The sequence below is a fragment of the Camelus bactrianus genome, chromosome 3, assembly GCF_048773025.1.
Source record: "Camelus bactrianus isolate YW-2024 breed Bactrian camel chromosome 3, ASM4877302v1, whole genome shotgun sequence".
Lineage (NCBI taxonomy): Eukaryota > Metazoa > Chordata > Mammalia > Artiodactyla > Camelidae > Camelus > Camelus bactrianus.
In genome coordinates this window covers 14,343,912-14,416,000 of record NC_133541.1, presented here as the reverse complement: position 1 = coordinate 14,416,000, position 72,089 = coordinate 14,343,912, and the positions used below count along the sequence as shown (strand labels likewise).

Here is a 72,089-nt window from a genome sequence, read left to right as displayed (position 1 = left end):
CTCTAATTCTTACAACTTTTAAATTATTTCAGAGAGCAATTTTGAAGGAGGAGGAGAGGATGAGGGCCAGAGAAGTAGGAAGCCATTAGAATCATCAGGCTGTTTGTTAACAGACCTATTTACTCCCTTATCAGTCAACGCAGCTCTGTTTTCTATACTGGGCATCCAAAAAAAGAATTTCAATAAAGAATTTTGCACTTAAAATATTTATTGAAAATAACTAAGTTGTAAAATCTCTAAAATACATGTATTCCTGAAATTCTAAACTTGCAAGTATTTAAAGTTTTTTCTCAGTAGTAATGACGGCTTTTCCTCTGAAACATCTGTGTACCTCTCCTCAACGGTCCTCAGTGATCAGCGACACATATTTCATAAGTGATCTAAGTTAGTCATGGAATTCATGATTATAAAATGTAATTTTCTTTGTGCAAATTAACTAGACTATCTAGGGATCTAAGATATGATCTTGACCTCATTAATACTGTACTTGAACCAACATACCTAAGAGAGTAGTAAGAAATATCTTGATGTGTGTAATGAGTTCTTCAATATCTGTTTGGTGTCTTTTCTATTTGTTTTAAAAGAATCCTGAAAGAATGATCAAACTGTTTCACCATGCCTCTTTAATTCAGTCTCCCACCCCATGTCTCTTGTGATGGTGTCCATTGTATGTCATTTTGCTTTATTGGAAAAGTCTTTCCATTGACTCAGTGACAAACTCTGATCACTTTGGATACTAAACCTCGTCTGGTATTTTTGCCGTAAGCATCTTTGCCATAGACATCTTTACTGCAAGCACTTTTGCCATGTAACTAATTGGCAGTAAGACAATTGTTTTGTAAAAGGTAACTGGTTGACAGTTTGCCAGTTTGGTTTCAAATGGTTGACTGTTTTGTTTTATTTCTCCATTGACACAATACTTCCATTTTTAAATAAATCTGAAAAAAGCAGAAGGCCTGGAAAGCACAGAGTTGGAATGTGTATCAACAGACATGTGATACAAAACACAATGCAGAAGCCTTCACAATGCAATACACAGCTCAGTTAAAAATATGCATACTAGTATTTGGAAATTGATAGCGCTCTTTAAAAAAAATTTTTAGAAAAAGTGCAATAGCAAATGGGGAAAAAATCAACAGCAGAAAAAAAATACAATGAATAAACAACTTCAAAGATCAGTATTTTAAAAAACCCACAAAATAAAATGTAATAAAGCCATTTTAATATTGCCATCTATGCTTCGTGTTTCATGTTTTACATGTCCTCTTAATGTACCTCTTTATTATTATTATTTTATTTTTTTACAGCAAAACTGCCTTATATCCAATTAGTTATGCTGTGAAAATGCTTATGGAAAAGATTTCTACAGCACAGATACTTAACGGTGAAATTACCTAAAACCATACTCAAGATTACTTACAAGAGATAACATTTCTTGGTGTCCAAATTTCATTCTTCTCCATTATACAACATAACACTCGTAAACTTATGTCTAAAACTCAATCTTTAGCACTCATTATACAACTTACATGCAGAAAACCCTATTTTTAACAACTTTTCAATACTCACTATATCTGTAGAAATGCTCAATTATCCTTCAATGTGTTTATTTTTAAGAATCTAAACCAGCCTTGGCAACAAAGCCTGGTCAAAAATGGCAGATCCTAACAGCTAACACTGACTGAGAACTCTCCTAATTCTTTGCATGAATTGTCTAATATACTACTCTTAAAAACACATGAGGGAGGTACTTTAATGTTCACATTTTATAATTAAATAAACTGAGGTGCAAGGAACTTAAGAAATTTGCCCATAGTCGCAGCTAAGGGAGTCAGGATTCAACCCCCCCCTCCCCCGGGTAACTGTGCACGACTCGCACTCATTGTCCCCATCACATTTCCTCTGGAGCAGGAAGAGCAGACTCCCTGATATGTGAAATAGTGTAGCAGTGAGAATTATTGCTTAGAACTGGACCCAACGTACAGTAAATTCTGTGTAATTATTGAAGCTTGCATTCTGGATATAATTTCTTTCAGCGCTTCCTTATTCTCCTTTTTATGTATCTCATGTGATTCCTTTCTCATGCAAATCTAGCCTCAAGATCTAGATTGTTCTTTCATTGTGTCATAAATTTTTTTTGGTGGAAAATTTGATGACTAATTATGCATTTTCCCAAGGTTCACTCAAAGTGTTGAATCTTTACCTATTAAGGAAAAAAAAATGTTTCATCCAGTATGCTCTGTTTTCCTGAGAAGATTGGGGACGGGAGTTCTCATCACATAAGCCTGTATCTTTTTTTTTTCCCAGTAAAGTGCATTGTTCTGACTATCTGCCTTTGGGGCTGTAACCTCTTCATATCTATTCTTCCAGCCTCCCAGGTTCTGTAAACCTGCATTCAAGAACAGAGGGTTTAAACTTGAATCCTTATGGCAAGTAAGCAAGAAAAGAATTTATTAGTTTAGTTCAAGCTTAAAATAAATTCCTCTATTTTATGGAAAAATATGAACAGGATTACTTCTATGGAATACCTTTAAATACCCCTGGTCTGAAGAATTCTGGAATTATTACTGTCTAGCCATGTTACTCCCAATATCACCTAGATTACATTTAACTTGTATATTTGTTCTTAAAAATGAAGGTACATAAAAATGGTTGCCTAATAGTAAATAATCAGGTTCTCTCTCTGTCTGTCTCTCTCTCTGTCTCTCTCTGTCTCTCTCTGTCTCTCTCTGTCTCTCTCTCTCTCTCTCACACACACACACACACACACAGTGAAGACAGAGATTCCAACATGCACTTATCCCAAATAAGAATTTGAAAAATGGAAGTGGACTGTGTGAACTTCTGATATGATGGAAGACATGGTCAAAGAATATGGCCTTGGATTTTACCAGGCAATATGGATTTACAAAGCAGACAACTGAACTCGTACAACTAAAACTACCCAAAGACTGTAAAAGTAAAGCAATATGTAATACACTAGCAAATCTATGGATTCACTGTATTTTGCTACATTTTTACATTGTCCTTTGTTACATTACTGTTCTTAAGATAGGAGTCTCGAACGTCTCAATATTCAATATTCATCTCACATATTCTTTCTTGAATATCTTTACATAAATTATATGCTGTGATTCAGCTTTCTCACATCCCTTATCATTTTTATTTGTTTTCTGATGATTTTTTTTTATTTTGACCACCTCTTTAGGTTAATCCTTTAAATGCTTTAACTCATCATATTTCAAATTTATCTTATCAAAGATATCCTATCCCCTGACTCCACATCCCTAAGCAAACCAATACAGAAACACAGACACACAGACATCAAGATGCCGAAGGATGAAAACAAGTTCACAAGGCCGATCAATAGCAAAACAGACACACTTAGGTACAAATTTTTTACACTCTAATTCAGTTGACGCTCTGCCTACTGAACCATGCTCCTGCAGTAGGACATCCAGTTCGTTGTCACTGATCAGCAGTTGCCAAATGTTTAACTACCAGTGAAAATAGCTCTGTGCTCAATCTATGAATGATAACCCAGATCAAAGCAGAACTGCTCCCAAACACCACATTATTGTCCCATCTATTGTTCACAAATCCTAGGCTTATAGCCAGCCAACAAAACCAGCCTTTGGTGGGCTTAATTACCTTTTTTATCCCAACCATAGCTCCCCCAGTAAGAATAGCAGCCCTGACTAAGGCAAATCGCAGTGCTGCCATTCTGGAAAGAGGGGCCCAAACGTGGGCGATTACTATGCCAGCATTACTTGCCAGGTGAAAGCATGGCGTGGTGTCATGAGATTTCTCAACAAAGGCATGTTGGGTTCCCTCCTGACATAAAGGGTTGGATGTGACTAGATACTTCCTAAATTTTATCACTGTTCTTCATATCCTCTGCCTACATCAAACCATCTCTAGCTGGAATTTTCTCCAATGAACTGAACTTTTAACAGTATCCACTTTTCCTCCAAGCCATCAGTTCACACAAGGCTTATTCACTGAAACAGATGCAGTTAAAAACATGTTCAAATGGTATGCTTTTACTTTTTACATTTACAGATATGTCTAATTCTAATAACTATTCTAGAGCCATGACAGCAAGAAAACAAAAGGTATTTTGAGCAGGAAATTAATTTTATATTTATAAAACTTTGGAGCCAAAAGGGCCTCAATTGTAAATTTTATAGAGTAGAAAATTGAGAACCAGAAAAGTAGAGAGACTCTCTCAGGTCACACAAACAAGGCTAATATCTGAAACTGAAGTCCCCAGAGTCTCCATTCAAACCCATCATCTTCCACAATGTGTTGCTCCTTATTACATCAAGTACCGCTAAATACAATTGGTCAAAAAACATCAACAAATGACTTCACATGCGAATGTTAGCTTATATTATAATTATTGTTTATTTCCTTTACATTGATTAACAAAGATAAAAATACTCCAGTAGCTCTTGGAAACTTACCTATTCTTAAGCACAAAACAAGTGAACAAATAGAAAATTCTTATCAGAGGCTAAATACAACTATTAGTTATATTCATAAATGGTATGATCATGTAGGTAACAGCAACCAAACTAAAGATTGGCTTATTAAAAAAAAAAACTAATTTAAAATAGTCAGGAAGACTTTCTTTCACTGTTAAATATCAGGATATCAGAATATTAAAGACATGAAACATCTTTTCATGCAATAATTATTTAGAAAGAAAAACTAAAATTAATAGGAACTGGCCTGCTTTTAAGATTTAGTCAGTATCACAGGAAGCATGGAACAACACAGTGGTTTTTGGGTTTGGGGTTTTTTTTACTTAAAACAACAGAAATTTATTCTCTCACAGTTCAGGAAACCAAAAGTCCAAAATCAAGATATTGGCTGTGTTGGTTCCCTCTGGAGACTGAGGCAGACTCTCTGTTCTATGCCTGTCTCCTAGCTTTTGGTGGTTGTTGATAATCTTTGGCATTCCTTGGCTTTTAACTGGATCACTCCAATCTTTGCTTCTGTCATTACAGAACTTTCTCCCTATGTGTATCCTCAGGGTCTGTATCCCATCTGCCCCTCCTTTTTCACTGGATTTAGGGCCCACCCTAATCTAGTGTGCCTCATTTAAACTTGATTACATCTGTCAAGACCCTGTTTCCAAATATGCCCTTATTCACAGGTGGTAAGGCACTGGGACTTGAACATACATTTTGGGGGACACAATTCAACTCATCACAGTTTGCTATGAATTTGTAATTAGTATTTTATTTGACAATTCAAGGAAGAATTTAACACAGTGTCTAGAAAATAGTAGGTATTCAAACAATGCTACTTCCTTTCCCCTGATAATATGACCTTTTAAAAAATGCTTTTTTGATCTCTTCTGTAATCAGCATAACCATCAGATTGTGTTTCTAAGTTACCAGCATAAAAATATTATTTGACTGGAACCCTGTGGATTTCCAAAGAATGTTTTTATTTTATGTAGGGATGTAATGGAAAAGCTACACTAAGGTATTTTTATAAGATATGAGATATATATATATATAAAAGATATACATATATATCATATCTTATAAAAATCATATACATAATGGAATACTATTCAGCCATAAAAAAGAATGAACATTTGCCATTGTAGAAATATGGATGGATTTGGAGGGTATTATACTAAGTGAAATAAGTCACACAGAGAAAGACAAATACTGTATGTTACCACTTATACATGGAATCTAAAATACAACTAGTGAATATAACAAAAAAGAAGCAGAGTCACAGATGTAGAGAACAAACAAGTAGTTACCAGTGGGGAGATGGAATGGGGAAGGAACAATATAGGGGTAGAGATTAAGAGGTACAAATTATTGTGTATAAAATAAGCTGCACATAAGGGATGTATTGTACAACACAGCAAATATAGCCTATGTTTTATAAGAACTATGAATGGAGTATAACCTTTAAAAGTTCTGAATCACTATATTGTTTGTACAGTTATAACTTATATAATATTGTACATCAACTATACTTCAATATTTTAAAAAGTACAGTGGTTCTTAATCTTAGCTTCATATTTGAAATATCTGGGGAACTTTTAAAAATCTCAATAGACAAATCATAGTAAAAACTAGTTATAAAAAATCTCTAGAGCTGGAACTAAGGCATTGACAGTTTTAAAGCTCCCCAGGGAATTTCAGTCTACAGATAAATTTGAGAATCACTGGAATAGTAAAAGTAACACAAGTTTTATATTCAACATATATGGCATTGGATCCTGCATCTGTCCCTTATAAATCTGGGCAAGTTTCTTTATCACTCTGTGCTTTGGTTTCTTATTTTGTGAAATAATGATGGTGCTGATGATACCTAACTTGTACAATTGCTATGTGCGTCAGTGTTAATATATGAAAATCCACACAGCACGTAACAAAGGACAGGCAGTGAATTCGTATTAGCTGTTAGTTTATGAGGAGGCTCTGTTTCCATTCATGGTGGAATAGCTTGTATCAGACCAAACTTTCTGTAAATAACAATTATAAACTCTACACAAATATAAAAAAGCAACTGTTTGAGGGTATTAGTGTATAACCCAAAGGCATGAAGAAACTGAAGATGATACAATCCTTAAGAGAAGGGAACCACACTAGGTGAGCTCCATAATTAGTGGACTTTTCCCTTGAGAACATTCTTAGGCTTATTGAAGTCTAGAGACAGAACAGAAACAAACCAGTAAACAATACCCTATTGGGAAGAGAACACAAAGCGTGGAGTGTAGGGCTGCTTAGCAGAGCAGTAAATTGGAAGAAAAATTTCATAGAGGAAAGAAACACAGAGGAAATATTTCACAAGTTGCATACAAATTTTCTTCAAATCTTCGGGCTACACCTAAACTGTACATGTTTATGGTGAGAATCTAAGGGACTCAGCTGAAAGCAGCAGCTGAAAGGATTAATAACTATATTGAAAAAAAAAAAAACTATATCAGCAGCTACCCAATAGTGGAGAGAGTTTGAGGTTCAAATCTAGCCTGGCTAACAGAGCTTGATAAATACCTTCACTTTTCACTGAAACTCTACAAGGGCTACACCTTAGGAGTAAGAAACATGCATTATTACTAAAGTCTATGGCATGGGATTAACAGCAAAACCAAAACAAGCATCCACGCACAAACCCTAAAACCAAGTCTCCAAAAGATCGAGGGACTATGCTAAATTAGTAAATTAATGGCCTTTCAGAACAAAATTTAACACTCTTTAGAAAAAAACAACAATCTAGAAGGTTTATTATCCAAAATATTCATTATCCAATTAAAAATTAATAGGCATACAAAAAGTATGAAAATATGACCAAACTAATGAAAAGAAAATTAATCAGAAGAAGCTAACCCACATAAGACTTAGATGTTGAACTTAACAAAGACTTTGAAATAATTAACAGAATTCTACTAAAGAATTTTGGAATAAATGATGGAAAAATAGAACAGATATGAAACCTCAGCAGAGTATAAACCAAAAAATGAAAAAGGAGAAGGAGAAGAGAAAAAAAAAAGAACCAAATAGAAATTACATACTGAAAATACAATATCAGAACTAAAAATTTCATTAAAGCAGCTTAACATCAGACTAGACCTATAGAAGAAAGAACCAGTTAATTAACTCAAAGATAAAAACTAAAAAAAATAAAATAAAATAATGAAGTATATAATATTGTGGGGCAATATTTTATGATCTGGCATATGTAACTGAAGATCCAGAAAGAAATAAGAATGAGACAGAAGAATGCTTAAAGAGAAAATATCTAAAACATTTCCAAACCAATAAAAAGACATCAGCAGACACCCCTCAACCCCACCATATGAACCTCAAACAGGACAAACATATATAGGCACCTTATTTTCAAACTAGTGAAAACCAATGATAATTAAGAAAAAGGAAGATATTAAAGAAAAGTATTAATTCCAATCAGAGAAAAAACAACACATCAGTTCAGGGGAACTGCCGTAAGAATTATAACTGACTTCTCATCAGAAATGATGGAAGATAGAAGATAATGGAATGATATCTTTAAAATGCTAAATGAAATATCTCTCAATTTATTTTTTTCCACCAGGAACTATATCCTTCAACAAATAAAGGCAAATCAAAGTTATTTTCAAACAAAGCTAAGAAAATTTATTATAGGCAAAACCTCACTACAAGAAATGCTAAAGGAAATTCTGTAGGGCTGAAGGAAATAAAACAAAATGGAAAAGCAGGTCTACATGAAGGAATAAAGATACAAGAACTAGTAAACATTCTAGTCAATATTAAAAAATGATTTTCTTAATTTATTTAAAAGTCAATTGACCATTTAACGTAAGAAAAAATGTTGATGTACTGTGAACCTTAAAATACAGAGAAAAAGGTGAGGGGAGGGTATAGCTCAGTGGTAGAGCATGTGCTTATCATGCACAAGGTCCTGGGTTCAATCCCCAGTACCTGCATTAAAAACTAAATACTAAATAAAAACCGAATTACCCTCCTCAAAAAACAAAAACAAAATACAGAGAAAAGTAAAATATGTGATAGTATGAAAAAAATACCTGGAAGAGTGGTAAATGAAATTACACAATTGTAAGATCCTAACATTTCACATAAGGTAATAAATATTAATTTAAAGTAACACCTGCTAAATTAAAGATATATCTTGCAACGCCTACAGCAAGCAATGAAAAAATAAAACATCTTGGCAGCTGCAAGTGTGCAAAGAAGACAACAACGGAGGAGTAGATGCAACCTTCACCAACTCATTCTTGATTTCAGACCTGACCTCCAGGTGGGAAGGCAGGGATGATTTCCCTGAGGAAATCTTGAATCGTTTGAGATAATCCTATGCTCTGAGATTTTATTTCTTCTAATCTTGGAATGGGGGCTTAAACAAGAAATGACATTTAAGAGAAATATACAGATGCATTTCTTATACTCTTGAGTGTATAGACTTACATTTTACACTTACTATATGTGTCTACATTTATGAGACAGAAAACAAGTCTGGAAAGATATACACAAAACTGTTCATCAGTAGATCTGAGAAATAAGTTAGAGAAGCATGGGGTAAAGGACTTAGAACAGAATATATACTTCATACACTCCTGGGGCATTTTCCCACACTTACTTTAAAACAAAAGAGGGGAAACACATGTAAAACAGTTTTAAAAATTCAACAGGCCTGCTTCTCTACTTACTAGCTCTATGACCTCAAGTAGGTTACTTAACCTCATTAGGTCTCTCCATTGGTATAATGTTGTATTTACCTTATGAGGTTGTTATAAGGACTAAATAAAGTAATTCTCTTCTCCTCAATCTGGCCATTAGGCCAAATTTATTGGGGTGTTAAGCAATATGAGTATATGCAATATTTTATGAAATATCTCAAACATTCAAAAGTCAAACACATTAATTACTTCTGAGGTTAAGTGTATAAATATTAAATTATAGGATAAAGACTATTAAAAAATGTTCACATCAATTTAGGTTGGGTTTTGACACTAAATGAATTAGAAAAATAGAAACCTGTTAGTTTCCCATTTTGAAATTGTGGATGAAGGATTGACCCAAGAAGGATCAAGTAAGGGTCAACTCGTAGGTCGATCCATTGGTTACTTAAACAAACCAGAATCTCAGCACTCTGCAATGCTCACTCCATGAATAACACCCAGGAACTGAGGTTGAGGGATTCCAGCTCCTGTCTCCCATCTCATTCTCATGGCAAAGCACACACTCACTGAATGGAGTGAACAGTGTAATCACTCCCTATACATATATTCTTTTTCTGTCTATTTTTCCCATAGTCAAGTGATAGTTAAATTTTCCTGTCTTAAAGATTCATATAACATGAATCTATTATGTCAGCAGAGAGTTAATTCTTGGCATAACTTTAGCATTCACTGGGCCTAGAAATCAGGAAAAGACTCAAGTATTTATGAAAGATTAATGACATTAACAGCCAAACAAATAAAGATAAAAATGTCTTGTAAGATTCTTATTCCTTTTTATTTTTAATTTTTTTCTTCTCTTTTTCACTCTTCTCTACTCCCAGAAAGAGTAGAATTTAAATAGGGAGTAACCCATCAAAACAAGAGACTACTGAATTACCTGCTTTAGGTACTCAGGGTCAAACTGAAGGACACTGAAATTTATAACACTAACGGCTCTAATAATTAACTCAGGAAGAAGAGGCAAGGTTGATGGCACTCAATTCCAGGGCAAACTCAGTAATACTCCTCTTACTTCCCTTTCTGAAACCTTCTCCTTGTCTTGCCTCTTATCTATGGTTCTTCCTGTTTCCAGTATCATCATCTTTCCCACTAGCTGCCCAAAGTCTCTCATCTTTACCAAAACAGACAAACAAACAAACAAACAATAAATAAATAAATAAACAAAACAAAAAAAACCCTCTTTTTCTAAATCTCTACCTTGACTCCTTTCAAGACTCTTAATCTGATTAAAATAATACATACCTAAAGTTTGCTTAAGGAAAAAAGAATATAAAACTTCCTGAGGATAATTTGTAATTGAAAATAATTCTCTAGTTGGGGAAGGTTATAGCTCAGTGGTAGAGGACATGCCTAGCATGCATGAGGTCCTGGGTTCAATCCCCAATACCTCCACTAAAGAAACTAAGTAAATAAACTTACTTACCTTCCTCCTACACTAAATTAATTAATTAATAATGTTTTATTCAAAATAATATTTGCTCTGTAGTTTGTAAAGAAGCATATTCCTGAACTCTTTGTTTGTCTCCTGCAGCCCCAATACATCCCATGCTGTGTTTCTATTCACACCCAGCCACGTACTCTCATTGTGTTTAAAACAGAACTAAATAAAAGTAGTCATTCTTTCAGGAAAATACAATGACTGGCTCAACAAACCACAAGTCACAAATAGGAAGTAAGGAGAAAATTTTTAGACTTTATTTCTGGCCAACAGCTCGAGCCAGTGTCCCTCAAAAAATGTCTTTACTCTGGGATTCCATATTAAAATTATCTCAAATAATAAATATAAGCCAACGCTTTAGCCTGGCGTTCCCTGCTAAAATTATCTCAAATAACAAATGCAGAGGAAGCTGCCAAATCAATTTCTTTTCACCCAGTGTAGGGGGTTTGGACCAACTTCTCTATCACCACACGATCAATCACCACTTCCATGCAGACGTCCGAACTCTGCCATTATCGTAGCTAAGTGGTTCAGATAATACATTCTCAAATCAATATTCTAGTCACAAATCACGACTTCAGGCTTTTGTGACCTTATTTTATTTCTCTCCATTGTCATCAGTATTTTCTGGTAAGTTTCATAATTCCCCAGAGCTTGAACTTGCCTAAACAGTCACTCCATTATTAATTGCTAATAATGTTAATTATTGACTCTCTGCTATTGAAATTCTAAACATACAAATAATAGAAGTTAGTATTAAAGTTTTTAAGATTTTGTAAGACATTATGTACTGTGGACATTTAGTAAGTATTTGTGAGTAAGTGCATGAGCTAATGAGAAAATTAATTGGCAGATATTTCTAAGCTTCAATGTAAAGAATCGATGTTTTGAAGAGATTACACCTTGTTCATTCCTGAGTATTATCATCTATATTAAAAGCGTCCCTCTGTATTTGTTTTAAAATAATAACAGACATGTTCCAGTTTTGAACAATGCATCAGAAAATAAACTTCTTTCCATTTGCTCAAACACTCTGATCAGATAGAACTTACTTCCTACAAAGTGCATTCTCAGGCTTTCTCGAAATTGCACATCGGTTCTGCACACACACAGGCAGGAGAAGATGTTGTGGTACTTACATTACGCCTTGAAATCAAGCTTTATTCTTGTTCTTGGTACCACACAGCGCAGACCCTGTGCTGAGAGCCTGACTTTTTCCCTAATCTTTGGTCAAGGTTATTGATGTTTTCTTTACAGACATAGGTCCCTGGATCTTGATCCTCCAAGAGTCTTCTCTGGCTTTCTGATCCCTATTACCTGATTTGTGTTTCTTACATGCATTTGTACCCACTGACCCCTTGGTGAACTTCTCTGGACCAGAAATCTTGACCAAGTCCAAATTCCAAAACCAGCCTCTCCAGCCCATCGCGTCCTTTGGCCACACTCACTTAGTATTCAGCCAGGGCAAGTGCACTCCCTTTATGAAGTTAGATCCTGAACTAGCCTTTATCTTATCTACAAACCAGTTGCTTCTGTTACCCCGACTCCAACTCTTACTACAATTTTTCAGTCTTCCCTGAGCTTTGCTTTCTCAGTCTAGTGAACTCCTTATTTGGCTGGCCCCCACACGTCTGCTTTATTTCCCAATTATGGTGTTGTCCTCTATGAACTGGTATAGCAGTGAAAGCAACCAAACAAACAAATGAAAACAAAAGTAACCAAAGAAAAATTTTTCCCTTAGATCAAAGCACCCCATACTTATGAACTGACGGATAATCCTGACCAGGTACGGAGCAACAAGGATCTCAGGTATAAATCATCACACTGTTTCTGCTGGAAACCAAATAGGGAAAATAGGATACTGTTAAACCTCAATCCACGTGAAGGTGTAACAGCCCCACACCCACCTAATGTTCTACTGTCATATACTGGACATCTCGTGTAAATTAGAATATTTCTTTATCTGGGTGGGTGATTCACAAAAAGATACCGCTAGGCATTTGATGCACCAGAAGTTGATCTAATTCTAACAAACAGAACCCCAGCTAACCCGCCCCACACTAAGCCAAGTACTTTCTAATTACAGTTTAACTGTAGTGTGACACTTAGAAATTCAGAGTCCAATTGAATAATGTTGTTCTAAATTATAATAAAGGCTATACAATATGTTTGTAAGTGGAACAGACCTTGTAAGGTCCCTCACCCACCCCTCCACCCCTCCACCCCCCGCTTAAATTCGAATTACTAATTGCTCCTTATGGTAGACTATTTTTTGGAAAAGACACAAAAATTGTCCCATATTTAATGCTGAAAAGGGATGGTGGGATGTTGATTTAAAATTTTTATTGTTCTTGTTTTGATCATCTCATTCTTAACAAAAGACAGGCATGGCTGCAAAATGGCATGGAAGATGCAAACAGACACACAGGGATAAAATGTGTGTGCTGTGGATTTCAACATGTCTACCTAAGCATTTCCAGATGCAAAAGGAAAGAGAGATTGCAGACTAATCAGAGAAACTTGCTTTATTTTACATTTTTAGAGTTGCTGCATATGTTTCTTCTCAAACTAAGAGAAAAAAAAAAAAAAAAAAAACTCTCACCAGTAAGAAGTGGGAGGTTGAGAGAGGAGTGATGTAAAAATTCTAGATAAGTGACTTCAAGTTTTCAATTTCATAGTTTTCCAAACTGTTTGGAATATGTCCTTCTTTTTAGGTAGAGCAGACAGAAGACTACGATTTCCATCCAAATTTTTAAAAATAAAGTTTACTCTCGAAACTGATGAGAAAAGAGAGAAAATGGGTGTTTGATAAATCAGAAATCACATAACAACTGGAAAAGCTGTAACCAAATATATGATTTAGCCCTATTTCACATTTAAAATTAGAACATGTGCCTTGTCCTTCACATATAACTATTGCTGTGGGAAAGCTGCTTTGCAAATTCTGCTCACATTCCATTCTTTGAAAGGTCTCAAGACAAAGTAACCCATGTGACCTATTTTACACGCTGAGAGAAATACACTATTCAAAATCCATCCTTGGATTTGAGAGCCATGATTATGAAGAGGCAGATGAAAACAAATACTTGAAAAAAGCTTCCCTAGAAACATATCAATTACTGAGTGAAGAAAAAAACCCTAAAATCAAACATCATGATTAATGTCAACAAAGAAGTATATCTTTTATATATAATCTATCACTTAATTACACAAATAATTACCATTTTTCATTGCTTCCATGATTAGTTTCCACACTCTAGTACACTAACACCTGTCTTCATTTTTTATGAATGTGATTTTTTTTTCTGCCAGGCAACTTAATCTTTATATGTTTCAAATTCATGCTATTTATTCCATTTATATGAGCTCATGAATATTACTCAGCCCTTCTGCTCCAAGGGAAATGGAAGAGAGGAAAAGACTAGATTGAGGAACTGTCAGGGAAAATATTTAAGGGAAAAAATCAAATATTCATTCTTGAAATGATTGAAAATGGAAATAAAATTGGAAACTGGCAAAAGTTCCTCAGTAGAAATTGTTCTTGGAGTGTCCCATTGTAAAGGGCTTGCATTTGTTACCAAAATTCATTGAAAAGGGATGAAAAAGGGTACCAGGAATCATTTGGGGTGATGAAAATGTCTTGTGTCTTGATTACAATGGTAGTCTTACAACCACATTCAACCCTCAATAGTCATCAAATTGTAAACTTTAAATGGATGCAGTCTACATTGGACGTAAATTATACTTCAATAAAGTTGATTACAAAAACAAAAAAAAGGAAAACACTTATTTATTGTGCTTGCATTTAAGTGTACTGAAAATAAACTATCTGTAAATAATTGGTAACTTTCACATTTTCACAAAAGCTTTTGCTTTTGAATGTACTCTTATACTCCAATATTTCCCAATAAGATTTTTAAATTATGATATATAGTAAATGTGGAGTATCATAGACATCATATTTATTTGCAATCACAAGAAAAATCGGATAAATTTTTTTTGTTGGTATTTGATCTATAACTTAGAGTTATACCTTATTAATGCTGGAAAATGTTTTATATTTGATGGTGGAATATAGAGCCTATGGATTAGAAGATAAAAACCTGAAATATGGTAACTGTCAAGAGCTGTGGAGGATCTGAGAATTCACCCTACTTGCAAGCTGACAAGTTATCCTGCCAGAAATTTCATGGATGCTGGTACAAGACACAAGACTCCTGAGTCAGAGAAAAAGGACAGTTTTTAATCATAGCAATAGCAGTAACCAGAGTGTCAGAATTTTTGGTGACAGTTCCCCAGACCCCTAGTCTTGCAGAATGATGAAAAGAGGGACAGATGACATCTGCATACATAGCAGGTTGTGTTATAGTAGAGGAACCCTTAATTTAGGAAACCCAAGTCTTTTATGATGGGCACCACGAATGCCTGCCCTTTGCTCCAGAGGGGAACACCATCTCTGTCTTCCAAGTCTATTCACAGTACACATATCCATGAAAAGATATTCCAGAACAAAGGTCAGCCCTTCACTCACATGACATCTAGAAATACTAATGGCTTGTGGACAATTGTCTTCCAACAATATTTCTATTGTCAGAGGAAGCACTTTGAGACACTGTGAATTTTTTAAAGAAATAATAACTCATTTACTAAAAACCTTGGGCTCTCCAGATCCAATTTTATGTTAATAAGCCTGTATAAGTGTGTATACATGTAGTCAATTTGGGTCAGAATACCAAGAACAGCACAACAAAATGCATATTAATTAACAGTTCGAAAATAGACATGGCAATGATCAGCCTACCATGTGAGGCACACATTGAACTTCTTTGTAAATTATCTCAGCAATCAATGACAAATCCAAGTGTTAACAGCTCTTTCAAATGATGAATTGCTTGTCCATGAAATTCACTTCTTGTTCCCCAAGGCAACAGGGAAGGAAATGAATCCAGTCTTCAAATCATAGTTGAATATAGTTCTCATAGTTAGAACGTACATTTCATTAATATGTTAAAGGAGACAAAATTGGGGAGTTTGATCTGGTTTCCAGCCTGCCACTATTTAGAAATAAGGTGCCGACATGTTCTTTGTCAAAATAATTATACTCCCCATGAGTTCAATAACTGAAACCAGAAATCTGTACATCATCCTAGATTCTGGTCCTCTTTACTCTCTTCGCATGTGGTCAGTTGTGCAAACTTGCCACCTTTATTTAATAAATAGTTCTATCTGCTTGTGAGCAGGCGCTGTACCTTGTATCTGAGTATCAACAGCATTTCTCATTATGCCAGACACATAGTAGGTACACAGTCAAATCTGTGGAATGAATAGATCTACACTTAATCAATATCAAAAAACAATACACAAGGAGAGAGAGAAAAAAGATTTTGTTAGCAAACATGGGTTCTACCTACTAAAAAATTGTGTTTTCACATAATTGATAACACAAGTATATATTGAGTTTAATGACAAATTCAAAAGCCCATTCAAAAATGGCAAAACTTCTCTGGCCCTTGATTAGACCACCTGTCTACACTTCTCTGTTTAGATTTTAAAAGAAGAAGGCACTGTCATTACAAGACACATGTATCCATGGGTAAAGCCTGAGATCTGAGCTACAGGATGCTGGTGGCAGTCTTGGCCCAGTCAATTTGATGCTTTTAAATCTAAGATCATACCAGAAATGACCATTCGTTGGAAAGTATTTGTGCTTATTTAGGGCTATTTTGCTTGTAACCCAGTGGTTACTCTCAAAACATGCAGCTTCTGTTGGGGAGGAGATAAGAAGGAAAATCAAAGAAATCAGTCTCCAATTCTCATGGAAAAAGCCCTATGAGCAAGTTTTCACTCTTAAAAAAATAGTAATAAAAATACTTTAGTGAAAAGAAGATTCAGGTGTGTTATGACAATTGAACCATTTTAATATGATGTAATAGTTTTCTTTTTTATTGACATATAGTCAGTTTACAACTTTGTGTCAATTTCTGGTGTACAGCATAACGTTTCAGTCATACATATACATACATGCATACTTTTTCATTGTAGGTTACTACAAGATGTTGAGTATAGTTCCCTATGCTATGCAGTATTAGCTTGTTGTTTATTTTATGTATAGTCATATCTGCAAATCTCCAACTCCCAGTTTATACCCTCCCACCCCTTACTCCTGCCTGATAACCATAAGTTTGTATTCTATGTCTGTGAGTCTGTTTCTGTTTTGTAAATAAGTTCATTTATATCTTTTTTTAAGATTCTACATATAAGTGATGTCATATGGCATTTTTCTTTCTCTTTCTGGCTTACTTCACTTAAAATGACAATCTCCAGGTCCATCCATGTTTCTGCAAATGGCATTATTTTATTCTTTTTATGGCCAAGTAGTATTCCATTGTATAAATATGCCACAGCTTCTTTATTCAGTCATGTGTCGATGGACATTTAGGTTGTTCATGCCTTAGCTATTGTAAATAGTGCTGCTATGAATACTGGAGTGGCTGTATCTTTTCAAATTAGAATGACTTCTGGATATATGCCCAGGAGTGAGTTTGCTGGATCATATGGTAAATCTATGTTTAGTTTTTTGAGGAATCTCCATACTGATTTCCACAGTGGCTGCACCAAACTACATTCCCACCAACAGTGTAGGAGGGTTCCCTTTTCCTCCACAAACTCTCCAGCATTTATCATTTGTGGGCTTTTGAATGATGACCATTCTGACTGGTGTGAGGTGACACCTCATCATAGTTTTGATTTGCATTTCTCTGATAATTAGTGATACTGAGCATTTTTTCATGTGCCTGTTGGCCAAGTGAATGTCTGTAATAGTTTTCTTAAGTGTAGATGCGGCAGTATTTGCTACCCAGGGGGACAATGACTTAGAAAAACATTTCCAGAAGAGCCTTCAAGTAACTTCCTGGCACAGAATTTACCTTAATACAACAGAGCCTACACAGTGAGCGTTCTTACTATCCCCAGGACTCAAAATTTACTCTACAGCAAGAAAACACCAACAATATTTTCAGGATATAGAAAGTCAAGACCCCATCCAAAAAATAATTAAATGAATTTATATTTTTAATTAACTTAAAATATCTATAAATTTTTCTCAATCTGCTACTATTTATTCTGTCAAGTGTAAACTGGTTACCATTCAAATAAGAGAAATATGAAGAATAATTAGAATTGGTAATTATCAAAATACTTATTCAGGAAACTAATTCCATTCATAATTCCAACTATATTGCGTTAGCCTGCTAATGACAAAATACCACAGACTGGGTAAGTTAAGTAAGAGAAATTCATTTCTCACAGTTCTAGAAGTTGGGAAGTCCAAGATCAAGGTGCTGGCTGGTGTGATTTCTGGTAAGAGCCTTCTTCCTGGCTTGCAGATATCTGCCTTTTTGCTGTGCCCTCACTTAGTTGGGGCAGAAAGAGAGAGAGAGAGAGTTTGAGAGAGCATTCTGGTATCTCGTCCTAGAAGGACACCAATTCTATAGGACCAGGGCCCCAACTTTAGGCTTCATTTAACCCTAATTACCTCCTAAACGCTCTATCTCCAAGCACAGTCACATTGTGGATTAGAGCTTTAACCTATGCAAATGAATTTTCAAGATTGTGCTGCAATTTTTTAAAATAAAAATTTGGTGTTTATATTTTAAATCACAAACGTATTACAGAGAAAATTCTCATTCACAAAAATTTAAATAAAATAACATTTTAGTCTACCCCTCCATTGCACACCTCTGAGCACTTTTTTCTACTCATTTACCTAGAAAGTGCTAGAAAGTTATCTACTATACACGGAACCTTTTTTTTTTTCCAATAGAAAAAGCTACCAAAAGTGAAATGCTGTGCATTATAAGATAGTGATTTGCCTGTTGCTGGAAGTTTCTAAGCAGGCATTTTACTGTGATTTGGAACATGCTATAGAAGAGAGTCAAGGTTTGGGTGAATGGCTTAGAGTATAGATTTTTAGGAGGTCTCTTCTTACTGTATTCTACATGATTCTGACCCATAATCATCTCCAAGTTACCACACACACACACACACACACGCACATACACATACACAAACACTACCTTGATTTCCCTGAAACTTACTTTCCCTTCAAAATTCTACTTGTCTCAAGTTGAGATTGGGAGCTATGCTATATTCTCAAGCCCCAGATATCTCAGGATTGGTAGTGCTGAGGTGATGTCTTCCCGATTCCCCAGTGCCAGCTCCAGACAAATGCTCGCTCTCTCTTTTGTAAGTGGCTCCTTTGAGCAAGTGGCCATAAGAGCCTCTTCTCCTTGTAGCCATTGCTTAACCATCTGGTCACTCAGTAAAGAATTTAACACTGACTCACAGTCTTCTTTTCATCTCACGCCTGCCATGGAGCTAGGCAAATTCAACATCACGTGTGCACATCATCAACACCTGGGCCAGCACTGTCCCAACTTGATACCCAGCGGTCTTTGCCATCACTCCACCTGCAGCACCAGCTTCCACAACCACACCATATATTTAGTCATAATTAGAAACTGCACTCAAGATGCCGCCACAATTTCACAAACACACACACACACACACACAACCCTTAACCTCCTCTCTTTCTAAATGCCTCGTTGCTCTCCCCTCACTGCAACGCTTTTCCCTGCATCGCGACTTACAATCCAATGACACTACCACTTTATCTCCATCCATCAACCTCCTCTACACTCCCCACCTCTCTTTCATTTCTACCCCCAGCTTCTGGCTCCTTATTTCATCTGCTCTGTTCCTACTCATCCTTAAGCTCTCATATTAAATCCCCTTTCTTAGGAAGGATTATTCCAATTTCCAAGCTAGATGAAATTCCCCTGTTAAATCATCTTATAAGTTCTGTGTACTTTTTATTGCTTTCTTCAGATACAGTGGTTATATGGTAATTATATCATTCTGGATTTGAAATGTGAGGTCTACTTTATGCTAGATTGTAAATTGGTTGAGGGAAGAGACCATGGTTGTTCTGTTCAATTATATGTCAACTAGCATCATACCTGGCACATAAAAGTTACTCAAGAAATATGTTTATGGTCACACACACACACACACACACACACACACACTTAACACAAAGTTTTCTTCCAGTAAATGAAAATCTGTATTATGCAAACAATGTTAAATCATTCGGGGGCTTTTTCGCTGCCTAACACCAAAACCAATTGCAGCCACTTTTTGAAAAATATAATACTTTGTAAGGAGCCTCTTCCTGACTTGTGAAGTGGAAGGTTTCCATTCTCTGCTGGATGTTCATTGGCTGAGAGAGATACCCTACAAGGGACTCAGCACTTCTGCAGCAGGAAGTGAAGAGCAGCAGCAGGGATGGAAGAGTGCATGGAGGAGAAAGAACGTGAAAGCATCCTTGCAATTCAAAGATGCCAAAAATAAACTTGCAATCAGGAGCTGTGCAACACAGGAGAGAGGAGGGGAGGAGGGAGATTACAGTTTTACTGTAAACAGTAGACGTCTTTAAAGATGACTACATTAGTAATCAGAGCTCAAAGATGATAGAAATGCAAACACCTCCTTTTCTTTCAGAGCATGTGGCTCCAGCCTAATTTCTCTAGACTGGGAAGATGGAAGCATCTTACTTCCCTACTCTTCCACCTGCATCCTTAACCCAATCCCTGATTCCCCAAGGTCAGCCCTATATCTGACAACAAATCACTACAAATCACTCTTCACAGCATTTATAATAGATACATTTATCTAATTCTTGGTGGCGTTCTGAAAGAAGAGAAAGGAGAAGAAAGAGGGAGAGTTCCAAAGCATCTTACAACCAAAAAAAAAAAAATCAATTAACACCAATATACATGGAGAAATGAAGGACAGAAATCACTCTAGCGATGTGTTTCCTCCTTACTCTTTCAATTGATCAGACCTAAACCAAGACATGTGAGCAACCTGAGCAGCTATGTACTTTGACATAGCTTTGCTATGTAAAAATATCTTCAACATTTAGAGGAGAAGCTGCAAATTACATGGGGTGGGACGAGGAAGAGGTAAGAGAGGGGCAGAAAACAGAGATGACTGGAAGGATGCTCCACTACATGGCCATTGCCCTTAGAATTTCAGCTTTGGCCCCAAAGTTGTGTGTCCTACTCAGAAGCCCCACAAGTCATAGGATCCATTCTCCCCAGAGTTAGTTTAGCCTGTTCCTTTGGGATCTCATCCCCACTTCTCAAGTGGTTTCAAATCACCCTCCATGTACATACAGTGCTCTCTTTGAAAGGAGACATGATAGATTTTTATTCAATTTTACAATAGACTAGCTGGAGTTCAAAGGACTGTATCATTAGCAAAAATAGCTGGATCCACACATTGCCAAGAAATAATAGAACAAAAATTCAAAATATACAATCATAGATAGCATGGACTGGTAAAGACCAAACAGCTGAATAATTCAAATGAGGTTTTTTTTTAATTAGTCAATTAAGCATTTCTTAATTCAGTCATTTTGGCAGGATTCAAGCAAATTCTTTGAAACTACAACAGATGGTAGAAACAGTAAATACCACCATTGTTCTCTTGGCAAAGAAGTTTACAAGTAAATCTTCTGATATCCCAGGCAGAAAGAAATGTTCTAACAAGATCCATTTGTATAAAATCAAATCACTGGACTCAGGCCTCTGCTTTCTTACTGTTTACTCAGAGCAACAGGCGAGAGGATGACCAGGTTTTGGATTTATTTATAAAAGGCTCAGCCACAGGTAGGCAAAAGAGGAAGGAATACAATGTAATTTGATGGTGGATGAATTTGCAAGCAAAGGAATCTAAAAAAGAAAAATGATGCTGACTCAAGACTCATAGTTTACTTTTTAAAGTTGTGGGGAAAAGGAATGACAAAGCTTTCTATTTGGGTAAACTTTTGTTCTAAAAAATCAAATTAAATATAACAATACCCAATCATCTCTAAATTACTTCCCCAAAAAAACACCACCGAAGGACTTAAAATGTTTTGTAGGGATTTTATTCTTGTAACTTCTTCCTTGGCCCTGAAAATAATAGTTTAAAATAACTTGATTTGCATTTTATTCCTTTACTTCCTTTCCACACATACATTTTGAAATGCTTACTTATGGGAAAGCCATTGTGTGCTTATCTTTCATGACTTGTGAAATCTCTCTACTTCCTTCACCTCAAACTGGCATGTCCCCTATCTCCGGCAACATGGAAAGCTTTCCAGTAAGAAACATCCTTTGCTACCAGACATGTTTAAAGCATAGCTAAATGTATTTAAAAATATATAAATGAGTTCCGAAGAGAGAAAGGGAATTCAGATGCCAGAAAGAAGAAAAAGATTGAAAGTCAAATGTGGAAATTCGTGAGCTGGCCAAGTGGAAGTTCTAAGTATGGCAAAATACTAGTGTTATTTAAGTCACCAAGGCACTCCTCCAGTGACATCTGCACTTGTAGCTGTGGAACCCGGGGTAATCTTCCTAGACTGCAAGCATCTGGCTAATATACTATGTCTTCAAGTGAGGATGAAGTCATGACTGAGAATTTACTTATCAAAATATTTAATATGTTAGAAACAGGGCATTGTGTTTTTAAACCATGTATGTTTATAGCTTACATTGTCAAAGATTATTCTTCCAGCATAGAAAAGCAGTTACAAAATATTGGGTCAAATCATATACAATTGCTAATATTTTATCATTTTTTAAGCTACAAAATTACCAAAGGAAAACATTCGGTTCAACAAGTTTGCTTTGCCTTATACAACTGATCCTCTTTCTCAGTGAGCTTAGAAGTTCTTCATTCTCTTCTCAGTTCCCCCATGTAGTTGTCTTTCTTCCAGTTTATCAGAGTATCTCCTCTAGGAACTTCCACTCCTCCAAGTCCCCTCTTCTCCTTGCCTCAGCCTAGACATCCAGCCATTCAGTTCCACCCAGTCTCTCCTAGATGGACCAATGTGGGAAGAAAAAAGTATCCAATTCATGAGTGAAGTTGAAATTGAAGGAGCGGCAGGAAGGAACTTGTAGCTCGCTGGTGCAATTCAGGGCCGAGCCATCTCCAAGACCATCAGACCTTCCATACTTTCAACGATGTTCACCGCAGGCTATCTGATGCTGTGAGTCTGCAATTTTCTCTACTTTGAGTTATGTAAGGCCCCTTTCTTTTATCCAAGCTTGGATAGTGCCAGGTCTCAGAAAGGAAGTTATAGGAGATGGTAAAAATTCCTTTCATATTTATTTGTGCAGAATCTTCACTTTTCAGCTATATACCAGATGTAAAGAACTGTTTTGCTCTAGTGCCATCTGTCATCTTAGAACTGGGATCAATTCACATGATGATAAAGAAGGAAAAGAAAAAAAAGAAGTAAAATGACCTGATTTTGAGTCCTGTCACTGCCATGACTGATTGTGCTTAATTTCACGACCTGTGATTTCTTTGTCTATAAGGTGGAACTTAGGCCAGGCCAAGCCACGTAAGTTCATTATAAGGTTTAAATGAAATAAAGTCTGTTAAGTGTTTTAAAATGTGAAGGTACAGCCATGTGATCAGGGAAACTTACATGAAGAGCAGAGTTGGGGTATCATGGTGGTAGAAAAGCCAGAAAGAAAACTAGAGCAGACCAAAATGAAGGATTCCAGAAGTTCATGTCCAAAAGGAATATTTATTCAAGACACACAAAAGGGTCTACTGAAGTCACAGACACAGCCACCACACTTAAGGGTGATGACAGCCACTTCCTTAGACGTCAGTCCACTGACTCAGTGGACGTTCCCCGGATCCAGCACTTTCCTAGGTTCCCATCCAAACTAACACCCTTTCTTGCACTGAGGTTTGCAGGATAAGCTCTGTGGGCAGCCACATAGCTCTCAGTAAGCCCTGTTCTCCCTCCATCAATGTAGAGAAAAAAGGAGAGTCAGGCTTTTCATGTGGGCCCCACGCCAAGACCTTTAAGGTCCCATTATCACCCACAAGATTCAAATATTGCAATCTTTCCTACAGTATTCATCACGACAAATATTTCCCATATTGGGGAAAAAAGTGATTAATTTGGCTTTTTCAATACTATCGTTATTCTTGTATGTCATAGGAGTGTAAATTACCAGAAAATAGAATTCTCTTTGAACTTTTGGCATACTAATTTAATTTTTTATTGAAGTATAATCAATTTACAATATTGTGATAATTTCTAATGTACAGCATAGTGATTCTGTTTTTTATATACATATTCCTTTTTATAGTCTTTTTCATTACAGGCTATTACAAGGTTTTGGATATAGTTCCCTGTGCTACACAGCAAGACCTTGCTGTTCACCTACTTACAGATGGTAGCATCTGCAGATACAAAAATTTGTAGTTCAGGATCTGCAAATGTAATTTTTAAACTCTACTTGTCACATACAAACAACCACACTTTTCTTTGTTATAGTCTCACCTGAAGCTCCTGGAAAAATAGGTGAATACCTCCTTATAGGCTATTAAGTTGGAAGGACATAGCTGCCCCAAGTTCTTAAAAGTTGACTCCAGGGGGACTTCCGGTTTCAGGTAGAATGCAATTGATTGCAGCAGAACACATTCTTGCGTCAACTAAAAAGTATAAATTGATTTCAAAAATCACATTTAAAGAGATCAGAGACTTCTTCTGTATAGTACAGGGAACTATATTTGATACATTATAGTAACCTATAATGGAAAAGAATATGAAAATAAATATATGTATATGTATGACTGAAACATTACGCTGTACACCAGAAACTGATGTACACAACATTGTGAACTGAGTATACTTCAATTTAAAAAAAAAGAAAAAAGAAAAAAATTTAAAAGAAAATAAGAGATCAGAGATTGTGGAAATAAATAGAAATAAATGAACAAAAATTCAACAGAGGAGCAGAGAGCTTTGTGAAGGTGAGTTGCCTTTCAAGGGCTATTTTCTTCCCTGAAGCACTTGCTGATTCTAACTGCAATCTGAGGGTAAGACCCGGGCCACACAGAAGGATCGTAAGACGGCAAAGAGAGACCAGCCAATATTTTGGCATTCAAATAAGGGACCACAATGATTTGGAAACTAAAGCATCCATAAATGCTTGGTTAGTTTGGCCCATAGCATTTTGCTGAATTCTGGGGCTGAGCATAAGGTTTGAAAACTTCTGTAAGGGAGACTAAAATCTCCAGTATTCCCATAATAAGTAAGAGAAAAAGCCCCACTTAAGAAAATGGGCCTGGCTGAGAACCATCACCAGTCTCCCCAAGACATCCATCAAATTTGGAAGCAGTGTGTGGCAAGATACTAAAGGATAGACTTAATCTCCCACAGTCTGTCAGAGCTCGCAGTCAGAAGTTCAGGAGAGACAGGCCTAAGGGGAAAGGCAGAGCTAGAGGTGGAAGGAGTCTTACTAAGATGCCTGTCCCTGACTCAGCTCAGGCCCTGTGGAGTGGAGTGATCAGCTCCTCACCTTGTCTGCCAGAAGCAGCGCCATACAGAGCTTGGACACTGGCACTGTATATAACGTTTGCCATAGACTAATAAATCACTGACATGAAAAGAGGTAGGAAAGAGTGACCAATAACCAAGTGGAACAGACAACAGATGCAAATGCAAATTAAAAAAAAAATGGACACTGTAGTTAGCATCCAAAGACTTTGATATAATGATTAATGGGTTAAAGAAATTGAAAGAAAATATAGACAAAATAATGAAAGGATGTGGAATTTCATTAAAGAATTGGAATCCATAAAAATCATTACTCTAAGATTGAAAGATATTCTGTATGAAATTAATAATAACTCATTGGATGAGTTTAACAGCACAGCAGAAGATTTATTACATGATCCCAAAGACAGATTAGTCTAAAATATTTGACTTCAGCACAGAGAACATAAAAATACACATATGGATCTTATGCAGATCATAGGGCAAAATTTTGCATCCTTATTATTGGAGTTAACTGAAGAAGAATAAAGAAAGAATAGAGCAGGAAAAATATATGAAGAAAACATGGTCAAGTCTTTTCCAAAGATCTTAAAGAAAGAAGCCCTCACATTCAAGAATTTCAACTAACCCCAAACAGAACAAAAAAAAACCATAACTAGTTCCATCAAAATCAAACTGCGGAAGACAATAGATTCACCATAATTCAGGTGGTCGAGATGATCACTGTACTAAAGATCTTATTTTAAACTCAAATGGAATGTGCTACAAATTATTTTTTAATCCTGTTAATTTTAAAAGAGAAATTAAATTCTATAACTTCAAAGCAAAAATGAAAGATGCATAAATTGTATTTATTGTTTGACTATTTTAGCAGCTTTTCAGAAATAATAGAAACCATTTGTTTAAAATTGTCCTATAATTGAAATAAATAAAACCATTTGCAAGAAGAATCTCCATGCCTGACCAATATGAGTACATTGGAACACTGAGAAAGTAATTCCAAAGATATAGAGTCAAGAATACAGAGTCTTAACTCTTACTTCATGCATTTGCTTTAGAAAGGACAGAATTACATTTTAGAAAGCTTGGCTAAAGGTTGCTCACAGTACCAGAAAAATAGAGAATCAGGCACAAATTGTGGGTGGACTCAGAGGTAAAGAGTCAACATTTATTGAGCCCTTAACAGGTGCCAAGCATTATTGAAGAGTCTTTACAGAGACCACCATGGATATGAAACGCACATACTTTACATAGGTCATACATATATGTAAAAGTGAACTTATTCATAGCCTGAACTTCCATTATGTAAATCATTTCTGACAGTTCAATATCTGTAGGTCCATTTCAACTCCTTTTTTCTTCTGGATTTTGTCTGGAGTGTTATAGATCCCAATGGAATTAGCCTGGGTTCCCAATGAGTCTTTTTATCATGGACCAAATCTGCTCTCCTCTCCTACCTTCTCCTCCTAGAAACTGCCAGCCCCTCTCCCTTCTTTGAATTGCACCATCCCCTCCCCAGCCACAAGCCTGGCTGTGAAATTGGATATAGTCCTTCCAATTTCTGGCACACACATCCATTTCCTTCTTTTTGCTGGTCACTTTGGGAAACAGGGATAATTAAAATCATAAACATGAAGGAATTTTATAACTTATAATATCCTTGGAACAATGCTTTCTGGAGCACTCTTCTCTCTGCATCTGAAATTATAGCTAAATTCAGTTGGGAATCTTGCCCCCTACTCTCAGTCACTGAATTTCTTTCTGGGTCCTATCCTTGATTCAATACACCCTGCTGATGTCATGAAAACATCTGGTCTCTCATCTCCAAAAACTCAATTCACAAATTGGAGAATGCCCCAGGGAGAGGTCTCTGCTGGCTCTACAAGCTATTTCTTTCATAGTAGGGGAATCTCCAAGGTAAATGACCCACCAGCACCCAGTACCTCTCATTCCTCTGCCCTCTAAGGAAGAAAAAAAAAAGATAAAATTTGAAGGGGAAAGGACCCCCCCCCCAAAAAAAAGTGACATTTTATCCTAGCTCCTTTGGATGGACCCATGTACTATCTATCATACGTAAATCTACACAATAAGAAATTTGCCAACTATCAAGAAATTCCTAACTTTCAAACTATCTATGCTTATCTTCCCACTTCACTCAACTGAGTTATCATCGTTCCAAACTAGACACAGGACTTATCACTCCCTCCTTCTTTATCCTGTTCATTTGATCGAAGGTCATTACTTATTCCCCTTACATTTCATAGAATCACCCTTTCATCATCACTCTTTCTTTTTTCTGCTGAATATATTTGCTAGTTATGTGCAGTCACTCTTGAAATAGCTTGGAAGAAACTGACACCAGTTCGTGTTCGGAAGATTTACTTTCTATACTGCTTTCTAATTCCATTTTAATGATTACTTATTCTTTTAGGGAAGTACTTATTTTTCACCTTAAATAAATTTACTTCCCACAAGATAGAGTATTATCAGCATTTCCTGCTCAACTCTATAAACACAATAAAATTGAAAAGGAAGGATTCTTTTCTATGTACCTTCCACTATTCTAGCTTTGATTCTTGGCATTTAGCATCAAGAGCAAGCAAACAGAGCAGGATAGCAGTTAGCCCTTTTATCACTTCCTAGTCCTTCCGCTTTGTTATTGACTCTGCCTGAAAACACATCACTCTGACTGCTGGGAGATGTCAGTACTCAGAAAGGAAGTTTAAAATTATGTAAGAAGTGAACTCAATGACCTCTATTTCCTTGCTTATTTGGTAAATAATTTGTGGTTCTCAGAAACTAGAAGCATATTTTAGAGTTCAGGCAAGCTTGGCAGTAAATTGTCCCAAGGCTCATAAAAATGTGCACACGGGCTTTTGCAGACACCCAATCAAATAACTAAAGTGAAATGAAACCAAAACAGAGCTGATACACGGATGCACATGGCATAGCCCAGTCCCAGAACTCCGGCACAGTGGTCTGTCTTCCACGGTGACTATAAATTCTGCAATATGAAATACTTCAGTGATTAGGTAGGTTGTTCAAGTTGCTTTTTTTTTAACCTTTAAAATATCTCTAAACTCCGTTTTGACTGCTTTAATGAAAGGCGTAGGCTGTGGGTTGCAACCTACAACTCCAGAATGACTCAGGGCCTAGCACAGCCATTGTCCGTTGCGCATGTGATGAGGAAGGTCAGGAAGGGAAGTCAGAGCTGATAATAAACAGCCCGTGAGGATGGAGGTGGGGTGAGCAGACACACACTCTGGCATTAGAAAGTGAAAAGAAAACCAAACTCAGGGATCCTAGCAGGCTACAAATCATAGGGAGTAAGAGGAAATTGGCTCATTTTCTAACTGTTGAGTTTTATTTCCGTTTCTAGTGAAACATTAAGTAGTTGTCTCAAGATCCCCCAACAGTTTGTGGAAAAAGCCCCAGCTAGACTACAGAACTTGAGAGCATACGTCCACTGCTCCTTGGACATATGCCCAGTTTACAAAACCTTTACAACTGGGATCCCCTGTGACCACCTATGCCCTCCTGCTGTTTTTTTCTCAAGGCATTTAGTAGAATGATCCTTTTTAAAATAAGCCAGATAATAAAGCATGTTTACTCCTCTGCTCAAACCACCCAACGGACCTCAATATCACCCAGAGAAGAAGGAAAGTCCTTATGGTGGCCTCCAGGGCCAGCACCCTCTGCTGAGCCCACACCTTCACCTGCCCCTACCCCCCAACACCTCACATCTCAGATCTTACCTCCCAATGGAACCCTTTTCCATGCTGTTCCAACCACATGTGGCTCACTGCTGCCTCAGTGCCTTTGCACTGTTCATTCCTCCTGCTATCCCTCCAGATTCAACTGTGACTTGTTCTCACGCCTCTTTTAAATCACTTCCCAAATATCTCCTTCCCTTTATGACCCTCTTATCTTAACTTATAAACCATGACTCTCCAAGACTCCTTATCCCCATCCTGCTCAGTTTCTTCCTACAGCTTCCTTATCACCTTCTTATGTTCTGCATAGTGTGATTTCTTTCTTGTCTCCCTCACCAGAATGTAAGCTCTACAAAGCCAAGAGGTTTCCTCTCTTTTGCTCACCACTGAATCCCAACATCAAGAATAATACCTAGTGTACAGAAGGACTCAACAACTATTTATAGAACAAATACATGAAATAGAAAGACAATTAACGATTTTCTTTATACTTCAGTGTCATCATTAACTAGCTTGCTGATTTTAGACAGACAGCTGATCTCTAAGATGACTAACTAGCTTTCTGACTTTAAACAAATGACTTCTCTGAGCCACTATTTTCTCATTTGAAGATAATCATTTTTCCCAGTAAAGATTATATGAGATAATGTATTACAAAAGCATTCTTTCAAGTATCAAATGCTATATAATTTTAAGTTAGGACAAGAAAAAGTACTGATTTAATTAGCAACTTCTCATGGATAAACAATACAGCTCATCCAAAAGAAATAACAAATATCTACATACACAGACAGAGATGAAGACAGATATATGTTATCTATATGTATCTATATATAGATACAGATACAGATCTAAAGATATATATATAAAAATAAAGATACAGATGTAGAGAAAGAAAGAGGAGAGATAAAAATATATAGATAGAGAAGGAGAAATCAAATACCCACGGCTAAATTTGAAAATAGATTTGTGTAATGGCCATTTTTCCCCCAATTAAGAAGTTAATGTAGTAGGGAGGGTACAGCTCAATGGTAGAGCCCATGCTCAGCATGTATGAGGTCCTTGGTTCAATCCCAGTACTGCCATTAAAAATAATAAATAAATAAATAAACTTAACTATACCCCCCCCAAAAATAAGCTAATGAAGAAATGGGAACTGACAAAAACAAGTACTAAACACAATATTATGCTTCATTGAGGTTTTCTCTTTTAATTCAATGACTAAAAATTATTATTACTTCCTCTTATAAAATAAATTACGTGGCAGAATGCAAGTTCCTTGGGAGGCCAGGAATTCTGAAACATTCATCAGTGCACCCCCTGGTCCAACACAAGTTGTTTGCCCAAGATTTGAGTAAGTAACCAGCAGAAGTTGTGAACAATTTTAATAGAAAAACAGAGACATTTCAGAATAAAGGCTGTCTGGTGTCAGAAGTTGAATTCCATATCTGGAAGCCATCTCTTCCTTGATTTGTGACTTTAAGGATGAGTGGACATCTTTGAAAAGGTACATGGTGATTCCTTTGCAGTTCAGCATAAGTCATTACAGACTCAGGGTGTCCTAGACACAGGGAACCATGAGTGGGTAGCAGAGGAATTGGGACCAAGGCAGTAATAACCATCAGGGTGCTTCATAATAACTGATCAAGCAGACACTTTTTCAGAATAATAAAAGGTTGGCATTTCGTTGCTTACTTAATCATTTAAATTCTCATGGGCAATCAACCTATTCAACCTGAACTTTAAATCACAAAAGAGCAAAAACGGGGAAAGTTTGATGAATGAGCATCTCTTCATAGAGCTGCCTTGAAAAATAAAATTAAAGACTAATAAAAATTAACCTACTAATATTGACATTTCTCAAAAAAAATCAGATTTAAAAAGACTGACTAGGATATGGAAGGGAGATCAAGTGTTCCTTTATTGTTCTCTTTTCATCTTTTCACTGCTCCAACTTTATTTTAATAATGTGTCCAAAGACTGATTCAACCTCTCTCCCACTTTAATAAAGGTTCATTAGTGGATTAGGAGAGATTTGAAACTGAGCCCAGTGGAGTCAGCAGAGACAAATCCCAAACAGCTACTCAGCGCATTTTGAAAAGCACCAAGCAAGCAACCTGGAAAAGATCCACCAATAAAATGTGGTTGTACTTAGTGTATATGGAGCCCCACTGGACTGACAAGCCATCTCCACTTGTAGATGGGCAAGACTGGTAACATTATCCATCGAAAATAACAAGGCAAAGAGTGTTGTGTTCAATTTGAGCCCCCATCTCAACAAAATAAACACAGCCCATCAGCATGGGAAATAAACAGGCGAAAACTAACCATCCAGCATCTATTATTGTGATAAAAATAAGCAAATACGTGCTGCCACCTGACCTCTGCTATTCTGGGATCCTATTGTTCCCTTTGAAATCTGCAAAGTCCATCTCAATAGTAGCGTGTCCCACATTCCACCTGACCTACAAAGAGATGGATCAGAGCAGAACCGGGGAGTGAATTGTTGACTTCTTCCTTTTCCCTCTATTTCCACAGGCTTGTGCAAAAGTTATTTCCAAAACTGATGACATCTTATAATATATGGTTAAAAATACTACATCATCTACAAATATTATTAAGATTGAGACTAGTAATAGCTAATGTTGAAGCATTTATTGCCATTTTTTCTAAAAACTTTAAAAAGAGATGAGGAATCTGAGGAACAAAAAAGTTAAGCAGTTTGTCCAATATCAACCAGGTGGTAAATGGAAAAGGCTGGGTTTAAATTCAGGTTCAGCCCGCATTACTAACCTCTACGACACCCTGACAAATTTTGGTGTAGACATATGGTCATTTTTAAAATCAAAATAAAGCAGGGATTTTCCTGTAAATTTTGTAAAGGTATAGCCATTATCATGATTATTTTACTCAAGCTACGGACAACCAAAGACGAGTTCTGGATCACCTTACCTCATCTTGTATCTCTGTTGCCATTTCTCCCAGGCACAGCACCTATCCTGGATCTAGCCAATGTTTTCCTTTAATTCTTTAATCTAAAATTATTTCAGTCTGTAGAACATGTCAGTAAGCCAAACGTTCCCTAACTGTATTCATCTGTATGATACAGAAGGAAGGACAGAAGGAGGGAGAAAGGGAAGGGGGATGAGAGAGACAGAAAGAGGTAGAGACAGAGAGACAGGGAATGAGGAGGAGGGGGAAGAAAGGGGGAAGGGGAAGAAAGGGGGAAAGAAAAGAAAGAAGAAGTGGAAAGGAAATACTATAATGTCTAACTTTACCAGAATTGATACATTATGTTGTGGTTACTTTTTTTTAACTTTCTATTTGAAAATTGTTTCAAAGTTATAAAAAATTGCAAAAAATATAAATAGTACAAAGATCACCTTCCTATAGTTGATTTACAATGTTGTATTCATTTCTGGTGTACAGCAAAGTCATTCAGTTATACATACATAGATATTTTTCATATTATTTTTTATTATAAATTATTACAAGATATTGAGTAGAGTTCCCTTTGCTATACAGTAGGTCCTTGTTATATATCTATTTTACATAGAGTAGTTTGTATCTGCTAGTTCCAAACTCCTTATTTTCCCTCCTCCAGCCTTTCCTCTTTGGTAACCAAAAGTTTGTTTTCTATGTCTGTGAGTCTGTTTCTGTTTTGTAAATAAGTTCATTGGTATTGTATTTTAAACTCCACATATAAGAGATACCATATGATATTTGTCTTTGTCTATGATTGACTATGATCATCTCTAGGTCCATCCATGTTGCTGCAAATGGCCTTATTTCATTCTTTTTTTATGACTGAGTAATATTCTATTACATATACATCTTCTTTATCCAGTCATCTGTCAATGGACATTTAGGTTGCTTCTATATCTTGGCTATTGTAAATTGTGCTGCTGTAAACATTAGGGTGCAGGTATCTTTCCGAATTAGAGTTTTCTCTGGATATGTGCCCAGGAGTGGGATTGCTGGATCATATGGCAATGCTATTTTTAGTTATTTAAGTACTGTTTCCATAGTGGTTGCACCAAATTAAATTCCCACCAACAGTGTAGGTGTGTTTCCTTTTCTCTACACCCTCTCCAGCATTTATCATTTGTGGACTTTTTACTGATGACCATTCTGACCATTCTGATAGCTATTGTAGTTTTGATTAAATTAGCAATGTTGAGCATCTTACATGTGCTTATTGGCTATTTGTATGTCTTCATTGGAGAATTTTGTTTAGGTCTTCTGCCCATTTTTGGACTAGGTTGTATGTTTTTATTGAGTTGTATGAGCTGTTTGTAAATTTTGGCAATTAATCCTTTGTTGGTCACATGGTTTGCAAATGTTTCCTTCCAGTCTGTAGGTTGTCTTTTCATTTTGTTTACGGTTTCCTTTGCTGTGCAAAAGCTTATTAAGTTTGATTAGGTCCCATTTGTTTATTTTTGCTTTTATTTCTATTGCCTTGGGAGACTGACCTAGGAAAACATTGGTTTGATTTATGTCAGAGAATGTTTTGCCTACATTCTCTTCCAGGAGTTTTATGGTGTTATGCCTTATATTTAGAGCTTTAAGCCATTTTGAGTTTATCTTTGTGTATGGTGTGACGGAATGTTCTAACTTCATTGATTTACATGGCTGTCCAGCTTTCCCAACACCACTTGCTTAAGAGCCTGTCTTTTCTCCATTGTATATTATTGGCTCCTTTGTCAAAGATTAATTGACTGCTGTTTTGATTACTATAGCTTTGTAGTATTGTCTGAAGTGTGGGAGAGTTATGCCTCCAACTTTGTTCTTTTTCCTAAGGATGGTTTTGGCAATTCTGAGTTTTTTGTGATTCCATATAAAGTTTAAGATTATTTGTTCTAGTTCTGTGAAGAATGTCCTGGGTAATTTGATAGGGATCACATTAAATCTGTAGGTTGCTTTGGATAATATGGCCGTTTTAACAATATTAATTCTTCCAATCCAAGAGCACGGGATGCCTTTCCATTTCTTTAAGTCACAAAGCCACTTATTTACTCTCCACAGAGTCTGCTGTTGTTAAAAGTTTACCCTATTTGCTGTAGATGACAGATGATTGATGGTAGATGGATAGATAGAGCAATGAGTGAATGCCTGTGCCCCCCTCCAAATCTGTATATTAAAACCATAATCCCAAATTATGGTATTTGGAGGTGAGACCTTTGGGAAGTAATTAGGTCATCAGAGTGGAGCCCTCACAGATGGGATTAGTGCCCTAATAAGAAGAGGCCAGAAAATCAGCTGGCTTGTTTTCTGCCATGTGAGAACAGAGCTGTAAACCAGGGCAAAAGACCTCACCAAGGACCCCGCCAGGCCTGCATCTTCATCTCAGACTTCCAGCCTCCAGAGCTGTGAGAAACAGAGCTTTGTTATTTAATTTGTTTATGGTAGTTTGTTATAGCGGCCTATAGAACTAAGACAGACAGACCGATAAATAGATAGATGGATAATAATTGAAAAGAGAGAGAGAGAGAGAGAGAGACAGATCTTTTTTTCTGAACATGGTTCTTACCTCTAAATATTTTAGAGTATGCCTCCCAAGTAAAGGAAACTTCTCTCTTTTTTTTTTATTTTATTTGGTTTGTTTTTGTTTTTGTTTTGGAGGGAAGTAATTAAGCTTATTTACTTATTTATTTTAACAGAGGTACTGGGGATTGAACCCAAGACCCCACACATCCTATGCATGTGTTCTACCACCAAGCTATACCCTCCCCCCCAGGAATAGTCTCTTACATAACCACTGTACAGTTACCAACTTCATACAGTCACACTGACGCAATAATTTTATTTAATCTACCAGCCATGTTCTAATTCAGTCAGTTGACCTAATAATGTCCTGTATAGCATTTTCTCCTTCCAGTGCAGAATTGTTGAACTTTCACTGTAAGAGCTTTTTTTTTGTTATTGTTATTGTTGTTGTTTATGAATTAAATTCTTTGGTTAAATACTTTTCAATCCCTTAAATAAGAGTCAATCTCAGGACTCAGACTTGCAAGAACAGTTCACACTTTACCTCATCCCTTCCAAATCTATCCTCTTGTTTTATTCTCTTCACTCCCTTTTTCTCAGGTAACAAACAGAAGGTAATACTAACCTCAGACCCAGGTAAGGTGGACTCCTGCCTGGATCCCTGTGCCTCAGAGCCCTGCACTCCCCTGTGCCTTCCATGAAATTTTGACGACTCTACCCGCACTGCCCTGGTGCTGGGGCTTGACTGGAGCTGGCAGCATTGTCTGGTGGCCCTGAGCCTGGGCGGAGGGCGGCATGTGCCCAGTCTCTGTTTCTCTCCTTTAGATTCTCTCCAACCCTCCATCTTGTGCATGGAGTGGATTCGGTGCCCTGATTTGCTCTAAAGCTTGTGCCTGCGGGGTCATCCTAAGGCCCTGGAGTTGGGCTGCAGTTTCCAGAAGGCAAGCTGGTGAGTGCTGCTCACCAATTGTACTGCTCCCAAAGTGCTGACAGGCACAGAACTGCTTTCATGGGATGGGGTGAGACTGGGCTACACTGGAAGGGTGCTGACACTCAGATTTTGAGTGATTCTCAGTCACATGGACACAGGATGAGTTCAGAACTCTGGGCTCCCAAAAGCCTACAGCCCACCCTTGAGTTTGAACTGCATATGTGGTCTCCTGCATCCCGAGTCACCCACCATGCTTCCCCCGTGCTGCTGCCTCTGGTTTTCAGCACCCAAAATGGCACCCCCTGCTGCGGGCACTCAGGGCAGTTACCTCATCGCTCCGCAGGCTCTGCACCACATGTGACACAGTCCTTGGGGGCGGCCACACCCATCTGCTCCAAGCAGGAGGTGAGACTGTTGCTCTACCACGTCAGCAGGCCCTTCTAGTCCATGTCTTCTCTTGCCTCCAATTGATGTGGTGACTTTGTGCTCTCCAAGGCCCAGCTGAGCCACATGGGGGTCAGGGCCTCCTTGTATGAGTTGGATGACTTTTGCTCTACCTACAGGTCCCTCCCCGACCTGCCCCACTGGCCATGGTGGGTAGAAACCAGGGGTGCAGTCAACAAGGAAAGAGATCACATTTCAGGACTGCTGTGACTGCGGCCTCAAGGGTTCAAGAGACGACACAGTTGGAAAGTGTTCTATATATATATATACGCTATAAAATGCCAAGTGATAAATTTAACACGGCCATAAAATAAATCACTGTGCACATTTTCCTGTATACTGTGTGCATTTGTGGTCATCTTCAAAGAATCACAGGAACAACCTTTAAAGAGCCATCGGAAGCCAGTCTCACAGGGAGCAGGATGGATGGTGCGGCACCATGAATAATGGTGTAACCAATGTGAAACAAATGGCATCAGGACACTTAGCCAAGAAGAGCTATAAAATTTCAGTGCAGACAGGTTCTGAGAGCTAAGGGACTTGAATAATAAGTGTTGTTACCTTTTTCCCTCAGTGGGAAATATGAAATTACCCAGTAACAGCACATTTGACAACAAAGAATATGAAGAACTGATTCCCGGATCTAAACTGAGACAGTGTCTAGATACCATGAAAAATCAAGTGTTCTGACTGGTCAGTAAACAAATACATCGGTACCTCTTTTCTACTCATCATTCTAAAACTTTAGTGACAAATCACTCTGCCTCAGATGTTCACGAATTTTGCAAAACATTTTAAAATGAAATTGATTATCTAAATAAAGCACCCACATGAAAAATATGTATCCAGGATCCCATACACCCTCGGGGTGGTCTTGAAGCAAGAGATGGAGTGAAGGGCTCCACTATGTCCTGGTTCTAAAATGTGCAGCACAAAGGATGAGACTGTCACAAAGATGACTGAGTGCTCCCGGCATCTTGATCAATTTCCATCTCTTTTTAAGGATCATGGGAAGCAGAAAAATCATACGTGGAGAATTTGTCTTAGGTTCTGTAACAGGTAGAAATGCTGGCTGAATCTTGAGGCCGATAGCAAGAGTCTCTGACTTCTGCTCAACAGGGTGAACTTACCGAGGCCACATAAACACCCCTGTCCAAGGAAAGAATAAGGACAATATGGCTTTGCAGCCATACAACTTGAAGAAACAGCATCTGAGGGATAGGCTGCCGGTTTAACTAGAGAATGAAGTATAAAATAACACGACTGAAAGCTAAGGAGAAGGACAATTCATTATAACAGGAAGGTTCCCTGGCAATGTCTAGGGAGTCGCTGTGGCTTTACTCACAGTTAAAACAAAACTTGGGAAAGAAGTTGAGCTTTTTTCAAGACCGGCTGAGTCCTAGTCCCCTGTTCTTTGGCAACTGCTTCCTTCTCTTTCCGCTCCTTCTGTGCCTATGCACACAACATATTCCCTGGGCACTGAGTCCCCTGCTCTGTGGAAGAGCTCAAACAAACACGGTAGATTCTGGTCCTCACTCACAGCAGCACCTGTACACTCAGAAGTGCTGACGTCTACATGGATTCTTCTTCCATCAGTTTCATTGCTTTGAAGCATAGCCATTCCTTCCTTTGCTTTGTCATAATTATGTCCATGGGTATCTCCACTCATTTGCCCAAAGAGCCATGAGAAATGTGTAACTGTAGAACAGCAGGAACATAACCCACTGCCACTTCCCTTTTTTGGAGTCCCTTGCCTAGGTCAGGGATAGCACTTGCGGTATTAATGCTCTGTCGGGGAGAATTACAAAAGTAAGTAAGTTCTGTTTGCAGCAGAACTCTAACATCAGCCATCACTGGAAACCACAATTCATTCAAACAAAAGGTATGTGCAGTGGCTCTGCCATTTAGAGGGGGCGAGTTATCCATCTTTCCTTTGTTTAGTAAAGCATGCTCTTCTGACAGGTTGCTAATCTCTATTTCTGTCACTGCATTGGTAGTGGAAACCCGACAGAGGCTGTAGCTTTGTTTGGCAACCTCAGACAGGACTGGGAGAAGGAAAAAGGTTTAAAAAAAAAAAAAAAAAAAGAGTATGGTACAAGGAAACTAAGAAAAAGAAAAAGAAAAGAAAGAGGGATTGGATACCAGCAGCAATGGCCCATGTATCAGAGAGAAGCTCTCAGGCCGTGGTAACATACCATTTGTAATGTACATGCAGCGTATAGCACAGCTGAGCAACAGCAGAGGTTGTGTCTTGAAAATAAATTGGCTAAGGAGGATTGCCTATCTTGCTTAATACATATGTAAACTTTGTTACCAATCAGTATTTCTTTCATTGTTGCCTTTCAGTATCCTTCTTTAAATAAAGGCAAAGGCTGTGATGCAGTGTGATGCAGAGTTCACCTAGCACAATGCCCTTTATTCCAGCAAGTCTATTAACATAACAATAATTGTGCCACAGGCCATAACACAAATGCCAAACAGAAGACGTTGTTTTCCTCCTGGCTTTAAAAGGTCTTCAGTATATGGGGTGATTCCTTTGCTTTAATTATTTTTCTGAAGTTTGTAAATAATAGCTACCATTTAGTGAATGTTTATAATGCTCTAGATATGCTTTAAGATATTTAAATATAATAGTTGATGGAAGTCTTGCAACAGCCCTGCTCTGATTTTGCAGATGAGGAAACGGAGGTCAGAAAGACTAAGAAATCCTCCCCAAGTGCCACAGTAAGAGATGGAGCTGGGTTATAACCACAAAGAAGTTCATTCAGAAGCACTTTTGCTCTCTCAGATATTCCAAAGCATCAAGTCAATGAGCATCAGCTGGGGGAAAGGGCAAACCACAAGACTTCTTGATTTGAGTCTACTCACTGTATCTGCAATTAATGCCATTCATCAATGAAATAAATATGCTTTCTCCTGTCCTGATTTTTAGAGTGCTGTGTTCCCTGGGATCTGGCAAAGGCTGAGTATTCATTCAGGAAGCGAGCAAACAACTGGTGGAATCTCTTCACAGTGTCATGGACAGTTTATTCATTGTTAAGCATCCACAAGACCCTCAAACCTGGACAGAACATGAAAGAACATTGTTCCTGCCCCATCTTCTAAATAAGTCAGAGTACCCCAAGGAAGGATCAGCAGAACTTTCTTCTGCCTGTAGCAGGTGGGACGTTGTACACTGTTAGGTATGATCATCTGGACATACAGCATTTCATTTTTCATTTTGTTCCCCAAAATGAAAGCCAGCAGGAGCAAGTTCCTTAAACCAAGTACCCTCCTACCACTGTGCTGGTGGGACTGTTGAGGGGTGGGAGGCTGTTCCTATTTAGTTCTGAGAACTAACACACATAATGGAAATGTGATCCCACAAAACTGTACCTCTTGGGAAGCAACACCTTTCAGACTCACAACCTTTAATTACCTATAATTCACACTTTTATAATGGAATTATGTGCTAACATCGCATTTGTGCACAGACTTCACACAAGCAGTAAAATGGGCATAAATCAATTACAGCAGCCTGATCAATCAAAGACACGTAAGTAGCTACTTATCCATATGCCTGTTCAGAAACATTTCCCCTTCCTTTTCAGTTTATCTCCAGGGTACAAAAGCCTAAGTCCAAGGAAAAAAAGAACATCCTATCATTTCTATGTCCATTTTTTTCCAAGGAGAGCTTCAAACTCAACTTTAGAAATTTTCTCAAAAGATACTCTCTTAATGGTAATATTCAAATAATGTAATATTTTAATTTTGAAATATTAGAAATATTTTAATATTGATAACCAACTTTTGGTGGACTTTTTAGTTTGCAGAGCAAATTCACATATTATTCTTATCACACTCCAAACAATGCTGGGAAAGCTCAGGCCATGTGATCACCAACACGTTACACATAAAATTATGAACGGAAAGAGGTGACGTAACATGATTACTGGTCACACGGCTGGGAGATACAGTTGAAGTTCAAGCCCAGGTTTTCTGAGGCTGAAATGTTCAGCAAAACTCCACTTTAATATGATTCAGTCCATAGTCACATAAATTTTATTAAACAGAAATCAAGAAAATATTCCAAGGCTAGACCATCTGAGTGTTTCCCTGAGGTATTTTCTGTAAATTCAAGCCGAGCGCAACTTACCACCACATGAAAGACAAGGGAGCAAAACTGAACTGAACATGAAAACCAAGTTATTTTTACTGCCCATGGTGTATAAAAGGAAAGAGGAGGAAAAAGCTGAAAGATCAAATGACAAAGAAGTTTCTAAATCTGTCGCTGGGTAACGTATTGCCAAATTCTTGGTGTTTTTAACCCAAGAAATTTGAATTTTGCATCCCACTACCAAAGGGTTCATATTCCATTCTTTCTCTCTCTCTCCTCCCCTCCCCCTCTCTCTTTCTATTTCGTTTTTCCCTCCCCACCCCCGAACCACCCTCTGGAGCACAATGGGAGAGAGGCAGGCTTACTGATCAATACATGTATAATTCATAAAAGTAAAGGGAACTGTTTTCCAGTCTTTGACATATTCTCTTTTCCTCTCATTTTTCCTAATTTTCCAGGCATGACGTTGTCTAATGAAGACACAGGGTGCTGCAGACCCAGATAAAACACAAAGGACATGACGTATGCCTGGAGAGACGCATCTGGGGGCACAGAAACCCACCCCGGATGTCTTCATTCTCCATGTCTGCATATTCGATCACCTAGAAAACGTTTGTGGGCCGCCGGTAATTCTTTCCAAAGCCATATTTAACCTTCTGAAGTCACATTAGCTGACAGCGCTTTGGCATTTGTGGCCTCAAAAACAGATCAATATACTCTCTATTTTGAAGGGTATCAGGTTCTCCCGGTCAGGAGCAGGGAGGCTGCGGGGCGGGAGGAGCGGGCAGCAGTCCTCTCAGGCCCCTCTGAGCAGCCCTCCCCGGACAGGCGGAACCTTCCTGAGGCTTGTGTGGCCTTGCTCGCCTGGCGCAGGCTGAGGTGGCTCGTTTATAGTGGACACTCAGAAACCTGGGCCAACAAATCCTGGCCAAAGCCCAAGCTAATCACAGTCTGTGGGTGGTGGGAGCAATCCCCCGAAATACCCCCGTGATTAAGTCTCAGGGAGGTTCTGAAATGTCTGCACATAGAAACAGTTCCACTGCTGTCTCTTCTGGAATATTATATACACTTCTAATATATTATTTATCGTTTATCCTAGGTGTTTATTTGGTTCACCCATATACCTCAGATGGAACCATTGCGGACCCATGGTAAGGGGTCAAAGATTTGATTAATACATTTTGAGTGAAAAACTAGTTGGATATGGAAGCTAGAATTTTCTCTTTAAGCGCTACAACTTTTTAAACACTCCCCAGTTTAGAAACAGCTACCAAATATGAAAACAAATATACGTATGTATATGCATGACTGGAACATTGTGCTGTCCACCAGAGATAAACGCATTGTAAATGATTGTACTTCAATAGAGAGAGAGAGAGAGAGAGAGAGAGAGAGAGAGAGAGAGAGAGAGAGAAAGAAAGAAAGAAAGAAAGAAAGAAAGAAAGAAAGAAAGAAAGAAAGGGAGGAAGAAAGAGAGAGAGAAAGAGAGAGAGAGAGAGAGAGAGAGAGAGAAAGAAAGAGAGAAAGAGAGAGAGAAAGAGAGAGAGAAAGAAAGAGAGAAAGAGAGAGAGAAAGAGAGAGAGAAAGAGAGAAAGAAAAAGGAAGGAAAGAAGGAAGGAAGGAAGGAAGGAAGGAAGGAAGGAAGGAAGGAAGGAAGGAAGGAAGGAAAAAGAAACGAAACAGTTACCAATAAAATCCACTGTGAAAGTTAGGAATTTTTTTTTTCTGACTTGCCATTCTTAATAGCCATTCACTTCCCCAAGAAAATCCACAAAGGAAGGAAAGAACTTTCAGCCCTTCTCCTTTCACTCCACCCAAAAGTCATCCTTTGGGAGAAGACAAAATGGAAAGCAGGCCCTTAAAGCCTGCGAACTTGAAATTTTTCAATTGCGCGTGAATGCTTGCTTACGTGTATGTGTTGCTGGAATGGCTTTATAAATTGTGCCTGGGCAGGGGAAGCTGAGTGAACTAGCCAAAATTCAACTGAATATCTTGTAGAATATTTATCCAAGTCCGTAAGTCTTCAATATCATGAAAGGAATTCAGGATCGAATCCAGATTTTTTTTAAATTACTTAATAGAAAAAACACTTAATTTGAGATTCCTCCAAATACAGTGGTCTTAAGAAACCAAGGGAAAGCATATTTACGGATCTTATGACCCAAAGAAGTGTAAAGTCCCATTAAGTGATCAACCTGGATGGAATCCGAAGGTTGCTGTGAGGAAAGAGAAGAATCAGGGGACGGATGTCTAACCTAGAGCCAGAGAGGTGGCCGCAAGACCAAAGACATCTGCTGTCTGAAGCTGTAAAGCCTATGACATAACAGATGTGACATGGGGCCCCGTGAGCCGCTAGTAAGATGGGACGTTTTGCAGATGTGAAATTGAAAATGTTGATTTTGACAACATGAATTTGAAAAATATCAATATTATTATAGAAACACAAACAAAAGGCATAAAATAGTAGTCCTCAGACTTCAGCATGCGTCAGAATCACCGGCAGGGCTTGCCTAAATGCAGATTCCTGGGGCCCAAACCCTCAGCCTCCAATTCAGTAGGTCTTGGGTGCACCCTGAGAATCTGCGTTTCTAACAAGTTCCCAGGTGATGCTGCTGCCACTGGTCCAGGGACCACACTTTGAGAGCTACTGGGATAATAGCTCTGCGTTCCATTAATTTGTGAAATAGCAATAGTAAGTTGTTTCTGAGGTGTGAAGGAAAAGGTGCCTATTGTAGGTACCTATTTGTAAAGGCAAGCCTCTTCATTCACTTCAGAGGGTATTCCTTCAGAAAGGAGGTTACAATTTACCAAGTCCTTTCTGTAAATCACTTCCCCTGAGGTAGGAAAGCATCCGTGGGAGCACCCTCCCCCTCTCCTATCGCTGAGGTGGCCTCGTCACAGAGCGGCTGCTGAACAAGGCACACGTTAGAAGTAAACAATGGTGAAAAGGTTCTTAGCTGGCTTCGGACAATCAGCTTCTATTAACATTCCCGACTTGAGACAAACCATTCAGGTCTGCGCTGGTGGGTGTGACTGATGCTAGACCAGACAGAGCCGCGCTGGGGGTGATCAGAGGCAGAAGAAGCTGGCTCAGGGTCCCAGCAGTGCCAGCTGCTTTGTGTGCGGTCCCTCGGGCCCCATCCTGTGTGGCTGCAGCTGGCCTCCCATCTGCCTGATCTCAGTGCAATTTGCAGACAGAGCAATAGGGGATCATGAAGGCCAAATCGGAGTGATTCTTTTGCTTTCTTGCTTTCTTGCTTTCTTTTCTTCCTTTTATTCTTTTTTCCACCAGCTACTGATAGTTGGCAAAGAGATTAAAAGCAGAAAATATTAGACCTCCCTTTTCAATCCTTGCAGCAATGAATACAGAGAGAAAGGTATTTTATGGGAACTGTAAATAGCTTTCAGATAATCACACACATTTAACTTGAACAGGGAGCCTGCTTTATTTACTGCAACCCCAAGTGGCTGTCCTTCCTAAGTTGTCCTTCATATGTCCTATATGTCTTTTAACAAAATTTAGTGTTCAGAGTTCCAGAAGGAGGTAAATATGAGATATTTGAGATTTGTATTGTTTTTCTCTAAATAACTTTCTAATTAAAAATTTTTAATCTAATGTTCTATTTGGTAGCTAATGGTTTGGGGAAGTAAAAAATAAAGAATATATTTACCATAATCCTGGAAAAAATTATGAGGCATGTTACAATTACTTATTTTTTTAATAGGTGACCTATCTTCTGTATAAAGTTTGACTTAAGTAATATCGTTGTTGTTTTTTTTTTTTAGATGAATGTGCCTGGTAATCAAACTTCAGATTAAGCAGAGAATAATGTGCTTCCATGTCTGAGAAAGATGATCTAGTAAGTCTTTAAGATAAGCAAGGATTTTCAAAGGAAATATTTATGAAAATAGTTTTCTTTTGAAAGAACCAGTAAAAAAAGCTAACCGGATTAATGAGGACCACCCTGATTTCAAATATGCTTTCTTCTCGTCATGGTTTCTGTGCCCATCTTTCACTTGGACAGTACAGCCTTATGAAAATGGCAGAGGTAGGACACACACTAGTGTCACAGATCAATCCATGTTACAGCAGGGGACACTGAGGTGGGGAGAGGGCAGAGAGGGCTACGCAGTGGGTTGGTGCAATAACCAGAGCTTCTAACCCCTAACTCTGTGTGCCTTCCTGAATTAAGGAAGTATTTCCATTACTGAGAAAAGGTAACTCATAAATGTATGTCTGTAGAACTTGACTTTGAATTGCCAACTTGGCCAATTCTCCCTCTCCTTGTTGAGAAAAAAGTGGGCTGCTGTGGGGGCAAAGAGTCTGTCTCCACGGTCCCTTGGGCAGAAAAGCCAGTATGGTTTTTACCATTATTTGCTGATATTTCCAGATGACAGGTTATAAGACTGATAATGTCACTGTGCCTTATATTGGGGTAATGCCCATGACCCTTCTGCTCCCCACCCCACTACATCTGCTTTTCAAATTGGGACTTTTCCAGCTAGAAACCAAGGGAAATGTCTGAAGTCCTGATCTGCCCCTATGAGAGGTGTGACACCCAGCAATTCTAGTATTTCCATCTAGAGGATGCTGGTCAAATGAGCATCCCAGGCAGCCTTGGGGGAAAGGAGAGGGTCCCAAAGAGGATCCCTGGAATCTGAATGGAAAGTGTGAAGGAAACTCAAGGTAGAGCTGGGCATATGAACTCTGTCTTTCTTCACTAAACTGGCTTCTCACCTGGGGCCGGCTGAAGGCTGTGCAAATCTCAGTCTATTCCTTCTCACCCCAAATGGGCTAATATTCCAACATGGAGCCAGGATCCTTGGCTCCCAGTCCAAATCAGAGTGGGTCATCTGTCCTTCCTGGGCACAGCCCAAGAAGGGAGGTCAATAGAATTGTCTTACTTGACAATTCTAACAGCTCCATCAGGACCTCAGTCAAGAGAATACCTGGTGACTCCTTGGGTATGTATCAGGAGGGAACTCTAATTCAAAAATATGCATGCACCCCAATGTTCATAGAAGCACTATATACAATAGCCAAGACATGTAAACAACCTCAATGTCCATCAACAGAGGACTCAATAAAGAAGATGTGGTATATTTATACAATGGAATACTACTCAGCCATAAAAAAGAATAAAATAATGCCTTTTGCAGAAACATGGATGGACCTGGAGATCATCATTCAAAGAAAGGTGAGCCAGAAAGAGAAAAAAAAAAACCATACGATATAACTCATATAAAATACATAAACAGCAAGTTTCTCCTGTGTAGCACAGAGAACTATATTCAATATCTTGTAGTAACCTATAATGAAAAAGAATATGAAAATGCATATATGTACATGTATATATGACTGAAACATTATGCTGTATGCCAGAAATAATTGATACATTGTAAACTGACTATACTTCAATAAAAAGAAAAAGAAAAGAAAGAAATATATATACCATCCCCTTCTGTCCTCCTTGGGTCTTATTTACTTAGCAAAACCTTTTTTTCATGTGTGTCAGTCCAGGGTCTCCAAGAATTAGACATGAAGACGCAATTAGATAGTTGAGAGATTGTGGTGCGAGTGGAGGGGAAATCCAAGTGAAGGACAGAGGGGAGGAGAGAGAGGGCAGGGATATTTTGGAGACGGTCTTCAGCCTGAGCTGCAGTTCTGACACCTGAGAAAGGAAAGAGGGAGCCTCAGCCTGCAGTGGGCTCTGCGAGCATCTTTTCCAGGTTGACGGTGAGCCCTGGAGCAGAGCTTACCCATCAAAGGACACCTGCCTTCTGCAGCAAAGAACTGGTGTTAGTACTGCTCGTCAGCCTCCCACCCCACAGCAGATTTTCTCAAAGGGATTGCTGGGCACTTACCTCATGGCACCACCACACACATAAATCTGTTACCTTGATGTTTGGTTAGCTCTGGAGTAAAACCCCCTCCATGGAAGGGTTTAATTCTGCCTGTCAAGGAGGAAATAGCACAAACAGTGTATGATGTTGGCATACTGGTAGTATGTTTTAATTTTTTGGTGGAGAAAATTATTCTTGTTATGAAATAAGAATATCACGTTTCATTCACACGATGATTATATTTTAGGGATAAGAGGGGGCTTTAGAAACAGTTGAGCCAGTTTATACATGAGATCTGATTTAATTTAAACAGGCTTTCTCCCTTACCTCTTCACCCTCATACATTCTAAAGAGAGCTTCCTGATTCTTCTTTCCAGAACTTTCGCCCAGAAACCAGACATCTGGGTGATAGTTTTGATGGTTGTCCAAATAGATTGCCCAGAGGAATTCCAGGATCACGCTTACTTTGGCACAATTGTAGCAGAGAATCTTGTATGGTTTTGACATCCAGTAGGTGGTTCTGAGCCTCCCCTAAATTCCAAGAAATGATCCTGCCTCACAGAACTCCCCAAACTGTGCACTTTTATTGAAATAAACTCGGTTTACCCTTGTCCTGTGTAGAGAATGTTCATGACAATGTCCCCTCTCTGTGCTTCCCTTCAATTAAAATCCACCCTCATATGATCTGTGTCTCCATTGCTCTAAGTACAGCTCATTTTAGCTTAAGTGCTGCATTTTGCAATAGCCCAGAGTGTGTATGTTTTGAGTTCTTTGGTCTTCTAAAGTCGGCTGTAGGATTTTTTTCAGAGTTCAGCAACCTGATTCAAATTGCCTAGAAAGCTTTGAAAAGTGGCTCGTTTCCAAGGCTCACCAACACCAGGTAAGTTCAATCTCTGTAACAAACATGGGAAAGCCCGTTTTTGCTTTTTTTTTTTTTTTTTTGGCACAGGATAACTGGAACAATCAGAACATGTATTTAGTTGGTAAAGCATCAGAACAGATTTGCTTTCTAAACCTAGAAAAAAAATAGAAATATCACACTCATATACTTGAAAGCTAAAGTATGTATTCGTTCCCTATATTAGATAGGTTTATCCATCTTTATGGTGAGCCCAGGATATCTACTCATGGAAAATTAAGTTTAAGGGCAAAAACAAGTCATTACAAAAATCTCTTACCTGGTACGCATCTGTTTACTTGTCTGTTTTTGCCTAATACAGTGGCTTAGTTTTGAACTTCCCTTTTTTTCCATCATACTCTCACACTTCCCTTGGGATTTTTAGGTAGTTTACAAAATACTGAGTACTTTCTAGGTACTAGGTGCCAGACACTAGGTGTGCACACAGTGGTAAACAGGCCTTTGGACTTATTATACAGCGTAAGCTCCATGAGAGGAGGGACTTGCTTTGTTCATCACTGTGTCTTCAGCACCCCAGGGGAGAAGTGCTACTCGGAGCCCAAAGACTCAGCCACATCTTTCCCGGGAGTCGTGGGTTGGAGAGCAGCCTAGTCAGATAGCTTGACAATCGTAGCTAACACAGGGGTTAAGGCTGATTGTATTGACAGGCTGTTCTCATATCCGTACAGATAAGTCGACGATACATTGATATCCGTCTGTCTAGTTAGATATATACATACATGTGTGTACATCCGTATCCACCTATCTGTACGTATATACAACTCATCCTCACGATTTGTAGTCCTTATATTCTATGAAGGCACCACAAACACTAAACTAGTAAGTAATGAGCCATTGCTTTTAGGGATAACACAGGGTAGGTTCCTGCAAGCATCCAGTCACAACGTATTCGTTATCAGATCAATACATAATCTTGTTTCTATTTAAAGGCGCCTTATTTAATATATGTTGGCGATTCATTAATATTCGTCACACAGCCAGTGGCACCATCACTCGTGGCTAAACGAAGCTTATCTGCACACCTGTTTTCTCCTTAAGGCACATCACAGCCTCCTTGTACTTAGGAACGCCGAATAGGAAGGACGTCAGCCCTGCATCGTGGGCCATTTTAGACAGCGAACTCACCAACAAAAAAGCACAAAAATGTGAAAAAGCGTGGCATTAAATATCTTGAGAAAAGGACACTTCTTTACATTATAAAAGCTGAGACTAGCAGGCGGAGCACGGCCTCATTCATGCTCACTGGGAACTTGGGCATCAGCGGATTCTAATCTGTTGCCACCTTGTGTGTGACCACACATGGCCCCAGAGTGCCACACGTAGCGGTTTGGGCATTACACGTCACGTTTAGCAAGTAGGCAAATTCACAAACAAAGACTCTGCAAATGATGCGGATTAACTCTTTATGTATATATATACATACCTTCACATATATGTGTATATAGACACATACATACACGTATACATATATGTGTATATATGTGCGTGTATGTGTATATGCAGAGAGAGAGACTGTGTTATGAGCACAACAGCCATCTATAGCAGATAATAACCCTGTCTTTATTTTATACATAACGAAAACTGAGAGACAAAAAAAGTTAAGTAGCTGACTGAAGATTGTAACACTGATTAATTATTTGAACCCAGGGATTCAAACTCCAGATCCTGTCTTCCTGATACCCAACAAGTGTTTGTTATTAGTTTTTGTTTTGTTTTCCCCCCATTTTGATGTATTTTTATTGAGACAGAGCATAAAGTAGGAAAATGCACATTTCGTCAGTATACAACTTGATGAATTTTCATAAAATGAAGAAGCCCATGCAACCAGCACTGAGTTTAAGAAACAGATCAGATACCTTTGAAGTTCCTTGGGACCTCTTCCACTCACCAACCCCCGACCCCCACCCCGAGAGCAGCCGAGTGGTGACTTCTTAGCATTAGCTACAATTTAAAATGCATAAAACGTGATTCATGCCACCTAGATCTTGGTGTCTAATACCACTCTCCAACAAAAAGAACCAGGACTCCTTGGAGAAATGTCTGATTCTAGGACTAAAGCAGGAAATAGTCAAGATGAGCATCTTGTAGTGCCAAAAAGCAAAAATGTACTCAAAAAAAAAAAAAAACCCAGAATCATGGGCGTATCAAAAGGACACAAGAGCCAACCGAGCGAGTTCCCAGTGGCCAAAGTTTGAACAATTTGAACAAGAAAATAAATAAAATCTATTGGATTATAACCCAAAGTGTGAAATAAATACCCATAAGTTTATACTGATATAACTACAGGATTGAATAAATAAATGAGTGGGGGAGAACAGACAGAGCTCTCGGGCGGAAGCATCCCAAACAGTTCATGTAGATAATCAGCCCTCGAGAAGATGGAGAATAACTCTCCACTCCTTAAGTCTGAGCTACGCACAACTGCTTCCTTCCGCAGAGCGCAGTCCTCCAAGGTTGCCCCAGCCCTGAAGGCAGTCTGATCTCCACTGGTCTGCTCTTCAGTGACTTCCCCATGCACAAGAGGTAGCCTGGTATGCTGGAAATGCATGAGACTAAGGTTTAAGAGACCTTGAATAACTGTCTTAATTCCAGCACATGCTGATGGGCAAGTCACAAAACCTCAAATCCTCAGATTCCTCTTTGCAAAATTGAGGAGAGAATTCCCTTCCATCCTCATAAACTTGCCAAATTGTGGCTACATATACAGGTTCTCTAAACGAGGCTCAGATCCCAACACTGCGGCTTCCTATCTGTAGGAGCCTGAACAAGCCACTTGACCTCCAAAATGGGGATAACTGTAGTGCCTGCTTCTTTGAGCCTTTATGAGGATTAAATGACAAAATACATACAAAGTATGCAGCATGTGACATTGAAAACAGACAATACATGCTATAGATTAATAACAATGACAACAATAACATGCCTTCCCTTGGAAATAGAGTGTATCCCTGGCTCAGAACACACCTCTCTCAGACAGGTCTTGGTTGAACAGCACAAAGATCTCCTTCTCTGGATTTCTTCTGTTTAAGCTTTTATGGCTTCTCAGTCCCTCATCTGTTGCACACACTCTTCCTTAAACACAGTGGTACATTTAATTGACCAAGAGTTGAGTTCCACTCGCTTAGGAGTCACTTTGCCCTTAATCAGTATCTTTGCAGATCTCGACTCTGCTCCCTTATAACTCGATTTTACAAATAACTCAGGGGGCCTTCACATTTTTCCTAAAGCCTCACTCTTAAGGGACTCATCGTCCCTGTTTTGGCCATCTGCTCTGACTGGGAAATCTCAGCGGTTTCTTTGAGTACATGAGTAATCCTATGGTTAGAAACATATCAAGTATCTACATACAGATCTTTAACACTTGATGTCTCAAAAGAGATAATCAGCTGAAGGAGAATGATATATGAGGCTGTTACCACTGCAAATTGAAAAAAAAAAATGTTAAGCACACTCATTTTTTTAGAGACAAAGTCAGGCAGAAATGTAATATCTCATTATGGGCCTTTATTCACTATATAATTTCTATATATACATCATATATCCTAGAAAAAAATTGTGGTTAAAATGACACTAAATTCATATGTACTTCACTTTTACACTAAAATGTTTCCTTATTCAAGAACCGAAGTAAGCTATTGCCCCTCTGCAGCTGAGACACAAGCCACTCGGGCAGGCGATCATGATTATAATCCTCTAGCCTCCGTCTTCTCTCTCAGATGAATGCTTGCACGCCAAATTTTCATCGCCTGTGTGATTTTATTAACTTCACAAATGATTCTGTTTTCTTATTCGTCGTCATTATTAAAAGTTTACAACGCACACAAAAAAATTCAACACCTATGTAACAACCACTAGTAAAAAAAAATCGGAATGCTGGTAATAAGTGGAGCCCCACCCCACACGCCCCTCCCGACTCTGCAAGACTGTGAAATATGCAGAGAGGTTTATATAAATTACCCTCTTATGAAGACCAGTAACTTGCCGAAGTCATAATGAGGTAAAAGACCATTTGATGACAAGGGAAATAAAGGATGATGGAGAAAAACTCACTCCCAGGACGTGGCAGACACGAGCAGAGTGAGTCCAGAGGCTTATAAGGGAAATAAGGCTTCAAATAAGAGTCTGCACAGTGGATAATATATGTTATTACTTCACAGTTTGTGTATTTATTTCCCAAATTATGACTATGTGGAAAGATAGCCAGGCCAAGAAAACATTGGGCTTTCAGTCTAAAAACCTGGGTTTTCCCCATAGAATGCACAACATCAAGAGTGAACCCTAATGTAAACTATGGACTTTGGTTGATAATAATGTGCCAATGTGGTTCATCAATTCCACCAAATATGTCACACTGGTGAGGGATGTTGAGGGCAGGGGAGTATATATGTGCGGGTGGGGAAGGCTATGTGCGAACTCTCTATTTTCTGCTCAGTTCTGCTGTGGACCTTAACTGCTCTAAAAGAATGAAGTCTATTTTAAAAATAAAAAATAAAAAAAAATAAAAACCTGGGTTTTAATACCTGCTATTACTTCCTACCTGCACGTGAGATTGGGAGAGTCAGGAAAATGTTGCAATGAATCAGTTGCCAAAAAAGCCTGAGCAAGGCAGAGATTCAGTTATCTCACATATGATGAAACCTGAGGTAAGTGTTTCCAAATCTGATGAGGTAACAAAGTGATGTCATCAGAGAGGTAGGTTTTCTTCCCTATCCTTTTTATCTTTTTTCCATCTTCTCTCATCCCAGATATGATGTATTTTTATTCTTAGGCTTTTTATCTCATGGTCCCAATCAAGACAGCTGCCGTAAGTCCAACCATCACTTTCTCACATCACCACATTCAGAGCAGGAAGATAGAAGAAGAGCAGCTGATCTTTTCATGGAAAAGCAAAATCTTTCCCAGAAGCTCCAAAGTGGCATTCCACTTATATATCGTTGGCCAGAACACACGGTTCTGTCACATGGGACCCAGCAGCTCAGGTAATCATTTTTCTTCCTTTTTTTTAAATTGAAGTATAGTTGATTTACAATGTTGTGCTAGTTTCTGGGTAATCATGTTTCAATCCTCAATAATTTTCATAGAAGAGGATATGATTCAGTTGCTTGATATGCAAGTAACAGTACTTATCAAGAATATATCTTGTCATTAATGTAACCTTGTGTTAGTTTATGTCTATACATGTATACACACAGTTACATGTTTTGATCATAAAATAATTGAGATCCTTGTGCCCTTTTTGCAGCTCAGTGAAACAAAGTAGATATAATTGCCGAAAGATTTCTACCTTCTCAAGGAAACAAAACAAAATGAGACTATTTAAGATACTTTAAAAATTAATTTGCCAATAAAAAATTGCTCTTAAATATTCCTTACACTTTGTACATGTGCCTAGAAATAATAAAACTTCACATGTGGTAATCACAGTTTTAGTCATACTGGTCTTCAAAGAATTTGCAACAATCATTGAGGTTTTATTACACTTGTAATTTTTTAGCTTCATTTTTTAGATGTTACTTTTTTTAGTTATCTTTAAAATAATTTGTTAGAGGAAATATGTAACCTTGTAAAAAAGCAATTTGGGATGTAATCTGAACTTTTTCTCATTCCACCTCAGATTGTTCATTGCTATGGAAGAAATAATGCAAATTATCCAAAAAAAAAAAATAGAAAGCTAATATGCTCAATTTCTACTGGAAATGAGGAAAATTCCCTTCCTCTCATAAAAGAGAAAAGTTATACACTTCTGCCAGGAGACATGGGAGTATTTAATAACCACACAGAGACCAGCCTAAATAATGACTCCAGGCCATTTGTAAAGAAATATGAGACCCTAAAAGAGAAAACAGGAAGAAGGGCAAAGGCAGATCTTTGGTTGTGTCAAACAGCTAAGAAATATGTGAGACGGAAACTCAACAACTAAACAAAGTAATTCGAGGACTCTGAAAGCCGTATTGCTTAGGGAGCAAAGATTAAGCTTCTAAAACACGTGACAAATTCTAAGAATTCAAGGATAAAAAGTAAACACGAGTTAGATTAAGCAGCAGTTGATGATGGTTAAGGATTAACAATCACACATAGATACTCATTCATTTACACCCTGCACTACACAGTCATCATTTAAGATGTTGCTCTATAATGTTGCCATGAAGAGTTGTTTATATTTTGGGTGGTTTTTAAAGGAAATATATAAATTAAGTATCAAAAGAAAAAAAATCTTACTAACACTCCACATCTATTGGAACATGAGCTCCATGAAAAGAGGGACAATTTCCAATTTGTTCCTTTTTGTACCTCCAGCATGCAACACACAACAGCACTCAGTAAATGTTGGTGAGATGAGCAAACCATGAAATCATGAATAGAAAGGGTAGTTCCCTTCAATGTAAATTGATGGAAATCAATTTTCGGTGCTCAGATGAGAGGTATATTAACATGTAAAGGGCACTGCAAATATCTCAGAGATTCAGGAAAAGTACAAAAAGATGTTGAAAGTCATCAAGGATCTGTTTCTCCAGAGAACAGTCATAGCTCTTTATGAGACATTTGGTACCCTTTTACCAAGCAACTACTTACCCGAGACTTTCAGAATCATTTAGGTGAAAAATTCATAGACTCTCTTCCCTTAAACTTTGACATCACTCAACCCTTTCTCAAGAGAAGACAACTTGGCCTCCCACCCACTTCCGTGTTCACAGAACCTCAGGAGAAAGGAGACTGCTGCTTTCCCAGTGCTCCTACAAACCAGAGCTCCCCTGCCTGGAAGTAAAAACACCAGTGTTGAAGCTTACGTTATCTGGCTCTAGCAAGCTCTTCTGTCAGACTCCCCAACATCTGTTGGGAATTTGGGTAGTTATCTGCCAGTTTTTCTTCTCTACCTCTATCCCTAAAAACACTGTGTACGACATTCGTGTCTTAAGGTAGATGATTGATCTTATACTCTGGTTCTTAATATCCCTGATCTCCTCAATGGAGAAGACTTCCCTCTAAACCCACTTAGCTATCCCATTTCATGACAAATACAGGGCTTTATCCTTTCTCTGAAACCTTTCATTGAACTTTGACTTCTATTACCACAGACTCCAATTCTTCATGTCAACTCCATGCCTAAACGTCTTCACTAATTTGCCCTAGATTTTAAAATCTAGTTTAAACTCTCACCTTGGTTCATCGAGCCCTCTGGAACCCATCTGCTGCCCACTTGTCTCACTTCCTTTCTTATCACGTACAAACAGGATTTCTTTAAAGACAGCCTGAAAGACGTGTTTCTCCATTGTGGCTCCAACCTTCTCATGTGGTGTGTCTCCTGCCCTGCTCTCCGTCCTTTGGTTTACTCCTGCCCACTTCCTCAAAACAGGTCTTAAAGTATCTATTCCTGTTGAAAGCCTTTCTGTGCCCCACCTGCCCGGTCTAGTTTATTTGCTCTTCCTCCTGGTTCCCCAGAATGTTCTTTGTATAACCCAGCATACACTGCCTCAGGCAGGGAGCTCACATTTGCAACTGGGCCACCTAAGACACTATTAGGAAGACGGTAGCTAGTTCAAGCCTGGAAGATGCTTTCCACAAAATATCAAGACCTGACACTAGGAAAACTGAGAAATACCAGTAGTTCCAAGTTTAAACACTTTCTATTATAGCTTTATGTTGGTCTGCTAATACTTTTGGGTATTAATATTCACTCCTAGATAGTGCCTTCAGTTTATTCTCTGATTGAAGATCACACTGCATTGCATGGTCGTGACGGTATTTGAAGAGTTGAAGGAAGGCTGATTAAATGAGGCTAGGCTTTCAAAATGAAAGAGAGAAGGGAAAATGGGGAAAAATAAGCATTCCAATAAGCTTTTAAAAAATCAACAAAGATAATTATTTCTGCAAAATGTGAAGAGCCTCACCACTTGGTTAAATTTTTAGTTATCAACTGAATTATTTAAACCAAGAAATTTGAGCTTGATTCTATTTTCATACAAGAAGCAAACCAGCAAAATAAGTCTTTAGAATTATCACATAATAATAATAAAAGAAAAAAGGAATGTGTTAATCTCATCCAATCCACTCATTACTATAATGTTATTAAGTAGATATTACACACAGATATGGGTGATTACTGTCATGTAAGCATTTGTAGTTTAAAATAAAATTAGAATTACTACATTCAACACTCAGCATGTTGCATACTGGGTCTTTCTCTGTATACCGGGTCTTTAAAATCACCACCAGCACCCTGGTGGTCAAAAGATTAGAGTTGAAACTCAATCCATGCCATTAACTGTGGAATCCTAGGTTAGTAAATTAACCACTCTGGGTCTCCATTCCCTCATTTGTAAACTGAGAAGAGACTAGATGAGTGATTTTTCAAACATTTTATTAATGGACAGAATGCCCTTCTTCTCCCCAAAGGAAATTTTCCTGAGAATCCTACTAGAGAAAATCTAAAACCTAACAGCTCTGATGAAGGCACCGTGAAGATTTGGTCTCTCCCTTCTGCCTCCAAGCATACCCCATAGGTCTGGGACAGAGTGCTGGAAAACTCATAGCACAAGTGACCTTTTAGGTCTTTTGCAACAATTCCAGCAGGTCCTTGGGTGGTCTGGTGAGTAATGATGAAACCAAGGCAGGTCTGCTAAGCTGACTGCTCACTTCAGCCCAGGTGAAAAATAACACATTTCTTCTACTAACTCAGAAAGTGGAAGGGGAAATTTGCCCGGAAGTGGCCTTGGAAGAATCTGTCCCCACCTCCCTGATGATGACGTTGAGCCCTTGACCGGCATTTCCAGCTGCCTACCTGTCTTGCTCCTCACCCAGTTTCTCCAAAATCACCCCCTGCTGGGTCTGTCCCCTGAGCTCACTTGACCTCAGCTTCCTCCACCCGATGGCTCTCAATGCCTGCAGCAGGCAGCTGTGGTTCAAGAAACCTAGGTTACTGTCACTGGGAAACTCAGATTCCTCAAAGACAATGAAGGAGCATGACAATGTTATGACCCCAGATCTCTTCTTCCCCTCCTGGGTCTTGCTCAATTAAAACGACTCAGGGCTTTACTTTATCTTTCACCCACATTCAAAGATGCAATGCAGATAAGACTTAATTCTCTTCACTCAAATCCTAAGACAAAGTGAGAAAGTCCTTTCAAAACTAAATTTGGCTCATTTTAACTCTTTGGGGGGAAAAAAGAGAGAAAAATCTCACTTGGTTCCTTCTATAACTTGTTTCAAAATTTGCCAAGGACTCACCACAGAACTACTGCGGTGAAAAAAAGCCTATTCACCCACAAAATTTCCACAGTTTTCAGCACCCCCAGCCCAGTCAGCAGTTGGTGCTACATGGATCACCCTGGGATTCACTTGTAAAACCCTCAAACGCAAAAAAAAAACTTTCAGAGAGCAAACATGGAGTTCCCTTCAAGCTCAAGGAATTCTAATTCTCGTGCCTTTATCTGTCCACTGTCTAAATGTTTACCTGTCCCTTCAACATTTTGCACATCCCAGACATTGCCTTACAGGCCTGTATTTTAAAAGTGAGAAGACAAAGAAAGCATTCCAGTGGTCTCCTGGGTGATCGCCATCCAGCCTGACTGCAATGACCTTGATCTCTTCCAACCTTCCCTTCCTGCGCCTTCAAAAACCTCTGCTGGGGCTCAGCAGTCGCTCCTTCCACAGGGTCAAGAGATGAGGGGATGTTGAACTCCAGATCCTGGACTTCCGGTTCTAATGAGGTTTCTGGGGGCTCATTTAGTCACCAAACAACAGGTAGGGAGTTCTTCCGAGCTTCTGCTTGCTGGGATGATGAAGTAACAGACTCTTACTCACCAACTTCCCCTTGCTAAAGTGCTAGCTCACCACAGGATTCATGCTGTGCCCCGTGGGAATGGAGGAAAGGGTTGTTTATAAATAATACATGAGCCCAGAAAGCCCTAGAAATGAATGTTTAAAGGCAACTGGAAATGAGGAATGGGAAAGAGCAGGCTGTCACATAAGTGATGAGGGTGTCAGATAAAAGAGCCTTCTTGGAACTTACGTATATTCTGCTAAGAATTTCATTACGCAGACTGACTTCTCTCCTGTGAACATGCCTACTTTCTGGGTGGATTTCATACTTAGAAATCCTGAAACAGGAAGAGTAGCAAATATAGCCCTTTCTGTAAAAAGGCAAGGAGAGGAAAATTTAAAAATGAAACAGAACATTGATCAAATGAGTGAGTGTGTGTGTTTTATCTCTTCTTTGTTTCTACTCCTTCATTCTTCAATATTTATTTCTCACAAATTGCCCCCACTGCATTGGTAAGCATTTCAAGGCAATGATCTTTTTTCCTGAAAATTTAATTGCCAATCTTTTTATCTCAGTAGTAAAGGACAACATAATTTCCACATCAATTTTTCAACATTTCAGGGAATAAATGGCTCTAGAGAACACTTTCACAGATCACTGAATTTAATGCTTTCACGCCAACTTTCACTCTTAAATTAAATGCCTTGCTTATTATAAACTTCCTTTCCTTCTTTAGTAAAATATACAAGCAGAATTTAAACATTTCCTGATAGCTAAAGATCATAATTAGGAGGAAATATTTTACCATGCTGCAATAGAATCAGCTCCTGATGGGTGACAGTGCGTAGGATGGTGAGTTTGTCCACAGCAAACAGTTCAGGTTTTCCTCCACCCAGACCTGGCAACAGTCATCCACTCTCCCAGCCGGTCATTCACTGACAGCCTGGGTAAATTGTCTCTGTTTTGGGCCAGTCACCGCTTCTCTACCTTTCCACCAGGCTATGCTTCCCTTATTTAACTTTATTTTGTATTGCTTGATTTTGCTCTATATCTGCCCTGTCCTCTCGGCTTCTTTCCCAGCTCCTCTCTTCTTTCGGAGCTCCCAAGCTGGCTGCAGCAGACAGGCGTGCTGCCCGGCTCCGCTCTAAATGACAATTTCACCACATTAAGGTACAGGCATTTCCGAAAGTTCACTTTGAATCACTTTGTGCTCTTAGGAAAGACCTACAGTAGTACCTGTTTTTACTCACCTAAAGAAATCCAAAGAGGATTTTTGATTTTACAAAAAAAGGCAAAACGTGAAAATAGTGTTCAGTGTTAGTTTCACAGTGAGCAGTTACAGAGGCAGCTCGGACCCTGAGCAGGGAGAGGGGGCCCCCCTGCCAAGCTCCTTCCCCTAGAACCACACTCAGCACCTCAGCACCAAGCCGCCACAGGTTTGCACCGTGTTTGTGAGCATCTGTGCTTCGTCTTGATTTATTTTGTGCATCCATTAGCACGATGTGTCCTAAGGTGATTGCTTCTTCACTTTATGACATTTTGGTTTACAACAAGCTTTGTAGGAACCTCTGCTTTCAGACTGCGAGGAAAATCTGTATTTAGGTACCCACTCACTTTTTTTTTTTTAATTTTATTTATCTTAGCTGTCAGAAGTGCTCTCTTTCCCTCCCTCACCACCTCCCAGTTTAAGGTTTGGTGCTATTCTGAGAATGAAAAATTGCCCCCAAACCACCCTCCCGATCATCCAGACTCTGCGGTAATTTCCAGATAGGAGACAAGGAGTTGACAGATGGAGAAATCAGAGCTGGTGGCCTTTCTCTTAAGAACACACTAAAGACAAAAAGAGATGGAATAGTCACATTTGGACAAGAATTAGAATTTTTGCTCTAAAAATGAAAAGCCAATTATAAAATATAAGAAGTGAATTCAGCAGAATATATGCTACCCAAACCTGGAAGCTGCATCTAGTCTCCTAACTGGTGACCCTCGGTGAGACAGCAATGCTCATTGGGCTCCATCCTCCAAAGTTCCCTCCCCAGCTGTGTCCACCCTCCATCCTTAGGGAGCACCGTCTTGCCCAGGTACTGTATTTCTTCCTTTAAAGGAGGCACATCAGAGGACTGTGGCTGCCTTTTTCCCCCATCACAACCCCCAAGCTACCAAAACTGCACTTGACAACAGCTTGTTGAAAATAGACAAAAATGCCAAGTTTTCATTTGCCTACTCAAACGTCCAAGCTACCTTCCTAGGGAAATGTCAGTTTCGATTACATTTGAATTATACACTTCAGAGCAGAGGAGGAGGAGGTGCGTCTGAGAGGTTTTCATTCATTTCCACATTTCAGTTCCTGTAAATGCTAAACAGACATAACAACACTTTATCAGGCACACCTGAGAAATAAGTTAACTCTTCTAGCTAAACTATCCTGGAGCAGTGTTAGTATATGATAGCATTTTTTAAGGAGTTAATTTTCAAATTCCTTTAATGAATATAATCACCCACCAACATTTTTCTCCACCTCCCAGCCGATGAATTTAATTAATTCGTTCATGGAAAGTGAACACACTCTGGTCCCTAAATGAGTTGGGAAACAGGTTTCCTAGCCTGCGAGGTACCAGGTAATCAGCTGTATGGAGCTATGCCCACCCTCCCCTGCCCAAGCCACAGGTGGTCTGAGGAACCCAGTTAATGCAGTGCTGGCTGACTGGGGGGTTCTCATAGAAGCATGCTGGACTCGATTCCCACAGAAAATGCACAAACTTTTTCAACTCAAATTTTAGATCGAACAACCACATTTCATTCCACCCTGGAAGGTAACACTGCTTTATCAGGAAGACATGCAGCTCACCTCACCTAGGGCCAAATCAGGCAAAGCTGAACAGCTCGACTACGGGTTCAAACACCAGGAAGGGGGCAGGAGTTTGACTACTAAAACCAGCACTTTTTTGTTTGTCATCACAACAGTGCCAGTAGACAGTAAGCTGTCAGACTTTGACAAAGGTTTTGGAAGGCAAAGATCTTATACACGGTCAGAAATAATACAAATTTCAATACAATACAATTCCACATCATAGAATAATCTTAAATGAACATTTAGTAGAACTGTCTCACTGTGAAAGGCTTATGGTAAGTGAGAAGCTGCAGATTCCTTCTGGAGTCTATGACCAAGAAAGATTTACAACCAACCAAGTTTGGAGCCACAAAAGCTGGTTTGCTCAGTCCAGCTTCAATGATCTACTGTATTAGTTTGCTAAAGGTGCTGTAACAAAGCACAGCAAGCTGACTGGCTAAAACAATGGAAACTTTATTGTCTCACAGTTCTGGAGGCTGTAAATCCAAGATCAAGGTTTTGGCAAGGTTGAATCCTCCTGCACTCTGTGAGAAAGAACCTATCTGTTCCATACCTTTCACCTAACTTCTGGTGCTTTCTGGAAATCTTTGGTGTTGTTGGTTCACAGATGCATTGCCCTGACCTCTGCCTTAATTGTTACATGATGTTCTCCCTATATGACAACATTGTCCCTTTTTATAAGGACATCAGTCAAATAGACTAGGGCCCACCCTAATGACCTCATCTTACCAACTACATCTGCACAGAGTCTATTTCTCAATAAGGTCACGTTCGGAAGTACTGAGGGTTAGAGTTTCAACATATGAATTTTGAAGGGACACAATTCAGCCCCTAACATCTGCTCAAGAGAGGGATGCTAAGGTCCCAGAGGGGAGGCAGTAATGCAAATCATGATAGAAACCTACTTGTCAGCTGGCCACTGAGTCCGTGTGTGGAGACACAGTTGAAACAGAGACACACAAATGAGTAACTGTGTGGAGCTTTTCATACCCTAACTTTGATTTAAAATCCGTGTGTTTATTACATTCCACATTTAGAAATGAGCTTCACTTCATCTGAATACATTCAAAAGAATGTGCAAATTCCCCTCCACTTACTTCCACCATAATCCTGTGCAGGTCAATACGGTTGGGCGTTTTAGACCAACGGTTCAAGAGTGTCAACGTGGCATCAAACACACACTCTGCTCAGCACAGAGACAGTAAGAAAAAGCTTGCACTAAGGCCTTTATATATGGTGTTTTCTTTCTTCACACACACAAAATATAGGTTTACTGAGGGTAAAATACTTAAAGCATTATCAAAAGGTGGTTTTGAACTCCAAATAATACATGTAAATACATGCAAGAGTGTAAGAAGCAATCCCTTCACTCTGTTGGGTGTGAGCTGAATTTAGTGACTCTCTTCCAAAGAAAAGAGGAAATAGCAACTCTCCAGTCTAGAAACCCAATGAGCATGATCTTAGCCAAGTGATCGAATTAACGTCACCAACGCGAAGTCACATGGGCCCCTGTCATGTCACCTCTGATTCTTTGTGATGAGAAGGGCATTTCCTCCGTGCTTTTCTGCCCCTAAACCCATAACCTAGTTGAATCAAGAGGAAAACATCAGACAAACTTCAAATTGAGGAACATTCTATAAAACATCTGACCAATACTCTCAAAACTATCAAGAGAATGAAAAACAAGGAAAGACTGAGAAACTATCACAGAACAGAGGAAACTAAGGATACATGAGACTAAATGCAATGGGGTGTCCTGGATGAGATCCTGGAAACAGCAAAAGGATACTGGGGAAAGACTGATGAAATCTAAATATAGTCTGGAATTCAGTTAATAGGAACGTAGCAATGTCGGTTACTTAGCTTTGACAAATACACCACAGTCATGTAAGATAATGATATGAGGGGAAACTCAGAGCCAGAGGAAGGATATGTGGGACTCTCTATGCTCTCTTTGTTACTTTTCTGCAAACCTAAAATTATTCCAAAATAAATAGTTTATTATGAAAATATATGTGTATACATACAGGCCATTATAGAGCAGAACATCAAAGCCTCATTTCCTATAATATTCGTGAAGCTTAAATATAAAACCACATTTAAAATCCTGTATCTAATAGAGAGTCTGAGGTATAATACTTCAAATTTGAACAAAAAAGTAACAACCTGCTGCTACTTGTTGACTCTGTTAAGACTTAAAAGTTTTTCTGTGTTCCAGAAGGTTAAAGGGTCATGGACCATGTCATGTAGGATTATTCCTGACACAAAACATACTGAAACTCCCGGCTCATAAAACTAAGGCTCTTATGCTTGAGATAATTCAAAATATATCTTCTATCACGTGGCATCATTACTCATCCTGAACCAAACAAAAAAAAAATCCCAGTGGGTTTTTAAGTGCAGTTTTCTGTCCCTGATCCTGAGAGAAGTTCAGTTGAATGGCTTATCATTAAAGCTAGCTCTGGGAACCACAGTAGAGTTTACACATTTTTTTTCTTGAATCTCTGGTCCTCAGTTTTCTCATAGTTGTTCAAAATTCAAAGCTCTAGTTGTTTAGATTCTGTAGAACATTTTGTTTACACATATATGAAGAATACTAAATAAAAAGGATTTATTTCAGGGAATTTTAAGAAGAAATAAAGCAGACATCCTCTGTAAAGGTGATGAGGCATAAACTAACAGAGCATCATACTCAGACCAGAGGGAGAAATAATTTTTATGTTGAAGAAGTAAACAGAAGAAAAAATATTTCTATGGAGAATCTAATCCATTGCCTGCACCATTGCAACTTTAATTTCCACAGGCATTTCAGCCTTTCCTAATCCCACAGTCCAGCTGCCTGTTTGGGACCTTGAAGTTGGTTCCTTTAGCCCAGTCATCATCTACACCTATAACAAAGTAGAAAGGCTGCCTTCTTCTCCAGTCTCACCAACATTAGATCATATAAATACCTGAATAAGGCACTTCTGACCCAGACCACAAATAATGCAAATTATGATTCCAGATGTCCCACCTCCTTCCCAATTAGTGCCACTCACACACTTCAAACTCCCTGAGTATCACCCATGTTTCTCCCAAATATCATTTGGTAAGCAAATATCTGAAAGCAAAGTCCTTCTCCATAGCCCCTCACTCACCCTGTAGAATTTCTCTAAGGATACATCTACACCCCTAAATATCATCCATGTTACCAACACCTGAAAAATTCCCAGGATCCAGTTACTGCTGTCTTCTATCTCTCCCTTCCAACCATCCAACAAGCAATTGCTTACTGAGCAGCTATATATTTGAGTTTCTGCCAACATACAAATGCTACCAAATCAAGAAGAAATTGTCTACTTCCTATTTTCATAGAATTGGGTTTCTTTTCAAAGTTCCCTAGGAACTGATGAATAGGACAAAACACACACCCACCACCCAAAGTTGTTCTTAATCTGATCTTCAGAACCTGTGAGTGTTGTGTGTTCCATGGCAAGAGGGAATTATTGTTGCAGATGAGATTAAGGTTGCTTATCAGTTGATCTTAAGAAAAATATCTTGAATTGTACAGGTGGCCCCAGTATAATCACTTAAATGGGAAAGAGGGAGGTAGGAGGGTCAAAACCAGAGAGATGGCAGTATGAGACAGACTCAGCTGACTATTGCTGGCTTTGAAGATGAAGGAAGTTCCATGAGCCAAGGAACACAGGCAGCCTCTAGAAGATAGAAAAGGCAAGAAAACATATTCTCCCCTAGAACCCCCAAAAAAGAATGAGTCTTGCCAACACCTTGCCTTTAGCCCAATGAGAACCATGTCAGACTTCTGACCTCCAGAGGTAATAAACTGTGTTGTTTAAGCCACTATGTTTGTGGTAATTTGCTATAGAAGTAATAGGAAACTAATAGGCATAATTATAATTATTTTAAAGTTCTACTCTGTTCATTGAATTACTTTTTTCTTCCAGAATTAATCATTGTATTTTCATCTTGCTGCTTTTCTACCATGCTGGCAATCCTCCTTAAATGTTTCTGATTCTTTATTAAATGTTCATATTTAGAAATACAGCCTGGCAATATAAGACCTAGTGTAGTTCTGTTTCCTCTTGCCTGATCTTGCCTGATTGGCAGCACTGAATCCTAGCTCTGTGCACATAGCCAAGAAGTAGCAATGGAAAAACTCTCTTTGGAGTGCAAATGTTCACACTCACCACCTTTGTGGTAGAATATCTGAAAAACTGGTCACCAATGATCTCTACCATTCATATCTATGCATGCTGTATGAGTGAGGGTTCTCCAGAGAAGTAGAACCAATCAGATATTTTGGAGAGAGAGAGAGAGAGAAAGAGAGACAGAGACAAAGGGATTTATTATATGAAATTGGCTCACATGATTTTGGAGGTTGAGAAATCCCAAGACCTGTGGTCAGCAAGCTGGAGACCCAGGAGAGCTGATGTGCAGTTTCAGTCTAAATTCAACAGTCTGGGAACCAAGTGAACCAAAGGTGTAAGTCCCAGTCCAAAAGCAGGTAAGCTTGTGAGTCAAGAAGAGCCAATGTTTCAGTCTGAGTTCAAAGGCCAGAAAAGACAATGTCCCAGCTCAGCAATCAAGCAGGAGAGGTTCCTTCTTAGTGCATCTTTTTTGTTCTACTCAGGCCTTCAACTGATTGGATGAGGCCCACCCACATTAAGGAAGGCCATTTGCTTTACTCAGTGGACCAATTCGAATGCTAATCTCATCCAGAAACACCTCCACAGACACACCCAAAGTAATGTTCATCCAAATGTCTGGCACACCATGGCCCAGTCAAATTGACATGTAAAATTAACTATTATCTATGCCATTTCTCCCATCAAATGGTAGAGTTTTTCTCATCTTCTTGAACATGGCCTAGCCTTGTGACTTGCGATGACACATGGAATAAGGTTGAAGTGATGCTGTGTGACCTTGCACATTCAACTCTAGTGCTAGAACTCAACTGCTATGTAAGGAAGTTTGGGTTAGGCTATAGAATGATGAGAGATAATGTGGAGAAAGAGAGGCCCACTGAGCCCACAGACATTGCAGATACTCCAGTTGAAGCACCAGACACATGAGTGAAGCCATCTTGGTTGTTTCAGTACCTTGAGCTCCCAACAGAATGTAATTAAGTCAGTCAACACCACGTCAAGGAGAAGAACCATGCAGTGGAGCCCAGCCGACCCACATAATCCTGAGGGGGGAACAAATGAATTGTTGTCTTTAAGCCACTAAGCTTTAAGTTCTTTGTTATTCAGTAATAGACAATTGAAGCATCTTTCATGTCTAAATGGGAAAGGCTTTAGTCTTGGGTGTCAACTCCCCTCTAAGAGTGCTAACTAAACATGCCACCAGTTTAGTGGACAATTCTCTGGGTTTTTCTCCCTGGGCAGCACATGTTGCTGCAGTCACTCTACATGATTAAGAATAGAAATGCCCAGTGGGGGAGGGTATAGCTCAGTGGTTGAGCACATGCTTAGCATGCCCCAGGTCCCGGGTACAATCCCCAGTACCTCCATTAATAAGGAAATAAACAAACAAATAAATAAACCTAATTACCTTCACCCCCCAAAAAAAAGAGTGGAAAAGCCCTGAGCAAGGGTAGTAGAAAGCATGTGGTGTCACCTCCTTCAGTCAGTCATCTCTCTAGTAGCTGCCCGTCCCCATTTTCTCTGCATATTTATAGACCTGAGCCTGAAGCCCCTCTGGGGCTCTATCAGTAGAACAATTTCTCCCTCCCCCATGGCGTTCTGTGTACATGTTCTGGACTGTAACCTCCCCTGCTATCTCATCCATCAAAATGATCTTTGTGTCTCCCATAAAAGGATCAAAATCACTAACTATCCTAGGGCTCTTCATCTCATTTGCAGAGCTCTTAAGGATTTCTTCCTGTTGTACTTAATGTCATTCCAGTGGAATTGGAGTAAATGAGGAGTTATCTACATGTATTCAGTCCACCTGCTTGAGCTAGAAATGAAAATATTAGATAATAATAATAATAATAATAATAATAATAATAATAATAATAATAATAATAACTCCAATAGTCAACACTGGTTAAAGAGTGGTAAAATCAGTACTTCTGTATGTTATTGCCAGGATTGCCAACTGATAGGGTAATTTGGTCACATATGAGCATAAATAACAGAAACACCTGGCCCACCTAAGCTCTGCATTCTCCAGAAAAAGACCTAATTAAAGGACTTGAGACCTCTTCTCTGTTATGGGATCTTGCCCAATTTGCCAGTGTGGACTGGTCCATAGTAACTCCCTGACCAAACCAGGCTGGGATTAAGGTACCTCTAAGACCTTTCCTCTTGGAATTAAATCCAATCGCTTGTTATTAGTAGAAACACAGAAGTTTGGAGAGGTGTGTTCACTCCAGGGAGAAAAAAAGCTGACCAACAAATAATGAAATGTGGCTGACCACTGAGCCTTGGAGAGACATGGATTCAGAAAAAGGCCTGGGACATTTCAGTCCCTGGTTTCAGCCATCCAGATGTGCTGTCCCTTCCTACTGTTACATGCATGATCATTTGCATCTAAAAAATCCTCCCTTTATTTCTAAGCTAGTCAATGACACTTGAAAACAAATAGATCCTGAATAGTATTTGTATCAAAAGTCATTTAAAGAGAGATTTACAAATTTTCACCCACTAATTTCTTCTGTAGACTTTTCTCCTAATAGAACAGTCAAAACCCTGAAAGAATCTACGTGCATAAAATAATATGCATGACAGTATTTGTCCCATTTGTAATAACAAAATAAAAAAAAAGAATCTAGATAACCAGTTATATGGGGATTGTTAAATAAATTATATATTTCATAACCAATATCTTTAAGAGTGCCGTGAGTCCCCTGAATACGGTGCATATTTACTTTGCTTCTAGATTTTTTGCTATTATAAACATAACTAACATTTATAACATTAGGTTTTAAAAAGTCAGGATAAATTACATGTATAACATGATTACAACTGTTTTAAAAAATATGTGCTGGAAAAAGTCTAGAAGGAAATAAACCAAAATTACAGTGTGAATAATACATGCTAAAGCTTCTGGCACCATTTTACATTTTTACAGCAAGCAATCATTGGAAAATGTTAGAAAATTAATAGTTATCCATTGCATAATTGAAGAATATGGTCCTTTCTTTCTTTCAACCCTCATAAGAGCAGGAAGTTGAGAGGATATTTTAGTCATACAGTGGTATAAATATTATATTCTAATTTATTAAATTCTTAATCACCATATAAAGATGCAAATCATAGGCAGTTCACTGCTCTTTGGTATTCAGTTAACCTATTTGTGCTTTGCAGAAGCAAAATGCAAATTGTGATCACTACTGGACAAGGTTCACGTTGTCCACGCTATTATTGTTTTCTTAATCACACAGTTAACCACCTAGGGTGACCAGTTTTTCAATGTCACATAATCATTCCATTGGGGTAATTACATGTTCTCCAGTTCCATTTTTAATCAGCTTTTCAACGGAAGCAGAAATTCAACAACTTGAGCCAGTTTTCTTTTGCCATGTGAGTCCACAATTGAATAAAATCTTCTCTCTGTCCAACAATTTTTAGCAACTTCCAAATTATTTTTTTAAAAGTCAAGAATTATTTAATAGTAGTGCAACATGCTCATCATTGTATTAAAAAAGAAGAAAGGAAAAAAAAAGAAAGAATCTCCACCCAGCAATTAATACCTATGATACCTGTGAGTCATTTCCCCAGAAGAGACTATCAAAGGAAAACGCTAGCCAACTTTGCAGGAGACTCAAATTACCTCTCTAGAATTATTAAAGTAGTTATTACAAGTTAATTGAATATCAGTTGATTATACAAAGGAACATTTACTGAGTCTTTTCAGAGTGCAGAGATTAAATTCAGCAAGCAGCTAGCTATTCAAATAGCAATTTTTTTTTAACTTCCACCTCAATGTCTAACTGTTCTACCTGAGACCTGCTCACTCAAGTCAGTTAATACACACCTATTTAGTGCTTATTTACAGCAGGTACACAGTGGAGAGCCAGAGGACGCTGACTTCCCATCATTCTCTGACGTCCCCATTTGCATTCAGGATCTCACATAAACTAATGCTCACACACTGATTTTTTTTTAATTTTTAATTTTATTTTTTATGAAGCGTAGTTGATTTACAATGTTGGTTTTAGATGTACAGCAAATTGATTCAGTTATACACATATGTACATATATTTTTCAGACTTTTTCCATTATAGCTTATTTTAAGGTAATGAATATAGTTCCCTGTGCTGCACAATAGGTCCTTGTCATTTATCTGTTTTATATATAGTAGTGTGTATCTGCTATTCCCAAACTCCTAATTTATCCCTCCCTCCCCTTTCCCCTTTAATAACCATAATTTTATCTATGTTTGTGAGCCTATTTCTGGTTTGTAAATAAAATTAGTATCTTTTTTTTTTTTAGAATCCACATATAAGTGATATCATATATTTGTCTTTTGCTGTCTGATTTACTTCACTTAGTATCATACTCTCTTGGTCCATCCATGTTGCTGCAAATGGCATTATTTAATTCTTTTTATGGCTGAGTAGTATTCCATTGTATAAGTCTACCACAGCTTCTTTATCCAGTCATCGTCATGGACATTTAGGTTGTTTCCATTTCCTGGCTACTGTAAATAGTACTGCTATGAACATTGGGGTGCATGTGTCTTTTCAAATTAGAGTTTTCTCCAGATCCTGTATCATATGGTAAGTTTATTTTTAATATTTTAAGGAACCTCTATACTGTCCTCCATAGTAGTTGCACCAATTTACATTTCCACCAACAGCTCACATGGTGCTTTTTGATGGAGCTTTGGCACCTGCTATGGGCCTATGCCCCCAGAGAGATCAGAATCATGTCTGTAGACTTAGCACTTGAGAACTACCTCTCAGTTCTTTGAGAAGATTTTTCGTTATTAAGGGGCTAAAATTTAAAACTATTGCAGCCTTGGGCTGCACAATGCCATGTCCACCCAGAGTCAGGCTACCTGTGTATAAGGAAGCAAATGAGAAAGTGAGTAGAGTGTGGATACTTTTCAAGAACGCCAGCTTTTTCTTCCTGTTCTTCTGTCAACTTAATATTCTGTAAGTCATCAAGAAAATCTTGCATCTTCTAAAATAATCACAATCTTTTTCTCTCCCAAGGAAGTGGTTTGTACCTAATCAATTCCTCATCTATGTCAACTAGGTTGGGGTTTTGAACTGAAGTAAGATTGAAAGACTCAGACTGAGAGCAAATCAAGAAGCTTATATATAACTAACAGCTAATGTAGTTATAGAAAAATGCATGTTAATATATCTAACTTTGTATTTATCAAATATGATGAGAAGGTTTTAACTCAGAGGACAAACATGTTTCTATGTTCTGTAAGCTACATTGTCTGTTAACTCTGCCTATGAAGACAATGGGAACATGGGGACATCACCACTACCACAAGTAAAGAATAAACCTCAGGATAACACCAGTGGAGACCAGATGTGGAGAGAAATGGTCCTGATGGCAATATTCCCACTCCTGCTCCATCCAGCAAGCAAGTGAAACAGAGCAAAAGCAAGACAGAAGTCACAGATACAGATGGCCAAGAGGCACATGAAAAGATGCTCAACATCACTAATTATTAGAGAAATGCAAATCAGAACTACAATGAGTTCACCTCACACCAATCAAAAAGTCTACAAACGATAAATGCTGGAGAGGGTATGGAGAAAAGGGAACCCTCCTGCACTGTTCGTGGGAATGTAATTTGGTGCAGCCACTATGGAGGACAGTTCCTTAAAAAACTAAAAATAGACTTACCATATGATCCATCAACCCCACTCCTGGGCATATATCCAGAGAAAACTCTAATTTGAAAAGATACATACACCCCAGTGTTCATAACAGCACTATTTAAAATAGCCAAGACATGGAAACAACCCAAATGTCCATTGACAGATGACTGGATAAAGAAGTTGTGGTATATTTATACAATGGACTACTATGCAGCCATAAAGAAGAATTAAATAATGCCATTTGCAGCAACACAGATGGACCTAGAGATTATCATACATAGTGAAGTTAAGTCAGACAAAGAAAGACACATGTTATCACTCATATGTAGAAACTTTAAAATGATACAAATGAACTTATTCACAAAACAGAAATAGACACACAGACATAAAAAACAAACTTATGGTTACTAAAGGGGAAATTACAGGAGGGATAAATTGTAAGTTTGGGATTAAGATGCACACTGCTATATAAATATAATAGATACATAACAAGGAACTACTTGCATAGCACAGGGAACTATATTCAATACCTCATAATAACTTACAATGGAAAAGAATCTGAAAAAGAATATGTATATATATTTATATAACTGAATCACTTTGCTGTACACTTGAAACTAATACAACATTGTAAATCAATTATACTTCAATTAAAAAAAAAGAGAGAAGTCACACTATATATAGTCTTTCATAACCTAGTCTTGGAAGTGACAACCCAGCACTTTTGCCACAGTCTTCTCATTAAAAGCAAATCACTAAATCCGGTGAACACGCTAAGTGAGGAGCTTGCCCAAGAGCATAAATACCAGGAGATGGGCATCACTGGGGGCCAGTTCGGAAGCTGCCTACATAGAACAAAAAAGCAGACTGAGCTCACAAGAGCTGATTTGTTTTGGAGGAAGAGAGAACATTTGTTTTCTCCACCATAACAGGTGAGGGTGGATTACTCTCATGGGTGATGACAAGTTGCAAGATTAGGCCCAACAGCATTTCAAAAAAATCTCTGTGAAGAATGAGGAAAAGTCATCTGCGAAAGGAGAAGATGTGATGGCTTAGGGGCAAGAGGAAGGCATGAAAGAACAACCTGAGTGAATGGGAAAGAACATCTAGAGAAACACAGAACTATCAAGCGATGCCAATTAAAAGTTTAAAATAACCTGAACTAAAAAAAGAAACCAGTCCGCTCAATTGTGTGATTTTCTCCAGCACCTCTCAGCTGCCAGGGTACTAACTCAGAGAAAGTGGCAAGAGAGATAATGCCAGCTCTGGGGTAGAAAAAAAATTCTTATCCACGTATGAGTGCTGCCAAGAAATAATAGTGTGAATTATATTCATTTATATTTCTCTCCATCTGATTCTTCAAACCCACCCTGCCCAGCAGGTATCTTTCTACCGAGCGGGCCAACAAATTAAATAGCCTGGCGTGTGAGCTTTTGATACAGCTCCCTCAGACCTGCAGTTCATGCTGATTCCCTGGTTTTGTTCCTCTCTGCACCCTATATAGCTGCTCAATGGGCAAAAGTCTCCAGGACTTCAAAGGAGATCTGTAACATGGAAAAGACCCAGGGGCTCTGTCTGCACATTGCAGACAAATGTTGATGATAATGATCTTTAAAATACTGTTAGATCTTCCACCTTAAAAGTGGCTGTTTAAATCTAGCTAACAACTCTGATAGGAAACATATACCACTTATGAAAAGTGTATTCCTCTACACTCTTAAGATACTCAGAAAGAAGCTGGCTGTTTGGTTGGTTGGTTGGTTGGTTGGTTGGTTGGTTAGTTGGTTGGTTGGCTGGGTTTAAATTCACAGAAAAGACAAACCACATAAATGAAGCAAGACCAGCACTTCTCCCCATCAAATGCACATTTGTATTACTCAGCTCGGGATGCCATAATAAAGTACCATAGATGGGTGGCTTCAATCACATTTATTTCTCATAGTTCTAGAAGCAACTGAAGTCCAAGATCAGGGTGCCAGCCTGGTTGGATTCTGGTGAGAGTCACTTTTCGAATTTTCAGATGGCTGCTTTCTCACTGAGCCCTCGCATGGTAGGGGGAGAGGCTCTCTGGTGGCTCTTATAAAGACACTAATCCTATTGGATCAGGGCCCCACCCTAATGACTTCATTTAACCTCAATTACTTCCTTTCTCCAAAAACAGTCACACTGGGTGTTAGGACCTCAACATATGAATCTGAGGGGCACACAGACATTCAGTCCATAATGACATTCCTGTTGAGATGATCAGCTCATCCCAGTTCGTCTAGCACTTTCCTAGTCTTAGAACTGAAAATCCTGGGAAACGCCTCAGTCCTGGGAAAAGTAGGATGGTTAGTTACCTTAATTAACCTGCAAACCCTCTCAGAAGTGGTCCAGCAGCAAGGCTGTACCTGAGAGAACAGTAGGGCTGATCTTGTTGGAACATGTCCTGATTCTCAGCCCAACCCCAAACTATAGCCCGTGCCTGACAACCCTGGCGCCTTATGCAAAGCTGACGGGACTGCCTAGAAAGAAACACTCTCTCAGCTTAACATTGTATTCATTTCAGAGTTCTTCAAGCCCAACAGAAAAGATTTATTGCATGCTTATCATTTGCACAGTACAGTACCAGACATGGCTGGGGACACTGAAGTACAAAAAAAAGTAGTCCTGCCCTTAAGGAACTTAATTATAAATACAGCAAAATTTGTGGGATAAAAAGGTCAAACAATAATAAAACTAACATGACAAGATATGCATTAAAAATATATATATATCACCAAACAGAATATGATTAATTGCAAACATGACCTTGGGAAATTAGTGGCTTTTAGAGCAAAGAAGTTTTGGGTTGTTCTGGTTTTGTTTTCTACTCAACAAAGGTAGCATTTTTAATGACCTGCTACCATTGGTTGAACAAAGCAGAGGAGAGAAATGGGTGTCACTTTAGACAACTTTTCAAGCTTGGAAACTGTGAACACAAGCTTTTAAGCAAGACACAATGCGTCCCAATGTCATCGCTGCTGAATGCATGCTAGCTGCTGGGAAATTTGTCAGCTGAAAAATCAAGATAATCTACCTCGATCTTAGAGCTGGTGAGAGAATTAATGAAATGAGATTCATAGTTACTTAACACATCACCTTGCATATGTCAAGTTCTCAATAAATAGTTGCTATGATGATTTGTGT

At 38.5% G+C, this 72,089-nt stretch overlaps 1 long non-coding RNA gene and 1 other non-coding gene across 2 annotated transcripts; both read left to right on the top strand.

The window, feature by feature from the left end:
- The first annotated feature begins 8,389 nt into the window (after window positions 1-8,389).
- TRNAD-AUC (transfer RNA aspartic acid (anticodon AUC)) lies at window positions 8,390-8,461 on the top strand. Its single transcript has one exon. It is a non-coding gene; the product is annotated as a tRNA-Asp (tRNA).
- Window positions 8,462-28,006: 19,545 nt separating this feature from the next.
- Window positions 28,007-45,191, top strand: LOC123617460 (uncharacterized). Its single transcript, XR_006725602.2, has 5 exons — window positions 28,007-28,115; window positions 38,591-38,818; window positions 40,213-40,380; window positions 40,854-40,905; window positions 43,541-45,191. It is a non-coding gene; the product is annotated as an uncharacterized LOC123617460 (long non-coding RNA).
- The last annotated feature ends 26,898 nt before the right edge of the window (window positions 45,192-72,089 follow it).